Here is a 72,089-nt window from a genome sequence, read left to right on the forward strand (position 1 = left end):
ATATTATTCTAAAATGGGCAATGAAATAGAGTAGCAGCTGACAGGACCTACGGATTGCAAAAGCCACATTACTAGAGATCATTGTGGTGTGGGGCAGGGCTGTCTTCCTTGGGGTTCGGTTGATCTGTTTCAAGGGGAGGAAGATGTATTCCAGCCATGCTGAGCTGCGTCAGAGAAGATGCAAAGTGATCAGGTGCATGGGGTTTTCCAGGTGAGTGCAGTGGAGGGAGCTATGGAAAAGGGAGCTAGGGGTGATTCCAGGGGAATTTCTTTGTGGAGCTGGGGTATGGAAAGAAAGAAAGGGGGCTTCCCTGGTGGTGCAGTGGTTAAGAATCCTCCTGCCAATGCAGGGGACAACAGTTTGAGCCCTGGTCCGGGAAGATGCCACAGAGCAACTAAGCCCATGTGCCACAACTACTGAGCCTGCGCTCTAGAGCCCGTGCTCCACAACAAGAGAAGCCACCAAATGAGATGCACACACACCACAACGAAGAGTAGCCCCTGCTCGAAGCAACTAGAGAAAGCCCGCGCGTAGCAATGGAGACCCAATGCAGCCCAAAATTAATTAATTATTTATTTTAGAAAAGAAAGAAAGGAAGTGAGAGAATTTAGTGGAGTGGGGATGAAGGAGAAAAAAGAAGTCTTTTCAATAAACTTGGGGGATTTCTAAAGCTCTCTTCAGCTAGAATCATTTTATGTTTTTGTGGTTCTTTCCTATCTCTTAACATGGCTGGATAATGGGGAGTTCACTGCAGTAGGAGAAAAACAGTTACAACTAAGAAAGGAAGTAACAGGAGTTTCCAAACAGGCCAATGAATAGAACCCACAACTAAGAAAGGAAGTAACAGGAGTTTCCAAACAGGCCAATGAATAGAACCCGTCAACAGAAACCTCAGGGCAAGTACGGTGAGAATCCACTGTTTCCTTCTTGGTGCATTTATCCAGCCCATGTTTGCTGAGTGTCTCCTCTGTACTAGGCACTGGGGATTAAGGACCATGAGAAGGACATGTGTGGACCCTGCTCTCAAAGTCCAGTGAGAAAGTCAGGATCTGAACACATGGTTACATGTAGGATGCAGGTGAGAAGAATGGAGGTCCAGACCATTCTGGGGTGTGAACAAGGGGCTCTTACTCACCAGGAAGCACGGGCTGGGAGCGGGGGTGGGGGTGTGCTTCTCCCCTGAGGCCTTAGTGTTCCGAGGTCATCTCATCGAGGTTCAGAGTGACTCCCACTTCAGTGGTGGCCCGTGTCCTCTCAGCCAGAGCTGCTCCCTCACTCATCTCCCCCCTCCCAAGCCCAGCTCTGGTTCCCTGCTCATCCGAGAGGAAGGCAGGGCTCCAAACACTGCTGGGGCCACCCCCTGCTCCCTCCCTCTGAAACTCTCACCAGCCCCCCAGAAAGTTATGTTTCTCTGTGATCCTCCCACCTATTCTTCTAAAGGGATGCCAAGGCTTTCTTCCACCCCCTTTAAAAAAATTTCCTTTCTTAGGTTGCATTATAAAACATACGTTCTGGAAGAAAGAAGGAGATAGACCTGTTCTACTCTGTGGTGCTCAAACCAGACTTGAGTATTGATGGCAATCCTCATATTCAGAGATACAAAAAACAAGACGCGGTTAGAGGAGGGTGATTAGGGTGGTGGGAGTACTTGGAACCATAACTCGCCAAGAACATGTAAAGAAATGGGATGTTTAGCCAGAAGATGCAGGGTGAGTAGGTGAGCTCTGTTCCAAAGCCTGAAGGACCATCCTTAGGAAGAGGAGCTGTACAAATCGATGCCCCAAAATAAGAACAAAGGTCAAGGGGCAAATGTTATAGAACAGATGTTCTTATCTCAATTTTTAAAAGGAATTTTATTAAAATGGCTGGAAATGGAATGGAGGCCTTAGGACATCAAGGAAGGGTGAGTTCCCCAAGGGAGACACGTAAACATGGGCTTGGTGGTCACAGAGAAATGAGGTGAAGAGCTGGCCCCAAGTTCTTTAAGATACTGCCCACACCCCACAGGGTGTGACTTTCTGTACAACTCAAATTAATCTGCCTTCCTTCCCCAGCCTTCCGTCCTTGTCATTCCTCTATCAGACACTCTACCAAGCCCTCCAGAGGCCCCTCAGGGTCCAGTAAGAGAGGAATTTCTGCCTGGAGGGACTCAGCCTCATGGAGCTCTGAGCCTCCCTGGTCCCTCCTCCCAACACCTCCTCCATGACGGTGCCCAGTTTTCCCCAAGTGAGATCTGCCACATCTCGCCCCGGACACACAGGGCCATCTCTCCCATTGTGCTGTGTGATACTGCGATTTACAGTAAGAAATATACATTTGGTTTTTGTCCCCTTCTGGCACAGAACTCCTACAACACTTGGAATTTCCTAAGTGATGAGCACCAAAAACGTTATGTTAATGAGGTGACTCTTGAAAGCCCCTACTTCACCTAAGGGTGGGGGCTGGTTGCCAGGGGAACAAGTCACATGATTACAGGGTTGGAACTTTCAGTCCCACTTCCCTGACCTCCATGGAAGGGAGAGGGCTGGGGGCTGAGTTTAATCACCAATGGCCAATGATTTAATCAATCGTGTCTAAGTAGTGAAACCTCCCTAAAAACCCAAAAGGACAAGAGCTTCCGGTTTGGGGAACACGTGGAGGTTTGAGGAGAGGAGCGCACTTGGAGAGGGCATGGGAGCTCACTGCTCCTTCCTCATTCTTTGCCCTCTGCATCTCTTCCACCTGGCTGTTCCTGAGTTCTATCCTTTTATAATAAACCTGTAATCTAGGAAGTAAAATGTTTCTGAGTTCTGCAGGCTGCTCTAGCAATTAATTGAACTCAAGGAGGGAGTCGTTGGAATCCGTAGCAGGTCCATCAGAAGCACAGGTGACAACCTGGACTTGTGACTGGCGTCTGAAGTGGGTTTCTGGGCAGTCTTGTGAGACTGAGCCCTCAACCTGTGGGATCTGACACTATCACTGGGTAGACAGTGTCAGAATTGTGCTAATTGCCTGGTAAGTGGGGACCACCCCCTCCCCCCCACACACACACACACTGGAACTGGGTATCAGAACTTTTACACTGTAAGTGCAAAAAAAGTGGAAATACACAGTCCCTCCAGAAGCCACTGACCTACCTCACCAGCGCACAAGTCCGCCCGCCCTGGGAGTCAATCATTTACCACAAGCTTAAGAGGAACTTGTGTTTTCAGCCTGTGTGTCCCGCTTCTATTCCTGCCGCTGCAGCTCTCTCACGTGCTATGGCACGTGCTACTTTTCCAGGCAAACTTCTACAAAGGCAGAGAGTGAAATGGATTCCTTCCAGGAGAACTAATCCCCCCAAATCAAAATCTTCCACATGGGGGTGATGATAAACAGATGCCCCTCATCTCGACAAATGAAAGGTCACCCACAGACAGTGCAGAGTAATTATTAAATCACTTCCCCCATTTGTTCAGGATCAGTAGCGACCTTATTACCTGTATCTGAAGACAATGTCTCTAAGTCCTGGGCATGGATCCAAAAAGGTCATTAATAACAGGAGAGTCCCTAAATTCGCAGGGAAAGAAAGATCAGCTCTAATTAAGGAAGCCAAGTATTCCAGACCAGCCTTTTACAGCAACAGTTTGCATGGTAATAACAACAATTTGCATTTCTCAGGCACAGACTTTGCAGCCTCCACAAAGGTAGCCAGGCTCACCAAGCCTTTTCCTCCTCCACAAATGGGATGGGACGGAATGTATGTGTAAAAGGCAGCCGGCTAGGGGGGGATTTTCTTACTGTCATTTCTCGTGGCTTCAGATCAGAGGCCAAAGGCTAGAACTAGAGGCTCAGATTCCTGCCTCTTTGCCCAAACAGCTGGACTTTAAGAAGAGCCAGGCCTGTGTGGGTCACCTCTTGGCAAAGAACAACACTTAGTCCTGACCTGGGTTCTCCAAGTGCCTGCCTTGAACAAGGCTACCCAGGACCTCGAGGTAGGAGGGCAGACCCTCTTCCTCAGCTGCCTTAGGTTGACCAGTCAGTCAACAGGCATCTTTGAACTACTTCCTAAGCTGGGTGCCCCCAACTTCCAACTTCCAGCCCCTACAGTGAGATTCTATTTTGCTACCTATCAGAAGAGCACCAGAACCACCGCAATCTCCCCTGCTGCCTCATATCCCTGCTTTCCCCTTCTCCACCAGCCCTGCGGAAGTAGCATCAAGACTTCAGACTCCAGGGCTTCCCTGGTGGCGCAGTGGTTGAGAGTCCGCCTGCCGATGCAGGGGACACGGTTCATACCCCGGTCCGGGAAGATCCCACATGCCGCGGAGCGGCTGGGCCCGTGAGCCATGGCCGCTGAGCCTGCGCGTCCGGAGCCTGTGCTCCGCAACGGGAGAGGCCACAACACTGAGAGGACCGAGTACCGCAAAAAAAAAAAAAAAGAAGGGTTATTGTGAAGATCAAACAAAATGATGTATGTAAAATGCCCATCCCAGTCTCCCACCCGCCCCCGCCCGCTCCCTCCGGCCACGCGCCGAGTCCTCTTTTCCTCCGGCTCAGCCTCCTCCTCCAGCGGTCTGGAGCCAGCCATCCGCGTGCAGAGAGAGAGGCAGGTGTACCCTGTGGGACAGGTGGCCTCCAAACCCAGGAAAAGAGGAACAAAGGTGGAGGAGCTGAGAATTTTTGAACACCAGTCATTCAAGGGACCCTCAAGTGTAAATTTTCCTCCATTCACCTGGACGGGTAACTCCTATATTCAGAAAGAAATACTCCGGAACGTTATGTGAACTATGTGCTAAACTTCATTGGGATCCCCTAGACTATCGAGTTCTCCCCTAGCACCCTTGCAATACAGTTTAAGATATGAAAGGAAGGTGTCTGAAGACAACCCAGTAGAACTCCAAAACAAAATAAAACTGAATGAAAATTCAAAATAAAATAAAATGCTCATCAAAAGCCTTGACTCACAGCACGTATCAGAAATCATCATTGCTTTATCCCAGACTGCCAAAAAGTAAAGTGGCCAGGATGGACCGAGAGAGTCTTCTGTTTCCTTGGCCCTTTGCCACATCCTGTAGGCCTGTCACCACCCTCACTCTAAACCCAGTGGTGCTGGCAGGATGCAAGTTGCTGCAGCGGTTGGGGTAGCAGTCAGTGACTCTCACCAAAGCAGAACAGTTGAGGGTCACGGAACGTCCTTGGGCAATGGGCTGACGTCCCTCATGGTAAGTATGAAGGATCCTCACGTAACTGGCCTCTGGGTTATTACAGCCAACGGATCTGATTAATCTAATTAAACACGGAATATCCCATTTCCACCTCACTCAGCCCCATGCTCAGGGGGCACCAGGCTAGATCCAGGTTGGCCCCCAAACATGCCTGATAATTAAAACAATTTTTGCCCTGGCTGACTGCTTCCCCCATTACTCTCTCCCATTACTGGAGATGCAAACAGTAAATAATTTAATAACCCAGGTTGAGTCGAATCTGGTTCCAAAACAAAGTGTTTTAATTCTCCAGTGTGCCGGCTTTCAGCATTACTGTAATTCCATTTCCCTTCACTTGACTGGGCCTTTTGCTGCTTTCTAGGCTTCTTGTATTTCTCCCCAAGTTTTCCCCACGGGACCCTGACAGCTGCATTATTGTAGGGCTGGGCAGCTAGCATGACGTCACTTACTACTCAAGTCCAGGTTGGAAGCAGCAGCACACCGGCACGTACTCATTAGCCTAGTCATCTGCCCTCTGTCTTGATGGCTGTGGAAAGCCGTCTGTGTGGTCACAGGCAGGGCAGCTGGGCCCTCTCTTTTCCCCTCCATCCTTCTTTTTCTCTTGCCCTGTCTCCCTGTGACCCCTTCCAGTCTCAGGCAGCCCTGGCTATGAGGAAAGGACTGGAAGGGGGGGGAAAGCACTGGAGGAGGTGGAAGGGGAATAGCCTCTCCCCGCTGGCCCTGCGGTCTGATCCCTCATCACACTCCCTTGCTGGCTCTAAAGGAAAGAGCTCCCTAATCCCCCAAAGAGAGATTAGGTTTTGCTACCTTTCAAAGGAGAACCAGAACCACAACAAGCCCTCACTCTGACCAAGAACAATCTCCCTGGGCTTCCCTGGTGGCGCAGTGGTTGAGAGTCCGCCTGCCGATGCAGGGGACACGGGTTCGTGCCCCGGTCCGGGAAGATCCCACGTGCCGCGGAGCGGCTGGGCCCGTGAGCCATGGCCGCTGGGCCTGCGCGTCCGGAGCCTGTGCTCCGCAACGGGAGAGGCCACAACAGTGAGAGGCCCGCGTACCGCAAAAACAAAAACAAAAAAGAACAATCTCCCTGCCGGTCCTCCCACCCCTCAGCCCCACCCACAAGGCTCCCCTCCATCCTTTGGAGCGGTAGCCAGAATGCTGAGTCTGGTGCCCTTGCCCACAGCAGAGCAGCCCAGGGGTCCAGGGAGCAGCAGCTGCAGGGGAGAAGCAGGGGTAGAGGAAACGTACCAATGAAGTTTTCGTTTAAATAAAGAGCAGGGAAGCATTGTGCTCCATTGATTACAATTTTTTTTTCTGAATATTGTGACATTTGCAGGAAGGCTAATTTATTCAAGCATGGAAATCTTTAAAAACTTAATTAAGTTATTTCTGTGATTTTCCATGCCTTATTGTTTCGAGTTCACATTTACTTTCATCCTTGTTAATAAAAAATAAAAAATTGGGGAGGGAGGCAGGCAGGGAAGAAATAGAGAAAAATGATCCCATAGAACCTCCCGGGACTGTTTCTAGACGCTGCATTCTCCTGCAGGAGGCTTCCGAGCCCCGGGGCATAGGGGTCCCAGATGTCAGGATCAAAGTCAGGGCCCCACCTGCACGAGGAATGGTGTGGGATTAATGCAAAACCCCGGCCTAATCCTCCGGTCACTGCAGCACCTGTAGCAAGTTTAGGGCAGTGTAAACTCAGGTATGATTTTCCTGTAAAACACTGCTGATTGCATAGTGGTTGATGGCTCTCCTTCAAAGCAAGCTGGATACTCTGCCCCTTGGAGAACATCGAGGAGTGGGAGGATGGAGACGTGAAGGAGGCAAGTTTGGGATTCAGACAGCCAGGCCCAGTTTCCTAAGAGGTCAGTTCCTAGAGCCAAATGTCACCCCAGGCAGCCATGTTGCTTAGCAAATATGAGCTTGGGTCATATCAAAGGCTATTTTTTTCTTCAACAGGGGCCCCAAATCCCTAGAAGTCGTGTTCATTCCTTTCTCCTGAAGATAGTACCAAGGGTTCCCCCATCCCCTTATTCAGATTAGTTAATGGCCCTCTGTGAGTCACTAGAGTTTGCGGGTGACTAAGATGCTGGGGCAGGGGTAGAGCAAAGAGTAGACAGCCAAGAAACAGGAGGTGAGGATGCCCATTAGAAAAAGAAACCCATGCTGGCAGGAAGAAGATGCAGAAGCTATTCTATAGTAAACATGAATTCTTACACATACACAAATAAAACACTCTTCGGTTAAGCTGGTTCCCCTCTGGGGCTAAGTGCCTTGGTGGGTTTGATGGGAGGGTGAGTGGGGAGGCACTGGATTTCACGTGGCTTTCATGTTTGGAGAGGTACGGTTGGGATAAGGGGAAGAAACGCCTCTCAGCCGCTAATCCAGGAAGGCGAGATTTAAAGGGCTGCCTCAATGATAAAGGACAGATGATTTGATAAGTGAGCTTATTTATAGAGAAGGAAAAAATAGTCAAAAAAGAGGCAGCGAGGACAGCTCCAGAGCCCAGTTGAGGTCTTCCAAAGTAGAGGAGACCACAGAGGGGAATAAGGATGGAAAGAGAAAAGGAGCTCTTCCCCCAGAAGGAGCAAAGCAGGGAGGGCAGCAGCCATCTGGGGTCCAGGCTGCACTCACCGCCTTCCAACCAGCGTCTTTGCCTGGTCGGAACCCTTCCTGCAAGTGATGCCAGCTCTGAGCAACTAGGAATCAGAACCTTCCACTGAGGGTCTCCTTGAATTTCCTTTCCTGGTGTTTCAGCCTTAACCTCCAAACTGCCCCACAGAGCAAATATAGTCCCTTCTCACGTCTCTGGAGTACTTCCCTTTCATTGAAAAGAAAATATTCCCATTGTGTACAAAATGCATCCTGCCCCAACCCCTAAATGTACTCTCTTCTTTGTCCAAGGCATCAGACTGGCTTCCCCTACTGGACCCACAACCCAGGTTATCTGTATATTCTGATGATATTTGCACATATTATTTTTAAGTCATTAGTCTCTGCCTGATACCGTGAGTCAAGAACTTTAATGGGAGAAGTTTATGGCTTGTCTCTTCCATCAACACAATAATTCACGGTTGTGTTGCATGTGCTGCACTAATGGAGATTGCTTTCAACTGAGTGTTGGGTTGTTTTTTTTTCCTCCTCAAAATCATTAGCTAGTCCCTCCTGATCTATTAAAAGGAGCAGCAGCCTTTCCCTCGACCCATGCTGTCTGCTAGCACAGTGGTTCTCCAGGTGTGGCCCTTAAGAAGCTTCCAGGCGGTCTGCCTGCTAATCCAAATGGAAAGTCATATAAAAGTGCCTTTTCTTCAAGTACAATCTCCAGAGAAGATTTGCATCTACATTCAAAAGGCCTCAAATGAATATTTTCAGAATTGTAAGTACAATAATGGTTATTTACCCAGGCAAAAGTTTCCCTGGACCATTATAAGGTTTTTGTAGTAATAAGTGAGTATGAGGAGATGCCTGGAGCTGGGCCTTTCTCTGCTGCTCCGAGGTCTGGGGTCTCAGGAAACGCTGTTTGTGCAGAGGGTCATGGCATCAGCTGTAAGTAAGGATCCAGAGAGAAATGTCTCTGGCTACCAGCCCATCCATCTCCTTCCAATGTCAAGAGTGGACAAAGAAGTGAAATAAAAGCGAAATAAAATAAAAATCAGTGAAGATGGAGGAGGCATTCATCCCCTGGTTATATACAAATAGAGACCTGGAAGACTGGGATTATTAGCCCACCTGCCTTCCCTGAGAAGGTTTCTTCTCCTGACGGCACCAGTACAAAGCCCGGGCCCTGTGTTCAGTGACACATCACTCTGTATACTGTAACTCTGGTCACCCACACCCTGGTTCTTAAGAGCTTATCAGAGCCTCCCTTGGTGAGGGAAGAGGAAAAGGTTAATATCCAAACAAAGGGATCTCTGGGCATGTTAGAGTTTGGTTGAATTTCTACCATGGCAACAGGGAAATGGGAGTGGAGACCATTCCTGGAGCCCTCAATCTGATCTCTGAGTGCCCCTCCTGCTACTGTCTCCTTTGTGCACTCATGCTGTTCCCCAGGTTGATGGAAACTTGAGGTCCAGTTCCTGGGGAGGACAGTTAGAACTCCAGCACCATTAAAACCCTTCCTTGTCCCTTTAAGGGGCTGTTTCATTCCTGGGTTGGCCTGTGTGCTTTCTGCTAGCCTGCGCTCCTTCCTCCATGCCCCATCCTCTTCCAGAATGATTTAGGGTAGCGCGTGCCAGCACTGCACTCTCCTTTGATGGACCTCCACGATCCCCAGGCATTGTTCCCTTTTCCCTCTAGCACAAAACGATTGTTCTTTGTCTTTTGTTCCCTCTGACACTTGAACTTGATTCTAGAATTCTACGCCCTCTTGCTCTCACCACCTCATTCTCCCCAATCCCTCTACACCACCTTGGTTCTCAGCCTTTAGTGTGTGTCAAAATCACCTGAAGGGCTTATGAAAACACACGATGCTGAACTGGGCCACAGAGTTTCTGATTCAGAGAGTCTGATGTAGGGCCTGAAAAGTGCATTTCTAACAAGTTCCCAGGTGATGCGGAAGCGGCTAGTCCAGGAACCACACTTTGAGAACCACAACTCTACATCTATGAGTCTTTCCTACTTCTCTCCAGGCAGCCTTGGGCATGAAGGAAGCAAGCTTCTTTCTATACTGGATGTTTCTCAGCCTTGGGTCACCCCAAGGGGCCATGCTCCCCTCAACTCCAATCCCAGAAGCCAGTCAGGCTCGCCTCTCCCTTTCCTCTGTACTGGCAGCAGCCCAGCCCCTGCTGCTTCCCCATCTCCCGGCCACTCCAAAGCATCTCTCTCCACCCATGCATGTGGCTTTTTGCCTTTTGCTTTTCTCTCACTCCCTGTGTTTCTTCACATCCATCTCTGTCTGCCAGATTCTCACATCCAGGCTTCCTCTGGCATCTATCCATCGTCCCCATCCATCTAACTGTGCAGATAAAGCCCAGTGTGTTTTTATGATTCCTCCTACTTCAGCCAAACAAGGATTTCCCTCTCAAATCTACTCACAGTTAGACTCTGTGGTGGGGACAGGGTGGACATGATACCCATTGGAGTAACCCTTCTTGAGGCTGTTTACTCATCAAGAACAAAAGCAGACAAGCCAGTACCCTGCCTTGGACCACCTGTCTTATAGATCCTTTTTAAGCACATTGAGCTGACTTGAGAGCCCCTCCCAGAGGCCTTGTCATGGGTATTTATTTGCAATACTCAAGGACCAAGAGAAAAAAATTATGTATTCCTTCCTGGAGCATAAGGCCTCGATCCCCGGGAAGCAGAATAACAGAGGGTAGAGGTTGAGAGTGTGCACTCTGGTCTGGGATTGCCTGGTTTGAGCCCCAGCTCTGGCCCTGACTAAACATAATCACAGACAAGCCACACACCTCTCTAAACCTCAATGTCTCCATCTACAGAATGGGCATATACCCCAAGGCAACATCCAGATAATTAAATAGGGCAACACACCTAGCACTTAACACCTATGACTCACGCATGGCAGGACTCGGTAAATGCTAACATTATTATCCTCTATGTGCACCAAACCTTAGAGCCTCAGAATCTGGGTACAGAGATCGAGCAAAACCATGGATGCAAAACCTTCTACCCACAACTAATCCCACACTGGACTAGCAGACCCTGGGGCTTCTCAGCTAGACAATAACCATCCCCCATTTTGCCCTGAGAAGTCAATCCCCCAGCACTTAACTGAAAAGCTTTGTGCTTTGTTTTTTTGTCTTGCTTTGTTTTTCTAAATAGGAAAAAAAAAAAAATCCTATTCTTGTCTGTCCAGTGTTTTTCCAGCAAAAGCACGAGTCAGCACTAAGAGTTCTCCTTGGTCAGCAAGACATATGTTGCAGTGGGAGAATTTGGGGGAGTTTGAGGAGGGCCTAATGAGAAGGGAAGTTAGGGGTTGGCTGGGAACTAGCCAATTTCCAGGTCTCCCAGAGATTCCTTAGGAATAATTCCTTCTCTTTCCTTCTACATGGACTCCGCTCCCTGCCACCCACAGAATCCATCCGTAAGACAGGCCAGAGGAATCAAGAGAAGTCAGGTACAGGAAGAGCGATTCTCCCAGCCGCAGCCTGGAGTCTGATGACTGGCCGGTTGCAACCCTCTCGTGGACACTGGGACTATTTCTCTGCCGGCCTGTCTCCCAGGAATTCCGTGCTTGTGGCTTTTCACATCAGGGAAAGTGTGGATTAGCTCACCAGCCACCCACCCACCACCAAGGTGCTTTCTGGGAATGTCCTGCCCAGAAGGACTTGGCTCAACTGCCATGGGAAGGACATGCCCAGACCCCCTGGCCATTTATGACCCTAAGAATGCTCACTCTTCCCTCTGCTACATCACCACTGGCAGGGTGTGGTAAACCAAGTAAGGAGCCTGTCACCTCACATCAGCCTGGGTGGCCAGGCTTCCCAAGGCTGCAAGGCCTAGCCTTTCTGGCTCCTGGACTGCACGGGCTCTCCTACCCCCATCTCCACACCCAGGAGTCTGGAAACCAGGCCCCACCCAGACAGAGTGGCAAGAGTACAGGCAGTGGGCCAGCGAGTCCTGATTTAAGATCCAGGTTCTGCCACTCTGATAAATTAAGCAAGTGGCTTAATCTCGTTGTGCATCAGTTTTCTCATCTGGGATGTGGGGATGATGATTCCTGCTTCACAGAACTGGTCTGAGGCTTACATGTGTTCCATAAAAGCAACTAGCGTGAGTGGATAATAGGCACCTGATCCTCTATTGGGCTTCCCCAATAAATGGTGTCTCTGGCCATTATCTAAAATAACTTGCAATACTGATATGTTTATCGGTCACTGGAGTCAGGAAGAAGGTCAATTTCAGCACCCCAAGTACCTTCAGCTGAAACTGACCTGAGGGTACTAGAAAGCAAGTCCAAAGTTATCGGCTTCTGCTCCTGCTTCTGCTTCCCTGGCTAAAGTCCAAGTGCATTTGTATTCCTTTGCTGCCAGCGGCCTGTGCATATGGAATACATTTTCTTTGGGTGTCTCACCATTAATGTTTTCATTTCTGCTTAGCGTCAGGGGCTTTGCAGGTCGCTGGACTTCCAGACCACTAAGCCTGCCTTTGTCTCCGCTTGCTTTGTTCTCTCATTTCCTGATCAGCTCGGGAGCAGTTCCGGGCAGGAGGGGCTTTGTATAGCAGTTCAACAGACTTTGGGTTTTTGGAAAAGCAGGAATCAAGCCCCACCTCATACACGGGTCCCCTCTTTCCCTCCCCAGCACCTAACGCTGCCTGTAGATCAAATGTTCTTTCCTTCCCAAGTGTTCTGACTCTCCCCACATGTGAATTTACTGAGCTCCGCCAATAAACACAAAGAAGTTAGCTGCCATGTTTGAAGCTCATCAGTAAGGGGAGCATGACTCTGGAAAGATGACCTTCCACTTGAAAGAATATAATAATTCAGTGTTGGCAAGTGGGCAGTGAAATGAGCACTGATTAATGGGAGTGCAAATTGGTATAACATTTCAGGTGAAGGGGTGAGGAGGGCAGTTAGCCAACGTGCAACAAGAGCCTTTGAAACACTGACTCCACTTCTAGGAAGGTTCCCTAAGGAAATCATCAGAAATGTGATCAGATACTATTGTGATACAAAGATGTTCATTGCAGTAGTATTTACAATAGTGCAAACTGGTAAGCAATCTAAATATCTAACGATAGTTGATCAGATATATTTACATCCACAGAATTAAATACTATGAACCTGTTTTTTAAAATAGAATAGGGACTTCCCTTATGGTCCAGTGCGTAAGACTCCACGCTCCCAATGCAGGGGGCCCAGGTTTGTTCCCTGCTCAGGGATCTAGATCCCGCATGCATGCTGCAACTAAGAGTTCGCATGCCTCAACTAAAATATCCCACGTGCCTCAACTAAGATGCAGCGCAGCCAAAATAAATAAATAATAAATAAATTAAATAAATTTTAAAATAAAATAGAATAATATTTAATAGGATGGGAATAGGCTCATGATATAATCTTAAGTGAAAAAAGATTATTAAAATGCAGATATAATAAGTAATCCCAATTTTACTTTGAAATTTGTAGACATAGAAAAAAACAGATTGGAAGGAAATCCTCTGAAATATTAACAGTAATGATCTTTGGTAGTGTGACTGTGAATGATATCTTACTTTTTTCTGTACGTTTTCTATATTTCCAATAGCAAACGTATTATAATCAGAGAAGAATGAAAACCACGTAAACGGAAGGGGTGCTTTCCTCTCCAAGGTTCAGGACTACAGTAAAAAATGACAGACTTGCACCAGGGAACCCTCTTCAAACCTGACCTCTTAGGGTGGCTGTGGAGATGCTGGTCCCAGTTGGCCTGGTCCACTCCCTGACAAACATAAGACCAAACGCACCCGAGCCTGCTTGTCCGACTGGACAGAGCTGGACTGGCCGTGATCTCCTGCAGCCCTGCACATCCTGGGAGCCTCTGTTTAAGCCTCCTATTAGCAGGCTTTCCTCCTGTCTATTAGGTCACTGAAGATTGATTCATCTCACTTCACCGTGGTTTACAATTTGCAGTTCTTGACCCTGACATCCTCCCCCTGGTGCTGGAGCCCTATTTCTGCAATACCAACAAGGCAATGACAGCAAGCAGCTGGTCACCTTCAGGCCTTGTATCCTCTCAGCCTCCTCAGCAGGCTCCTCGCCCTCTCCCTTCCTCTCTGTGCCCATCCAGCATCCACATACACAAGGCTGCAGCTTCAAGGAACCCATGGGGTCCTACCCAAGATACAGGCATAAAGAAAGGGCAGGGTGAGACTGGGCCAATGGGAATTCACTTGTGTGTAGCAAGGGTCATAAGCTCTGTCCAGGCTACAAAATAAGAGACTCCATTGCAGAGTCCACAAGGTCTGGGACCTTATGCCTTATCTCTTAACGTGGAACAGGGAGCTCACAATTTCTGGTCCAGGTTACCATGCTGGGTGAATTCAACAAGTTGACACACTCTGGGCTTCTGATTTAAAGGTGGGGTGTTTGCAGAATAATCTTTTTTGCAAGTCATATCAGCAGAAACCCTGGGAGGTAGTTAGAGGAAGTCTATCCCTCTGTCCCTTGTTGCCAATTATGAAAAAAAAAATTTTGTCCACTCAACCTTCAAGGTCTTTGGCCTCCTGGCCCTCCACAAACTTATCTGCCCTTTTTCACTTCTCCTCAATATGGCCCCATCCATAAAATCCACTCTCCCTACTCCCTGCCTCTGACATCTTTTTCAGTTGGTCCTTTCCCTCTCCCGTTCCAGTGTAATTGTAAGAGCAACACAACACAGAGGGAGGGAACCTGAATTCTACTCCTGGCTTCCTTGTTCATGAGCTTAGAACCTCAAGCCACCTTAGAACCACCCTGAGCCTCAGTTTTCTGTCTGAGAATATAGGAGTTTAACTAAAATTAGAAACACTGTTCGAGTTCTCACATTCTATCGTGCTTCTCATGACCATGTCAGAAGCCTTTCCTGAGTGAGCCTGCCTCTTACCCTGAGGTCCACAGGCTCCCTCCACTGTCGTGCTCACAGGTGGAGGAATTCAGCCCCCCTTGCTCTCCTTTCCCCGTTGGTTTGCTCAGGGTTTGTGTTTGTCTCCTGTCTAGGTAGAAAGTATCTCTGGATCGATGACTGTGCTTCTTCACGACCCCCTTCTACGTGTGCAGAACACAGGAAACAGGTCATGTGGTTAGTTGCCTAACTAATGCCTACCCCTCAGGCAGACGTGAAAGAGACTCATTTAAATTTGGTTTCCCTGCCAGAATTGTCAGGCCTCAGTGGCCTTGGGAAATCACCAAGGAAGAAAATCACCATTTATTCGGAAAACTCTGCCATCTGCACAGGCTGCTACCATCTCCAAACCTCTGCCTGGCCTGCCCGCTTCAAAAATCTAGCAGGTTCCCAGTTTCACTCCTCTCCAAGGAACTATGCCCAGAAGGTCATCCAACCCACTTTTCTTTCTCCCAAGAGACTAAGACAAAGATGCAACTTGCCTAGTTGTATATTGGAGACGGAATCCCTCCCCACTAACAAATTCATATGTTGAAGGCCTAACCGCACCCCCTGCCCCAGTCAGCAGCCCAGAATGTGACTGTATTTGGAGATTTGGGGTCTCTAAAGAGGTAATTAAGGTTAAATGAGGTCATTAGGGTGGACATCAATCCAATTATGACTGGTATCACAAAAAGAGGAAATCAGGGGCTTCCCCGGTGGCGCAGTAGTTGAGTCCGCCTGCCGATGCAGGGGACACGGGTTCGTGCCCCGGTCCGGGAAGATCCCACATGCCGCGGAGTGGCTGGGCCCGTGAGCCATGGCCTCTGAGCCTGCGCGTGCGGAGCCTGTGCTCCGTAACGGGAGAGGCCACAGCAGTGAGAGGCCCGCGTACCGCAAAACAAAACAAAACAAAACAAAAAGAGGAAATCAGGACACAGACACACATAGAGGAGAGACCAGGTGGAGACACAGAGACAAGACGGCCACCTACGAGCCAGGGAGAGAGGCTACGGAAGAAAAAGGCTGCGGACACTTTGATCTCAGACTTCTAGCCTCCAGAGCTGTGAGTAAAGCAATTTCTATTGTTTAAGCCACACAGCCTGTGGTACTTTGTTAAGGCAGTCCCAGCAAACACACAGCAGAACAACACCAGGGGCAAATCAGAGGGAAAATGAGATGCATACTCTAAGAGTTCCCAGTGGCAGACTTGGATGGACGTGGTTAAAATACTTCCAGCTCTGAAACTGTGACTGGGCTGCAGAGTTCACCCTTTCCTCGCCCTCACACAGGCTCCTGGCTCCTTTGTTCAACCCCAGCTAGCCTGCCCCACCCACCCCTGCCTGCATCCCTGCTCTCAAGAGCCATCCATCACTACCAAGGGGGTCACATGCCAGCCACAGAAGGAGAAAAGATGGGACCAAGTATACTGTTGTCAAGGCTGCACTGTCTGATTTCCAGACATTCAGGACAGCTGAAGGCAGCACAGCTTGGGTCTGGAAATTTACTTCTCTCTTCCCTTCTTCTTAGTCCGTCAGGCAAGCAGGTTCTGGTCCTTAAGGGCCAAGGAGAGTCCAACTGAAGAGAAGGGATGTTCATTTATGTGTGTCTTTGTGTGTTTGTTTCATTACTGTCTTTTTAAGAGCAGTTTTGGGTTCGTAGCGAAATTGAAGGGACCGTGCAGGGATTTCCCACATACCCATTGTCCCCAGGCATGCATAGCCTTCCCGGTAACCAACATCTGCCTCCAGAGTGGGACGTTTGTCAATTTCTTTTTTTTTTTTTTTTTCTGTTTTTGGCCATATCGCGGGGCTTGTGGGATCTTAGTTCCCCAACCAGATATTGACTTCCGACAGCAGTGAAAGCTCAGAGTCCTAACCAATGGACTACCAGTGACTTTCCAGCTCAATTTCCTTCTAGTGGTTGAAACACCATCAGTTTTTTCCCTTCAAGTGTCCACAAGCTCAGAAAAACTAATAATAGTTGGTAGCATTTTTCGAAAACCTATTATGTGCCAAGCACTGTACTAGCCAATTCATTTACATGACTTCTGATCCTCCCAATCACACGTATGTGGGGAAGACCACTCCCTTCCTTCTTTTTTTTAATATTTTCAAAATATTTAGTTTATTAAAAAATTATCGTACATTAAAATTGACCTTTCTTGGCATGGAGATCTATGAACATTTCTTGAAGTACAGTTGATTTACAATATTGTGTTAGTTTTAGGTGTACAGCATAGTGATTCAGTTTGTTTGGGTTTTGTTTGTTTGGTTTGCAAATTATATTCCATTATAGGTTATTGTAAAATACTGCATATAATTCCCTGTGCTATATAGTATATCCCTGTTGCTTATCTCTTCTATGTGTAATAGTTTGTATCTGCTAATCCCAAACTCCTAGTTTTTCCCTCCCCACCTCCCTGTCCCATTTGGTAGCCATTAGTTTGTTTTCTATGTCTGTGAGTCTGTTTCTGTTTTGTATATAGATTCATTTGTATTATTTCTTAGATTCCATATATGTGATATCATATGGTATTTTGTCATTCTGTCTGACTTATTTTACTAAGTGTAATATTCTCTAAGTCCATCCATGTTGCTGGAAATGGCAATACGTCATTCTTTTCTATGGCTGAGTAATATTCCATTGTATATGCATACCACATCTTCTTAAGTCAATTGTTTGTCGACGGGCATTTGGGTTGCTTCCATGTCTCGGTTATTGGAAATAGTGCTGCTATGAACACTGGGGTGCATATATCTTTTTGAATTAGAGCCTCCCCTTTCTAAGGATGTGAAAACTGAGGCATAGTCAGGTGAAGGAACTTGCCCAGGCAGGCAGCTGCTTGGAGGCAGAGCAAAGACAGAAAGTTAGCTTCATCTGATTCTCTGCACTTTCTACTCTCCCCCTCTGATGAGAAAACATACCTGTGAAAGTTCATTTATAATGTGAAGTGCTATACAATGAAAACTGTTGTTTTTGTTTCAATTCCTATTGTTAATAACTGGGAGATTTTAAAGAGAGAGAGAGAGAGAGAAATCTTCAACAAACATAGAAATCCCGTGACTTCTAAAACTGAGATCTGATCTCCAACTTAAAAACCTTCTATGTCTTTGCCTGAAGAGAAGTCTAAATTCCTTCGGAGACCGGAGCTGCTCCCCAGTGCCCACTGTAACAGCACTCTGTACCTTTCCTTCCTAGTACCTAGCACAGTTTGAAGTTATATATTTGGATGATTGATTAATGTCTGTCTTTCTGCACTGGGCTGAAGGTATATAGTTAGCATGACCATATAATTTATAGTGTAAACAGAAACACTTTTGAAAGTCAAAGGAGTGCTAGTAGTAACTATTCCAGGACAAGAAGAAACCTGGGATATATGGCCATCCTATGGAGGAAACAGAGACTGACTCGGCTTTGCTTGCCATTAGAGTCCAGTGCTGGATTCCATACTTGGCACATAGGACATGCTCAGTAAATAAATCTGCTGATTGATTCAGCAACATGTCTTTCAAAGATTTCTTCACAATTTTGTCCCATTGTTGGGCTGTACCCCACAGGCCTACAAGCCTTGTACTTGCCCAGCTTCAAGACTAAAGAAAGAGCCCAAAGTCAGTGACAGAGACATCAATGGTTTAATGGATGGGGGAGCTTACATGTCTGAAGCAAAGTGCTGGAGTGACACACCGGCAGGCAGGTTACCAGTTATAGGGGGACTTGACATCATGTTGACTCATCGGTTACCAGGCAAACTAGCACAGGGGCATGCCCCTTACTGCCCCTTTGATAAGCTATGATGGTGGAGAAACGCTGATCTAAAGATTAGAACAATCACTACCTGGGCGGGAGCAAGTATGTAGCAAGGTCAGTCATGTGAGCAAGGTGTAGGTATGCAGGCACTGGCCAGTAAGGGGATGTACAGAGAGCAAGAGAACAGTTTTCTTGGTGGCCTCAAGTGACCACATACCCACCATATCCCTCAGACCTCATCTACTGCAACTTCTCACATACCCCAACTCTAGACACACGGCGGGTCTCTGTTAAGCCCATCTTGAACACACCTTACACTTTCACACCTCCAAGCTTTCCCCAGCCTGCTTCTTCTACCCACGATGCCTCCTGCTTCACACTCTACCTACTTGAATCCTCCCATTCTTAAAAGTCATCTCAGTTCAAATATTGCCTGTTCTCTCTGGAGTCTTGCTTCCGTTTCTCAGAACACTTGAATATACCTCTCTGCATCCCACTGCATCATAGTTATTTATGTGTCCTGTCCCTCATGAGACTGTGAGGTCCTCCAGGTTGGAGCACAAGTTTCATTCATCTCCCCAGAATCCATCCTGGTGGCAAACACAGATGAGGCAGAGAATAAATGCCTGTTGAGAGAATAATAAAAGGTTAGAGTTCTCTGGGGTGTCAGCAGTAGAGAAAGATTGAAAAGGAGTGCCCTTGCATTCTGAAAGAATCATGTTTATGTTGCTGAGACTAGACTAGACTAGACTTTGTACATCAAGCAGTACTGGGCACAAAGCAAGCACATCCTCAATCAATATCATCATCATCGTCACCATCATCATCATCACTATTCGCATTGTCAGTCTTTTATGGTGATGTGTCCCCTCGTCTCCATCTTTCCTGTCTTCTACAGCTCTAATGCCAGGTCTCCACTGGTTCCTCAGCTCACCATCAGCACTTTCTTTCTGTCGGAACCAACCTTCTCCCCTGCCTTCTGGCAGCCTGGATATATCTGAGGAGTCCATCCTTGACAGGCAGACTTCCTGGCATTTCACACCATATTCCTCAAAGTGCATCTGATGCAACAGCTGCTGTCAGACTCCTTGGATTCTCCATCTTCCCCTCCGCCAGGCTGTTTGTATTCTTTAAAGACCTTTCGTGTAACGCTTGTGCTAATATTTATATCCCTGCTTAACTAGGCTGGCCTCTGCTGCCCTGGGCATTTCTTAGACTCAAGCAAAATGGAGTTGCAATCTTTCCAAGCTACTCAGTAGCTCTTTTCCCACTCAAAGCACAAAGCATGATAAGAGCTGGAAGTTGCTTAGTGTGCAGGCTGCCTGGGGGTTGGGATACGTCCCGTGAAAGATGTGCCGGGTTTAGCCTAGTCGTATATAACTAGGGGCTTTGGAAACAGACAGTCTTGGGCTAGAGCAATGCTCAGCCACTCATCAGCTCTGTGATCAGCCAGTGACTTAATCTCTCCAGAGCATTACTTTCCACATCTGTAAAAAGGAAGTCATAATATTTCATAGGGCTGGTGTGAGGATTAAATGGGAGAAGGAAAAGAAAGAGGCACATAGTAATTGCTCACTAAAGGGTATCTATTATTTTGAAAGCTAGACAAAAATGTATTGCAGACCTACTATATTTAAGGTGTATAGAGTACTAAATTCCGGTATTGGAGCAAAGGAGAGAAAAAGATGAAGAAGACAATCCCTGCCTTCCTCCAATTCAAAATCAGATCTCAAAGCAAGCATGATAACAGCTCTACGAGATACAGGCAGCTGCAGTGGAAGCAAAAAGGAGAGCGTGGCACTGGATGGGACAAAGCTGGGGTGTAGGCTGGGCCTGGAAGATTGAGAAGAGCCTTGCAGCTCTGATGAGAGAAATTCTTGCAGAAACAATGATCCGTGCAAAATCTCAGAGAAGGTCTGGAGAAAAACAATAGCAATGGCTGCTATTTGCATTGATTGCTTCCTCCAATGTTTCACATCATCTCATTTAATCCGCTCTCTCAACAGCCATGCAAGGGGAGACAGGTGCTACTAATATTTCCATTCTACTAATAGTCCTGAGGCTCTAAAAGGTAAAGGGACATGCTCAGGATTGCAGGGCTAGTGAGTGGCCAAGTAGGACTTGAATTCAGGTCCGTCTGACCCCAAAGCCAGAGCCTGTAATCCTATGCTGTGTGTGCTGGGTGGGGACACGTGGGATTGTGGGTAAAACCGGTGTGGCTGAAGCGTAGGTAGGGCCTGTACATGTGCACATGCCTGCATGCACACGACAGGAGTATAGCTCAGGGGTTAATCTGAGAGAGAAGGCTTGCAGGAGGGAGGTAGGAAACTACTGAAGAAGATTCTGGAGTCCAGGCGGAGGGGGCCAGCTTCAGTCCTTGCCTCTGTTCCACCCTGGTAGGCCCCGGAGGTTATTAGTAACAGCCTTGATCATGCTAATTAGTGCAGTGGGAACAGTCCAGGGAGGGAGGGCGGTGCACCGGGGCAGGTACCGTACCCACTCTTGGGGGAAAAGGCCTCCACCTCCCATTTTGCAGGCTTCCAGGTCAGGCCCAGGGCTCCAGATTGACTTTGACTTCACAGGAGAGCTCAGCAAATCCTGCCAAAGCAAAATACCGGGAGGAATCTCTCTCCCTCTCTGGAGTTTTGGCAAACTTATTATCCCAATCAATATCTGAGTAATTACGATCCCCTGTGATCAAAGGGGTGGGGGCTGGTTTTCCCTTCCTTTGGCCTCTTTAAAGGCCTCTCTTATCTGGAAAAAGACTTCTTTTTTTTTTTTTTTTTTTAATCTACTTTCCCTGAATGCCCTGAAGGTCTGCGTGCCACAGAGGCCCCAGAATCCCCTGATTGCTTTTCACTCCTTAACTGCTACCTGCCCCAGCTCGCAGGCAGTGCTGGTAGGAATGGGCCTTTCAGTCCAGGCCCTTCTGCTCCGTCCCCCCACGTAACCCCCAAGGGAAGGAGTGGGGTGGGAACTGGGACTCCGGGAGCCCAGAGAACAGAGGTGAGTTTACTTCCCTCTCCATTTAAGAGGACGTGGGGAAGGGTTGGAGGGCGGGGCACCAAGAAAGAAGGTAAGCCAGCATCATCCCTCCTACTAGGCACCGGCCAGGCTTTCAACTACTTTCGAGGCCTAAATACTAGCGAGAGGGGGGAAGGGACTTCTTCGGGGAATTAGAAGGAAGTAGGTTGGAAGTTTTCCTTTCAGTCCTTGACAAGGGATCACGAGGCTGAAAGGCATTTTTGTTCAGTTATCACAGCCATTCTTCTGCTGCCATGAACCCCTCACCCATGTGCCACCCAAACAAAAAGCCATCTATCCAGCTGGTAGTGTCCCACACCAGGCAGGAAAGCCGCTTCTTACCTCGGCCTCCCTGGGCCTCTCAGTGACCAGGGTTTTCTCATGTGGGTCAGGGTGGGTCTCTAGGGGGCTGAACGTAACACATGAACGTGAAAAGAGGGGCTGCCCACTATCTACAATAGCCGGGACATGGAAGCAACCTCAGTGTCCATCGACAGATGAATGGGTAAAGAAGATGTGGCACATATATACAATGGAATATTACTCAGCCATAGAAAGGAATGAAACTGAGTTACTTGTAGTGAGGTGGATGGACCTAGAGTCTGTCATACAGAGTGCAGTAAGTCAGAAAGAGAAAAGCAAATACCCTACGCTAACACATATATATGGAATCTAAGAAAAAAAAAAGGTTCTGAAGAACCTAGGGGCAGGACAGGAATAAAGACACAGACGTAGAGAATGGACTTGAGGACATGGGGAGGGGGAAGGGTAAGCTGGGACGAAGTGAGAGAGTGGCATGGACTTATATACACTACTAAATGTAAGATAGACAGCTAGTGGGAAGCAGCCACATGGCTCAGGGAGATCAGCTCGGTGCTTTGTGACCACCTAGAGGAGTGGGATAGGGAGGGTGGGAGGGAGACACAAGAGGGAGGGGATATGGGGATATATGTATACGTATAGCTGATTCACTTTGTTATACAGCAGAAACTAACACACCATTGTAAAGCAATTTTACTCCAATAAAGATGTGGAAAAAAAATGTTTTTAAAGAGGGGCTGCTTCACGGCCAACAGCCCTCCAAGGAGTGGGGAGGTGGGCAACAGAGGGGCCTTCGGGGCTCAGCCTGGCCTGATGTATGATTTAGAGACCAGGTCCTTTCTGACTCTCCATGATTTAAGAAGTTCCTGCTTTCCAGAAACCTAGTTACCCCCAAAGATTTCCTTTAAGTCTTCTCAGCTTTGCTTCTGAAGAGGCCCTTCCAAGAACGCCGCTGGGTTAGAGTCATTATGCTGCCGACCACTTGCCGGGCCATTTATTGTATTTTTATGAGCAGAGTGCTGTGCTGCCTAATACATTTCCCAGGAAAGACTCTGAAGAGGGGGCTCCGGTGCTGCAGCTGCTAATGGGGGAGGGGCAAGATCAACATGGACCACAGTCCACATGCACGTCCCCCCCAGGAGGAGGGAGGCATGAGCCCGGAGGATACAAATGACACAAGCAGGTCGTACACACTTATGAGACAAGACGGTAAGCCAGCTGAATACCCACTGCTGGGACACCTTGATAAACATTCCAGAGGCCAATCCTGTCCAGCTCCCTGCCTCCAGGCAGATCTGTTCCAATTTACCCCAGACCGCACGGGACTCTGCATCTCTGAGGCAGGCAATTTCTCCGTTCCAATGGCAGACCACTCCAGTGTTTAACAGCCCTCCTCCCATGAAGCATTTTCCTTCTGGAATTAGCAATGTTTGGGCCAGAAGGGAACTTGGAAATCACATAGACAAAGCCTCTCGTTTTAGGAAGGGCAGAATCAGAGGGTCTCCGTTCCTGGAGAAATCACTCCATCCTATAGTACAGACACGCTTGGCCTAGGAGGGGATCAATCACCCTGCAAAGCCCTTCAGCTTAGCTCAGAGCCGAGGGGGTGGCCCTGTGATCCAGCCCAGCTCCTGGGTAGGTGCATCAATTTTCATAATAGAATGACAGCCCTACCCCAGGGTTGACAGATTCTAACAGTTTGTGTGTTTGTAAGGCATATGGGTCCATATTAATTGGCAACCCAATAGCTGCACTTTAGGTATTTGGCAGGGAATATAGTCTCAAACTCACTGCCATGCAGTGTCCATCAAAAGCCCAGCTGAGAGAAAGAAAATGCATAAAAGTGCCTGAAGGATGTGTGGTCCCTCCCTCCCTCTGGAAACATGAACAACGAATCGGCCCCAGGATTAAACCAGGTGAGCAGAGAGCTGTCTCCTGGACCATGTCCTTCTGCTCTCCTATTTTCCTGAGTTAAAGTTTGGTCTGTGTGGAGGATGATGTTATGGGGAGCAACCTAAAAAAGTGAGGCGCTGCATCTCCTGTGAGGCTGTTGTTGAGGACCTTGATCATCAGGTCACGATGTTCATTCGGTAGAGCTCTCCCGAGGAAGGCCCCCAGGAAAGCGCCTTCCTGGGTCAGCATTGGGAAAGTTGAGTTTCTCCTAAACAATCTTCTTTCCTTTTTTCCTCCCCATCTCCATTCTTTCCTCCCTCCCTTTCCCTCTCCTCCCCTCCTTTCTCCAACCCCTCCTTTCCCCTCCTCTCCCCTCCTTCCCTCCTTCCTTCCTTTTGTTCTCCCATCTTACAGACACTGTAATTGTGAGACTGATCACATTACCTTGCCCAGGTTGGCTGCCCAAAACCCTAGATTCTAAACTCAGGCCCTGGTCACCAGTAGTAGGTGCTTAGGATTTCAAGCTCTTTATGCTTATATTAGCCTCATTCCTGATCCCGTGTGATATTTCTTCCTCTGTTTTCATATTTTCCTTTCCCATTTGCTTCTAATATATATTATCTCACTCTGTTTCACATATCTGTGTAAGCCACCATAACTCCACTTTGGCACAAGGCAGTATAAGTAAGTACATTAATGAATTAATTAATACAGCTCAAACTGTGCTGCACACACAGATTATATTTACAAAAGAGTGCATTTACCGAGCTGGTACTGGAAGGCCTCCCAGACCATATGGGCCTTGAGCTAAGCGTCTTGAAAGATGTGTAAGATAAAGAGAAGCAGAAAAGTGGGGAAGTCACAGTTCAAATTCTATCCCTTCACTATAATCTAAGGCTGCATCTTCTCATCCTTCTCTCAGCACCAGTGGAGCACTTCTCCAGTAACTTTACCCAGTCTAATAGCTCTTCAGGAATTTTTAGGCTTAGAATAAAAAAATAAAAATTATAGTCATAGAAGGTATAAATCAACAATACTTAAATACAAACTTTTTTAAATTTAAAAAATAAAATGAAATCATAGAAGGTAAGCTCCTGAAAGGAATCAGAGAAATCATCTCATCTAACCCTTTATTTTAACACAGAAATCAATGAAGGCCTTGAGATGGCAAATCTAGTTCCTGGATCACTTAGAGCAAGTTCTGGGTCAAGCACCCTTAGTGGTGGTAGTTGAGGGGGGAAAGTGTTAACCCCTCTATTTTACAAATGAAATGCAGCAGCCCAGGGGAATTCGGTAATTTGGCCAAGGGAACTAGCAGAACCCCTGAGTTGCCTGCTCCGAAGTGAGACCTTCTCTGCTTGGAATCCCCGAAGTGTTAGAGCATCAGCACTTGGATTTCTCATTTCCCGATCCCTCCATCCCCACCTCCACCGTCTCTCTGGCCCCTTCCTGATCCCACTTCCTGCCTCTGCCCACCAGCTAACTCCCTTTGCATAGATCCCATATGCCTAAGTACCAGTACTGATACCAAAATGCCTAAATCAAGGTTGACCCTTGAGATAGTAACCAAAGGAGGTTGTACCACCTCTTTTGGGCTCTTCTATCTGGGTCAGAGGCAGGAGGATAGGGACAAAGGAATTTTCCAGGAATATTTTCAGGCTAGGGACTCTGTTGGTTCTGTTTTCCTTTGCCCAAGCTCAGGCTGCTGAATCTTGTTTTGGTGCCTTGAGCAGAAATGTGAACATCTGGAGCCCTTGCTGAGTTCACACTTCAAAGCCTTGAAGCTCTGCCTTCAGCCTGAACCACTCTTCCTTCCTTCCTCCCCTCCCCCCACCACTCCCCTGCTCCAGACACTGGCACAGGAGAAGGGAAAGGTGTGATGTGGTAAGATGAGTGCAGAGACAAGGGGATATTGGCACCGCAGGCATTTCCCAGGTGCTGTAGAACTGCTGTTCGTCTTTATGATCAGGAAAGGGAGACAGTGAAAATCAGCTACTGATAAGAGACTCTCGTGTTTGCTCCACTGGCACGTATTTTCTCAGAGACTTAGACTGCACTCACCTCGCCTGCTACCCATCCACCTCTCAGAACCTCAGGATTCGTTGGTCGGCAGCTCTCCTCAGATGGTCACACCCAAAGGCCCAGGGCCGAAGCCCAACGTGCAGTGCGACCAACCAACTCTCAAGGCTACAATCCATGGCTTATGTGTGACCAAGCTAGACCCAGCACATCTCTCAATGGACATGTCCCAACCCCCAGGCAGCCTGCACACTAAGCAACTTCTAGCTCTTAGCATGCTTTGTGTTCTGAGTGGGAAATAATTACTGAGTGGCTTGGAAAGATTGCAACTCTGTCCCGCTCGAGTCTAAGAGATGCCCAGGGCAGCAGAGGCCAGCCTAGTGAAGCAAAGTTATATATACTAGCAGAGGCGTTATGTCAAAACGCTCTAAAGACTACAAACAGCCTGGCCGAGAGGACGAAGGAGGATCCAAGGAGTCCAACAGCAGCCGGGGCACCAGAGGCCTTAACCTTCCCTCACACCATATACAAAATTTTACCCCAAAAGGAAAGTAAAAGCTAAAGTAAACCTTTAGAGCTATAAAACCTTTAGACAGAAATATAAAAAAAAAAAATTGTGACTTTAGGTAACACCAAAATCATGACCCATAAAGGAGAAAATTGACAAATTGGATTTTATCAATGCTAAAAACATCTCTTTAAAAGACATTCTTTTTTTAAAATTAATTTAATTTAATTAATTTATTTTTTGGCTATGTTGGGTCGTCATTGCTGCTCGTGGGCTTCCCCTAGTTGCAGCGAGCGGGGGCTACCCTTCGCTGCAGTGCGCAGGCCTCTCGTTGCGGTGGCTTCTCTTGTTGCGGAGCACGGGCTCTAGGCACATGGGCTTCAGTAGTTGTGGCACGCAGGCTCAGTAGTTGTGTCTCACGGGCCCAGCCGCTCCGCGGCATGTGGGATCCTCCCGGACCAGGGCTCGAACCCGTGTCCCCTGCGTTGGCAGGCAGATTCCCAACCACTGCACCACCAGGGAAGCCCCAAAAGACATTCTTGAAAGACTTAAAAGACAAGCCACAGACAAGGAGAAAATATTTCCAAAACACGTATCTGCCAAAGGACTTGAATCAGGACTACATAAAGAGCTTTCAAAACTCAACAATAAGAAAATAAACCTCCCATTTCTTAAAAATGAGCAACAGACATTTCACCAAAAAAAGATACACAGATGGCAAACAATCACATGAAAAGATGCTCCATGTTCTAAAGTGAGATAACTCTGCATACCTATTAGAATGGCTAAAATTATAAATGAATGAATGAGTGATGATACCAAGTGCTGGGGAGGATATACGACAAGGAGGACTCTCTATCATTGTGGGTGAGAATGTGGAATGATACAGCCATTTTGGAAAACGGTTTGGCAGTCTCTTATAAAGTTAAATATATACTTGCAAATGATCTAGCAATTCCAATCTAAGTATTTACCATATGAAATGAACTGACATATACACGCAGCCTGTATGTGAATGTGTAGAGAAGTTTATTCATGATCACCCAGAACTGGAAACAACCCAAGGTCCTTCATCTAGTGAATGGGTGTAAAACTGTAGTACAGCCATACAATGGACTCCTACTCGGCAATGACAGAAATGAATTGCTGACATATACGACAGCATGAGTGAGTCTCAAATATTATGTTAAGTGAAACAGCCAGACCCAGAAGGCTACATACTGTATAGTTATATTCACAGGATACTCTGGGAAAGGCAAACTATAGGAACAAAAAACAGATCAGGGGGCTTCCCTGGTGGCGCAGTGGCTGAGAGTCCGCCTGCCGATGCAGGGGACACGGGTTCGTGCCCCGGTCCGGGAAGATCCCACATGCCGCGGAGCGGCTGGGCCCGTGAGCCGTGGCCGCTGAGCCTGCGCGTCCGGAGCCTGTGCTCCGCAACGGGAGAGGTCACAGCAGTGAGAGGCCCGCGTACCGCAAAAAAACAAAAAACAAAAAAAAACAGATCAGTAGTTGCCAGGAGCTGAGGATGGGAAGGTGATTGAATGAAAAGGGACTCAAGAGATATATGGAGGGTTGAGGGAACTGTTCTGTATTTTTATTGTGGTAGTGATTACATGACTTTACATGACTTTACATGTCAAAACTCATAAAACTGTACACTGAAAAGGGTTAATTGTACCATATATAAAGTATACCTCAATCCAAAAAAGACTGAAGCTCTTTGTTCTTGACAAACATATCCTATGAGATGTGTACTAAAAATTGTTATCCCCATTTTACAGACGAGGCAATGGAGGAACGAAGAGATTGATTAACTTGTCCAAGGTCACAGAGCCCACAAGTGGTAGAGTTGTGACTGGGATCCAGGCTCTAGAGCCCCAAGGTCCATGCTCTTAGCCATCAGGCCACACTGCCTCTGACACTTGGGAAGTTATTCTTAAGTATATTTTGGCTCATCCATTGGACTTTAACCAACTTGAAGATACAGTCTAAATCATTTTATGTGTGTTTCAAATACATGAGAATAACTTGAAGATACTGTAGTCTTAAAAACACAGAAAAAGAGTACAGAGAGGAAAGGGTGAAGGGCCCCTTCCATCACTCCTACCCCTGCACATACCCCTGCTTCAGGAGTGTTCTTGTTGACAAGATGGCCTTCCACCATGGACGGATATACTTACATATGCACATCATATGTATTTCCAGTATCCCACTCAATCTCCAGTCATGGACACGTACTTGACTTGGAAACAAAAACCATGATAGGTTCATAACCTAGCTTTTCATAGACTGGCTGTATGATCCGCAGGAAGCTAGGTCACCTCTACGTACCAGTTTTTTAAATTTCTAAAACAGAAGTGATAATACCTACTTTTAATAAGGATAGATCCCTTATCATATAGTAACAGTTCAGTAAATGCTATTTAACCCAAACGTGTGGGTAACTGAATTGCAAGATGGCAGCTCCGACGGCAAATACCAGGTCTCCATTCAGTCAACTCCACTGAATGAGGGTGATTCACACTCAGCTAGGTCTGAATTCAGCACCTGTTGTTTTTTTTAACAATCCACTATGCAATCCTAACCAGCAATCTGGGTCTTATGTCACTCAAGGTATGACTGTAGGAATTGAACGGATCGGAAGTACTTAGCCTAGAGAAGCAAAGATTCTTCAGGGATATGAGCATTGGTTTAAAATATGTGAAGGCTGTCGTATAGGAAGAGAAGGCAGATTTGTTCTCAGTTGCTCCAGGGCAGAGCCGGAATTAATCTGGATGCAGATTTTGTATTATGGAATAAAATTGTCCAACAACTACTCTTAGCCAGCAAAGGAGGAGCTGTCCGTGAGGCAGTGAGCTTCCCACCACTTTCAGGTAATCAAGCTGTGCAATTGTTTGTCAGAAAGCCAAAGAAAATTCCCAGCAAGTCAATTCTGGGATCCCATGCCTCTCGGTACAGGGGTGCACATGCCCAGAACATATGTAGGTGTATATGAACACTGAAAGGGGCCAGTGTGCCCCATCCATCCTTTCATCCTCCCCAGTAATGAGGGTAAGTGGGGTTACATGCATCCAGGAACCAAGGCGATACACAGATAGATGGTTTCATCAGCTTGTCTTGCATTAAAGGGGAGCAAAGGAGAGAATGTCCTGCCCTCCAAAAATGCAGACCTATTTGGATCCTAGCTGAGGTCCCTTGGCGGCTGACACACATGCCCATCTGCCATGCTGGCACAGTGCCCCCAGCAATGGGAGCTCTGCTTCCTGCTGGTGGGCATAGGTGCCAGGTGGTTGCATATGCCTGCAGGGGGGGCCTGGGTCCCACACAGCTCAGGGCACTTGCAATCCCCATGCCCACCCCCCATCTTCCCCACCCGGGGCATGGAGGCGCCCCGGAGCTCCAGAGAGTTTAAGTGAGAAGCCAGGCACTGGAGGGGCTGGGGTTACCAGATGAACAGGCCTTGCTTCATCCAGCATGTCGTGGAGCCAAGACCACCCAAGGAACAACCAAATGGACGCTTGGAAGGAGAGGCCGAGGCACACATGACACCAACTCAAAGGGCATCACAAGGGGTTGGGCCCTTGAGAGGAAGATGGGATGTTAGAGGATGCCCCGGGCTCTGTCATTCTCCTCCAAGGATGCAGAGGAAGAACTCCAAGGGAGGATCCTTATGTTTTTCTACATCTGACCTTGGTGGAGAAGTTCATCCTCCTCTGCTGTTGAATGGGAGTGTCCGAGCCTGTGGTCACCTCTGCCAGCTGTGTGGGAGCGTGTCCACTGTGCTGGCGTGTGTGTGTGTGTGTGTGTGTGTGTGTGTGTGTGTGCGTGTGCATGCCCACATCTGAGGGTTGCAGTCATTGCGTATTGCTGATGCTGCAAAATCACATAAAGGCTGGGCAGCTAATCCAATCATTCATGCTTCCCTTGTTCTGACTCTTGGATCTGATAGATAAAAATGCCCAGGCAAATGACCAGTTTCATGGACTGTTTCCTCTTTTGTCAATACAAGGAATTATGAGCTGTCATCTTGTCCCTCCTCTCCAGAGAGAGAACTCAAATATTTATGACCTGCTTTTATAACACTAATTGTATTTCTAATTGTTTTTCCCTCTCAGCAGCATTGCTTCCCTCACCCCGGTGACGATGGGCAGTTCTGAGGTTTATGAAGAGTGGTTTGTCACAAATGAAAATCAGAAGAGATTTGGAATGAGGCAGCCGCAGTTCCTGCTTAGCGGTCCTCCTCCGTTCTGAAGCCTGGGCTCTGGCTGGACCCCAAGGCTACATGTCCAACGGGCCCTACAGAAAGGATGGGATTGGCTCTCGTCTCGCCGTCCCCAGACATGCGGCTGCCAGGGAAGCACCAAGGGCAGCTCCTTGTGCTGGGTGCCCTTCGACCACAGGGCCAGGCAAGTCCCTGCTTCAAGTCCCTACCTTGAAAATCTCTTCCCTCTCCCCCCCACTCCCACACTGCTTCTTGTATTTCCTCTCAGCAAAAGGCCCATGGGTGGGTTTATTTTTAAGGTCTGAAGACTGATTTTTACATTTTCGGATCAATGAAAAACTGCTGGAATGAGAGTGGTGTCCTGGGCAGTACATTTGACTAGGAATCGGGAAAGCTGAGATCTGGTCACTCCATTACTCAGTCATTCATTTATACATCAAACATTTATGGGGGCTTCCCCGTGAGAAGCATCACCTGCCTCTTGGGGGTAGAGAGGCCACTGCCTCCTGTCAAGCTCCTGGAACCTTTCACCTCCCAGACCACAGCCGCTTCTTTATCGCCACCAACACCGCCTTCCGAGAGCCACCGTCACAGCATTTCACAGGACAGCCGGAGGAACAACTCTGCTCAAGTGAAAAGAGGGCTGGACCAAGCATTGGGAAGATCCTGCTCTGCTTCTTTCTAGTTCATGACCTTGAACCAATCACCTGGACTCTCTTAGGTCCAGTTTCTTTATTCCTTCATAGGACAGGAATCAAAATAGTCTTGGACCCTACATTGAATTTGAAAACTAGATGAGATAATGTAGGTAAACGCTGTCTGTAAATGACAAGGGAAGCAACCCGTGTAAAATGAGAAATCACTATTAATAATAATCCCAGAGCCCTAGCTATCTCTTCCGGTCTCCCCATGCAGGGTAAAAAGTGGACATTAGGATGTGATGTTGGGCAAGAAGATTCCCTATTGACTGCCCCCTTTTCAAAAGAGGGAGAGAAATCTTCTCTCCAGTAAATCTTGGAGGGTCCCCCCTGAGACTTGGCTGGAGCTAACCAGCACTCCACAGGTAAAGGACCTAAGCTCAATCATAACTAAAAGAATAAAAGAGGTTAACTCCAGGGTGGACTCACCCTAGGGAGAAGTCTTTGACTACTGCTGAGATGTGTAAGCCCGGCCTCACAGAGCCCTGGATCTGTTGTCCAATCAGGGTTCCAGGGAGCTGATAGGTTTCCTGAGTTTCCTGAGCCAAGGAGGGCGGGGGTGGGGCAGCAGAAAACCATGATGGGGAGAGAGTGTGGCTACTCTCAGGGCTCCACCCCACAACCCAGACCCAGCCTCTCTGTGTCTCCTTCCTGATGCTCTTTCATCTGGAGGCACCAGACTAATTTGTGACCATGGTGGTATATGAAGAAAGGAATTCTCTAAGCAAGTGAGGTTGGAAAAGAAAGTTAAAGTAACACAGCACGTTTTACACAGAAAAGACCTCGGTTATCAGCTCGTCCCAGCCCTTCCTTGCACTGGTATGATCTGAACAAGCAGTGGTGTTGGCTGTAGTGACTAGGATAATCTGTATGACCTTGGAACAGTCTCTTCTCTGAACCTGGGGATCTGACTTCTTAATTTGTAACTTGGTGGTAACAGTAAGTAACCACCTTATGGGATTAGAGGGATCGGATAAGGTAATACTGTGTAAAGCCCTTCCAGAAATTGTATGGCCTAGAGGAAAGAAAGCATATAGGAGAGAGCCTGGATTTATGATTCAATTGTTCTATCTGCCTGTGGCCTTAGTGAAGTCATTTAATGTCTCTGAGCTGCATTTTTTTTACCTGTGAAATGGAAATAATGATAATGATGCCCACCTCAAAGGGTGAAGAATATCAAGTAAGATAATGAAAGTCCTTGATGAGCTGTGAAGTGCATCTCAACATTAGTGATTGCCCTTCCGATAAAGACACTAAGGGCCAGGGAGGCCACCTGACTTGCCCAAGGCCCACAGCTAATGTGGAACCTGACCCACATTCAGCAGCCAGCCAGGCCCTGACTTCCAACAGGTCCCCTGTCCACTCCTGCCCTCCGGGGAGGAGCCAGGCCCCCCTGACAGCCCAGGCTTGCGGCACGGACCTGCTGGCAGCCACCCTATAACCAAATGCAGTGGGGGGCAATTTACCTCTATTTGATCGCTGCTGTTTATATTTGCCTTCCCTCAGGAGTTAACTAGTCCTTGCAGCATTGATTACCTCTATCAGGTTTCCTAATGGAGTAAACACAGGGCCCCTTGGATATTGACGAGAATTTAACAAATATACCCCTTACAACTCCAAAGTCGGTCACGGGACACAGCATTTATACGCACAGGCCACTTCTGCCTGAACCCCCAGCTGGAAGTGAGCTGTGACTTCCCCTTGGGCTGCTGCTGCAGAGGCTCTGAGCTTAACTCATGCATCTATGGGACTGTTTATAGTTTTTCCTTTTTTAATTTTGAGGCAGAAGTGATTCATTTGAAGCTTGTTGAGGCAGAGGACAAGTATGTGTGGATAATGGCGAGGCAGAAGAGAAGCTGAGTTCCTGCCAATGTCTGGGCCTCCCGGAGCTTCTCCGAACGGGCTGGCCTCCTTTGCCAGCCTCTCCCCACCCCCAGCCCGGGGACCACTCTGAGCAGGGATATTGCAGCCCCGCTTCAAGCCGACACCTGGAGTTCGGACTGAGCCCTTCAACCACCCTCCACGTAAACTCAGTCTCCCGTTCCCCAGCTCAGCCTGCACCCCACTCTACAGGCCCTTCTCCCCACAGCCTCCTCGCCCAAGCCTGCGGTATTCCTGGGCCCCTACCCTCCCCCAGCAGAGTCGAGGCCTACCTTTCAGCTGCTGCCTCCTGACCTCCGCCTGCTCCTCCCAGAAGACTGGAGCGAGGAGGGGCGAAGGCTGAGATCAGCCAGGTGAGCTGCGACGGGGCCGGGATGGTGGGGGCGGGCGGATCTACACTCGGCTCCACGGCTCTCATCAGCCCCGCAGGGAAATTCCAGATTAGGCTCAGGGCCTGTGCTCGGACCCCCAAAGCTTTTTTTTTTTTTCGCGGTACGCGGGCCTCTCGCTGTTGTGGCCTCTCCCGTTGCGGAGCACAGGCTCCGGACGCGCAGGCTCAGCGGCCATGGCTCACGGGCCCAGCCGCTCCGCAGCATGTGGGATCTTCCCGGACCGGGGCACGAATCCATGTCCCCTGCATCGGCAGGCCGACTCTCAACCACTGCGCTACCAGGGAAGCGCCCCCCCCCCCCCCCCCGTAACTATGGACAGGGAAGAACCTCTGGCATGACCCATTGATGAGGTCTGGCTGGTTTGGGAGAAAGGGTTCCTGCTGTCTTTTGGGGAGCGGCACCATGCACCCGTTCTCTCCAGGCACAAACTCCCTTCCAGGGCCCCCTCATCTCACTTGGCACAGAGGTTCAGAGCCAAGCTTCTGAGCATCCCCAAGGGTGTGCAGGTAGCCACTGCCTCCTTCTGAAAAGAGGCCCAGCCTGGAGAGGAAGGGGAGGGAGGGGACACTGCCTTCTCTGCCCACTCCTCCTGCCCCAGCAGGGGTTCCCTGGTCCCTGCCTGGTTCCACCTCCCCAGGTCCCCAAGCACTGACTCACCCCCACGGCTTCCTAAGGAGCCACACAATAGATTTATTGAGGGAAGCTATAAATTTCAGCAAGGTCGACCCTGGGAGGAGCCCGTGACCTTCTGAGGGGGCGCCCTCTGGGCTGACTGTATCCAATACAAGAGGGTCTTTCATAACCACTCAGCCTTGGCCACGGCATAGGGCCGGCCCGTGCAGGGGCGGGTGCTGAGTGCACCCCTGACCCCCCTACTCTCCCCACTACCACACCCCCATTCCCAGACAGCAGCCTCGGGAGGGCAGCGGTCACAGGAACAAACACTTCTGCTTTGAAGGAGACTATTCGGATGGCTGCTTCATTGCTTCCCCCCATTTTTGGCCTCAGCCCAAAATCGAGTTGAGGGAAGGATGGAGAAGAATAAATAACTATATCTTGCAGGCCTTTTTTAAAGTTATGACACATCAGGAGATGCTGGGAGGGGAGGGGAGGAGGGGGAAGGGAGGAGGACCTTTTCCCCCTTTATTGGGGGGAAATGGCTACATTTTCTAATACCAAGTAACTAGAAAACAGCTGAACCTGAAAACTTCAAACTTCAATCAAAGTCACTCTTACAGAGGAGTAGGTGGTTTGCAAAGGCTAGGAAATAAGAAGAAAAAAAAAGGACAATTGGTCTGGAATTAATCAAGATATTAATATTAGAAAAGGTAGCAGAACAGACAGGCTGTACCCAGGTGGCTGGGTGTGAAGAACCCAGAGCCTAGGGTCCCCTCTCAGCCCATCCCTTGCCCCTGAGAAAAGCTCATGCGTTAGGGACAAGACCTTGACTGGGGAGACGTCAGGGCAGTGTGAAAAGGACGACCCTCCCAGCCGCCGGCCACCAACCACCCCGCCTCTGCTCTGCAGTGACAGGCCAGCAGCATGGGTGGGGACATCTGTCCCCAAGGGCAGGTAGCCATGGGGCAACGTTGACTGACAGCTACAACCTACAAAGGGACTTATTTGATGGGAAACAGACACTTGGGCTCCCCATGGCTGTCAAGCCATTCCCTAGCTCTCAACTCATTTAAACTAAAAACCCAAGTATATTTATTCCCTCATAGACCTGATACAATCCAGTGCTCCTGCCAACTTGCTTTGCACCTTTGCACACAGCAAATCAATGTGTGCAATGTAGGAACAGAGAAATGAAGACTTCGGTGAAGACCGGGGGTGGGGGGGGGGGGGTGCGGGAGGGTAGGGGCGGGCAGGCTGGGGGCTTGGCTCCGGCTCACGGCCCCCCATCCCTCCCTCTGAAAACTCTTGCTTTCCCCCACCCACCTCATAGCACTGATCTCTGGGCCTTTAAATGGGGGAGAAGGTCTTTGAGGTGTGGACACAGAAAGACAACACTTCCACGTTACCCAGAACTGGCATCTTTTTTTCATGTGCCTCACGTATAGTACGGGACCGTGATCATAAGTTCATAAAAAAAATCCATCCACATGTCCTGTTCTGAAGGGCACCCTGTAGAGCTCAGGTCCCCACTCCCCCTGCCAGCCCAAGGAGCTCCCAATTCCTAAGCAGATATTAAGCTACGTGGGGCAGGTGACATAATGTTGAACAAATACAGATGCTATTTACCCTGCATCCATTTTCCTGACTATTCTTAGGGGACTCAAAAAAAAGTTTCACTCAGTTCTGCTGTGAAAGGAGCTTGCAGAATCTGCTGTTTTTAAGAGAGTGATTCTAGCAGGTTTTGGAAGATCCTTCTCCACGTTTCCAACCTCTCCTATCACGGAGACAACTCAAGGGGAGACGACTCAATTCTGCCAGCTGGTGTTAAAACAACAGACCTGAAGCTCATTTTCATAAGGTCACCAGCAAACTCCCTCAACACTGAAGCAAGGCCTTCTGCCCACTTTCACATACACCCTCAGGCTGAACATGCCTCCTTTTTCCCAGCGAACTTGCCCTTGATGTTCACTTCCAGCTGAATTCACTTGAATGGTGACCCCAGGGAGAGGGGCACGGTGAATTTTGCTTTGGGGTGCACAACCCCTGCTAGGAAGGATATGAATGCCTAGTAGGGTTTAGATGAAGCAAAAAGGATTCTGCATCTGCCGAGTACAGGGCTCTGTGATGTGACTTTGTGTACATTTCTAGAGTCTTCTACCAGTATCACCTCCCCACCCCTGCCAAAATTCCCCAAACCACAGATGAAAACCAGTTAGATCGATTTACCCACAGTCACACAACATGTGAGTGATAGCACTAGGATTCAAAACCAGGTTTTCTGACCCCAACGCTAGGGCCATTTCCTTGAAAGCACCATGATGTGGAGGAAAGACGGGCTCCTGGCCCAGGCAAACCTGGATTCAAATCCTAGGTCACATCTCATTCCAGCACTTGCTAATGGCATGGCCTTGGACAATTACACTTTTTGGGTATTAGTTTCCTCATCTGTGAAATGGAGGACCTAACACCTATCTCACAGGATGGTTGGGAGGGTTACATGAGTTAACGCCTGTAAAATCTAGCATGACGGCAGGCTTGAGGTAGGTATAAATCTGTTACGTCCCTTTCTCCTGACTTTCCTCCATTTTAGAAGAGAAAAATAAGTTGAAGATTTGTTTTATGGTAGTTTAACATAAATGGACAACTCAGTGGTTTTCACCAAATGCACCATGATATCAGACAAAGGAATATTTCCACTTGCCCTACCCAGGGGCTCCCCTTCTGCCTCTTCCCACTTACCATCTCCCTTCAAAGGTAACCACTATCCTGACTTCTGACACTATAGATTCGTTTTACCTGCTTCTGACTTATATACATGGAATCATCTAGTATGTTCACGGTTGTGTCTGCTTGCTTTCACTCACCATATTTATGAGACTTATCCATGATGCTGCATTGGTTATAGTTTGTTCTCTCTTTTCTATATAGTTTCCCAGAGTGTGAATGTACCCAATTTATTTATCCATTCCATTTTTGATAAATATTTGGGTTTTTTCCAATAGCTTGCTTTTACTAAAATGCTGCTCTGAACATACTTGTGTCTGTCTTTTGATAAATACATATGCTTTTTCTGTTAGCTCTAAGAAATGTGTACGTTTTGTATCAGTAGAAACCGCCAAAATGTTTTCCCAAGTTTTTGTTCCAATTCTCACTCCTACCAGTAGTGTTTGAGTTCTGATTGTTCCACATCCTCACGAAATACTTGGCGTTGTCTCTTTTTTATTTTAAACATTCCACTGAAAATGGGGTGATATTTCATAGTGATTTTAATTTACAGACCCCTGATTATCAAAAAAGGTGAGCACTTTTTCATATGTTTATTGATCACTTGGAGATCTTTTGAGAAAGGCCAGTTCAAGTATTTTGTCCATTTTTTCTATTGAATTATCTGCCTTTTTTCCTATTGGGTTGTAGTGTTCTTTACATATTCTGAATATGAGTCCTTTGAGAGAGATATATTTTGCAAATATCTTCTCCAGCTCTGTGGCTTGCCTTTTTTGCCTTCTTAGTTGTGTGGTTTTATCTTTTTTTATTATTAATTGAAGTTATTAATTTTAATATAGTTTAATTCATCCATTTTTTCCCCTTATGGTTAAGTATTTTGTGTCATGTTGAAGAAATCTTTATCTAGCCTGGATTCTGAAGATATCCTTCCATGTTTTTTTCTAAAAGCCTTTATAATTTTACCATTCTCATTTAGAATTATAATTATATATTTATCTGTTTGGTGTGAGGTAGGGATTTAAAAAAAAATTGTTTTCAAATAAGGATATCCAGTTGACTTAGCATCACTTATTGAAAAAGGCCATCCTTGTCCCCACGGCATTGCAGCCACCTTTATCATAAACGAGGTGACTGAATATGTGTGTGGGCCTGATTCTAGACTGTGCCATGTTCAATTGGTCTATTTGTCTATCATTTCATCTGTAGAACACTATCTTTATTATTGTAGTTTTAGGTAAGTCTTCAAGATACTTTCTAAAAAACTAATACCAAGATCTTCCCAATCCAGGAATTGAGGAAATCTGTGCCCCCTTCCTTGTCTCAGCTAGATTGTTCTGGTGCCAAACCATCCTTCCAGTTAGTTGGCTGGGAAGAGGGGAAGGAGTAGGGAGAAAGTAGAAAAATTTGTTTTGAACATTTCATCTTCAGACTAAGTGAGATTGGGGTAAATTGCCATGTGTCCTTCAAGGTGACGGAGTTGCAAGGTGAGGGAAAAACCTGAAGACATAAGAAAGTTCATAGAGCAATGGGAAGAGCTTGGGCCTAACAGTGAGAATTCCCAAATTCTAGGCTCAATCATATCACTCATTAGCTGTGTGACCTTGAACATCCCAGTTCCTCTGTCTGGGCCTCTTTGCCTTCTGTAAAAAGAGGGGATGGAACTAGCTGTCCTCCAATGTCCCTTCTATCTCTGAGAGTCTATAACTCTGACTCTTAGCCAAGGAAAAGAGAAACTGGTGTAGGAAATGACTCTCCAGTCTATAAAGGTATTTTCTATTACAGCAATAGAACTTTCCTATCCTTATTCATCCCCAGTGCAATATCTATTCAAAGATGTGGACTCTGTTGGGCAGGATGTCTCCTCTGTATTCAGCATGGGGCTGTTAATGACTTCCTCTGTGCTGAGATTTGGTCTAGAAAGAGACAGGTGTGGTTTTGGTGTGAGACAGCCATGGGGTTCAAATCCTGATTGTGCAACTTACTTGCTATGTGACTTTGGGATAATCACCCCACTTCTTTCAACCTCAGTTGCTTCATATGTCAAATGGAGGCTAAGAATACTTCTCATGTAATTTTTTTAATAGACCTTTATTGGTGTATAATTATTTCACAATACTGTGTTAGTTTCTGTTGTACAACAAAGTGAATCAGCCATATGCATACATATATCCCCATATCCCCTCCATCTTGAGCCTCCCTCCAACCCTCCCTATCCCGCCTCTCTAGGTTATCGCAAAGCACCAACCTGATCTCCCTGTGCTATGCTGCTACTTCCCACTAGCTATCTATTTTACATTCGGTAGTGTATATATGTTGATGCTACTCTCACTTTGCCCCAGCTTCCTCCTCACCGCCCCCACCCCCGTGTCCTCAAGTCCATTCTCTACGTTTATGTCTTTATTCCTGCCCTGCCACCAGGTTCATCAGTACCATTTTTTTTTTTTTTTAGATTCCATATATATGCATTAGCATACGGTATTTGTTTTTCTCTTTGACTTACTTCACTCTGTATGACAGACTCTAGGTCCATCCACCTCACTACAAATAACTCAATTTCTTTTCTGTTTATGGCTAATATTCCGTTGTATATATGGGCCACATCTTCTTTATCCACTCATCTGTCGATGGACATTTAGGTTGGTTCCATGTCCTGGCTATTGTAAATAGTGCTGCAATGCCTTCTCATGTACTTTTGCCAGCCTAGAATATCTCCACAAGGACAAGCTACTATTTACAAGCTACATAGTGTGGCTGCAGTGTCTAAACTCACTGTCAGGTGTCTCATCGCTTCTGACCTGTCCAGTTGCTTTCCTGCTTCTCATCCCCATCTGCCATAAGCCAGCCAATAAAGGTATCAGCAAATTAATCATTCACCTGGAGCCAACCCAAGGTTACACACACCTGCTCAGAGATTACTTGGGTTTATTTTTGGTCTGAGTTCCCAGATGCTTCAATCCTGGGGAATGTGGTTGTGAGTGTTTGTGAGGTCAGAGGAGAAGGGCTAAGTCAACAGGAAGAGTTAATGGGGGATCAGAAGTGATTATGTTCACAAACTATTTAGCCCAGGGGCTGATGCATGGTAAACACTTAATAGTGATATCTGCTGGTATTTCTATTATTCTTATTATACCTGTTCAGTTAAAGGACAGCACAGGTGTTCTTATGTGAAAAACACCTATGGTCCTGCCCCTTAGGTGGGGCATACCTAATGTGGCATTGCCTCTTTCCATGAGGAGAATAACCACAGGATTCCATCCCCCAAGCCAATTCAGCTTTTGGTTGAAACTAAACCACTGTAGGTTACTTCTTTGGCAGGAGATGGAGAGAAAAATGAAGAGATGGATTGTTAGGGAAGATGTCTGTGTCCTCCACCCAGTGGCTCCTAGGGAGCACTTCCTTCCCTATAGAAAACAGGATTCTCCTATAGTTGGACTCTCTGAGCTGTCAAAGGCCCCTGTGGCCAGAGAGTAGGCCTCTGGTCACTAGTCTCTTAGCTTCCACTGGTCAAAAAAGGACCACTTTATCTTTCCCACTCCATCACTGTGCCCTGCAGAGGTGACTGCCTGCTGCTCAGTTATGTCTCTGTGCTAGAATCACCCCCCAAACCCCATCAGACGTTACAGAGAGGTATTGCCTTCTTCTCTGTCTCTTCTTCTGTGTGGCTGGAGGGGAGCAGGTTGGGCACACAGGCCCTCAGCAGGATATAACAACAGATCTGTGCATTGCATGCAGTTCCCAGCATATTTGTTTGACCCATGTCCAGGTTCACTTAGACATCTGCTTCTAAGCTGACAGCTGAACATAAAAGCAGTCCCAAGTGGCTGTTTTCAGGTCTTCAGCACTGGTTAGCCGCAGTTGGGAAATCTTCTCCTTCCCTGTGCCCTTAAGTGAATTATCACATGTTATCAAGTCAGAGCTTCGGGGTGGCCGAGCCGTAGCTCTGCTGCTCCTCCTCTGATGATCCATCACCCACCAAGTGGGTGATTAAGATATTCTCTGCCTGGGAGTGTGCATCAATCTGTGGCTTGGCTGTCCTTTCAAGGGGGCATGGCAGAGGAGCGCCTGGCATTCCTGTCCCCTAGATGTTTGAGTTGCACGCTCTGTACCTTGAATCCACTGAGAGATCCTGAATCTGATCACCAATCCACCTCCAGCCCATACTAACTCCCTCCCAGTCATTGCCCCTGCATCCAAGCCATTCAAGGGACACCTTATTCCAGCACCAGCCCTCCCAGAGCACAGGATGCCAGGTCTGCCCCAAGTGCCCAGGGACGTGCCCTCCAGCCCCTCCTTGCCCCTCTGCAACCAGGTCATCCCTGCTGCTCTCAGCCCCCAGGCCACGTGGAGGATTAGATTGCACATGAATAAGCAATATTCACTTGGCTCTGAAAGCCTAGAATAAATCCCTTGAGCTGCTGTACGGGAGCAGTGCAATATTTCCCATCTCCTCCCCATGCCCTACCTCCCCCCTCACCCGGCTCCTATTCCATTTGAAGGCCTTTTTTTCTGGGATGTACCTGCAGGTGGGTAACTATATTAGAAAAACACCATCAAAACAAAGCATTCAGAGCAGAATACCAGATCCCTAGGAGGAGTCACTCGACTAACAATAAGGAGAGGTGCTGGAAGAGAGCATCCCCCATCTGACCTCTCTCTCGGCTGGGAGGAGGATGGTGGTCAGTCCTTTGCTTTCTGCACAAACTCCTACTGGTCACCAGCCCCACCTGTGGAAGGAAAAACCTCCCAGAGGCTTCACAGGAGCCACCCACCCTGTGAAAATCCTGCCCTTCAGAAAGGGCTGGAAACGCAAGGCACCCCTGTGGTATGACGTCTTAGTTAGCTCAGGCTGCTTTAACAAAACACCATAGACTGGGTGCCTTAAACAACAGACATTTATTCCTCTCAGTTCTGGAGACTGGGCAGTCCAAGATCAAGGTGTGGGCAGATTCAGTTCCTGCTGAAGGTCCTCTTCCTGGCTTGCAGACGGCCACCTTCTTGCCGTGTGCTCTCACGGCCCTTCTTTGGTGCTTGTGCATGGACAGAGTAGGGTCTCTCTGTCTTCTTCTTCTTATAAGGGCACTAATCCCATCAAGAGGGTCTCACCCTCATGACCTCATCTAAACATTATTACCTCCCAAAGGCCCCACCTCCAAATATTACTATCACATTGGGGGTTAGGGCTTCAACAAAGGAATTTGGGGAGGATGCAAAAATCAGCCCACAGCAAGGTGACTGACACTTTTTACCAACTCACAGTGAATATTCAACAAAAATTGTAGGAGTCAAATCCCGCCTACCACTTACCAGTTGTGCTTCCTTAGGTAAGTGACTTTATCTCTCTGTGCCTCATTTTTCTTACCTGTCAAGGGGGAAATAATGCTCTTCATTGTGATGCTAAGTCACAGTGAAATGTTTAGAACTGTGCCTGACCCATATTAAATGCTTAAGAAACATGAACAATTTTTAAACTCCTTTCATCCTGCCGCCTCCACTCCCCATCCCAGGCCAAATTCCAACAGGTATGCCAGGTACAGCAGAAGTAAATAAGAGGGAAGTTTTATTTTGTTGTCTTTGATGAAGTATCACCACCCTCTCAATGGTCCTTCATCAGGCCTGGAAAATGTCTGTTAAACTTCTTTGTCTCTAGCACATGATGGGTGCTCAATTAATCTATTTCAAGAGAAGAAAGAGACAGGAAAAGGAGGGAAGGAAGGGAAAGGTAAGAGGGAGGAGAGAGGAGGAGGGGTAAAGAGGAGAGATAATGGAAGGAATTAGGGCAAACCCAGTCTGTACAAAATTGAACTCATCGGCTATCTCCTCCCACCCTGACCCCAGCCTGCTTTCCCTCCTGACTTCATTCCTATCAGTGGTATTAACATTTTCTATTGTCTGAGGCTCAAAACTTCAGAGTCATCGTCAACTCTCCCCCTTTCTTGTTCCCCTTATGCATCCAACCACTGACCCATAGTAACCCTTTTTTTTTTGAAGTATAATTGACTTACAATATTATATTAATTTCAGGTGCCCAACATAGTGATTTGACACTCTCATCTATTCCAAAATGATCACCATGACCAGTTCCAGCCACCATCTGTAACCATACAAAGTTATTAGTATATTATTAACTGTATTTCCCATGCTGTACATTACATTTATTTATTCATTATTTATTTTATAACTGGAAGTTTGTACCTCCCAATCCCTTCCACTTATTTCACTTATTCCCCCATCACCCACAGCAGCAACCTGTATCTCTGAGTCTGTTTATGTTTTGTTATGGTTTTTCTCCTGTATTTATTTTTTAGATTCCACATATAAGTGATATCATACAGTGTTTAACTTTGTCTGACTTATCTCACTTAACATAATACCCTCTAGGTCCATCCATGTTGTTGCAAATGGCAAGATTTCATTCCTTATTATGGCTGAGTAATATTCCATTGTATATATACACCACATCTTTTTTACCCATTTTTCTATTGATGGGCCTTTATGTTGCTTCCATATCTTGGCTATTGTAAATAATGCTGCACTGAACATTGGGGTGCATATATTTTTTCAAATTAGTCTTTTGTTTTCTTTGGGAAAATACCCAGAAGTAGATTTGCTTGATCATATGGTAATTCCATTTTCAATTTTTTTTAGGAACCTCCATACTGGTTTTTATAGTGATTGCACCAATTTACTATCCTACCAATAAGTGTACAAGCGTTCCCTTTTCTCCACATTCTTGCCAACACTTATTTGTTGTCTTTTTGATAATAGACATTCTCATAAATGTGAAGTGGTATCTCAACGTGTTTTTTTTTTTTTAATAAATTTATTTATTTATTTATTTATTTTTGGCTGCATTGGGTCTTCATTGCTGCATGCGGGCTTTCTCTAGTTGTGGCGAGCTGGGGCTACTCTTCATTGCCATGCGTGGGCTTCTCATTGCGGTGGCTTCTCTTGTTGCAGAGCACTGGCTCTAGGTGCACGGGCTTCAGTAGTTGTAGCACGCGGGCTCAGTAGCTGTGGTTCATGGGCTCTAGAGCACAGATTCAGTAGTTGTGGCGCCTGGGCTTAGTTGCTCCGCGGGATGTGGGATCTTCCTGGACCAGGGCTCAAACCTGTGTCCCCTCCGTTGGCAGGCGGATTCTTGACCACTGCGCCACCAGGGTAGCCCTCAATGTGGTTTTGATTTGCATTTGCCTTATAATTTGTGATGTTGAATATTTTTTCATGTGTCTGTTGGTCATCTAAATGTCTCCTTTGGAAAACTATTTGGGTCCTCTGCCCAATATTTAATCAGGTTGTTTGTTTTTTTGATGTTGGGTTGTGTGAGTTCTTTGTATATTTTGGATATTAACCTCTTATCATTGTTTGCAAATATCTTTCTCCCATTCAGCAGGCTGCTTTTCATTTTGTTGATAGTTTCCTTCACTGTGCAAAAGGTTTTTAGTTTGATGTAGTCCCATTTGTTTATTTTTGCTTTTGTTTCCCTTGCCCAAGGAGACATATATTTTTAAAAAAAATGGCTAAGACCAATGTCAAAGAGCATACTGCCTGTGTTTTCTTCTACGAGTTTTATGGTTTCAGGTCTTACATGTAAGTTTTTAATCCATTTTGAGCTTATTTTTGTACATGGTATGAGAAAGCAGTCCAATTTGATTCTTTTGCATGTAGCTGCCCAGTTTTCCCAACACTATTTATTGAAGAGGTCGTCTTTTCATAGTAACTCTTCATAATGTTTCTCAGACATATTTTTTTTTCCTTTTCTGGTAACTCTCACTGTAGTTCACAGCTTTGTCATCTCCCCTTCCCCATAATGTGATGGTCCTGCCTCTAATCTGTGTCCTCGCAACCCATTCTGTCTAATGCATCCAGGTTAATCTTCTTAAATTACCATTCCCACTGCATTATCCTCTTTCAGAAACTGACAGTGGCCCTTTCCCATGGGCCCCCGCATCATTCCAGCCTCATTCTCCGCTTCTCTTCTGTACAGATGCCCTCCTCCAGCCTGATATGTCTTCTCTCTGTTCAGGATGCATTAAGTGCATTTGCATCATGAAAAATTTCAATTAGGTGCTAGACCTGAACTGTCTGAAATGGTAGCTATTAGCCATGCTTGGCTACTGAGCACGTGAAATCTGGCTAATGCTACCAAAAACTGAATTTTTAATTTTGTTTAATTTAAGTTAAAAAGCAGAAGCTTGTAAAATATTTTGGCATTAGACACGCTTTTATTGTTTTGATAGAAGCCCATTTCACTTTAACCATCGTATCCTGTGAGATATCACTGTTGTACTGTAGTACATGTATCAGCAACGTGTGTCATTTCTTGTACTGAAAACACAGCACAAAGCGGGAGAGAGATAAATTAGGAGTTTGGGATTAACATATACATACAACTATATATAAAATAGATAAACAATAAGGACCTACGGTATAGCACAGGGAGCTATGCTCAATATCTTGTAATAACCTATAATGGAAAAGAATCTGAAAAAGAATTGATATAAATATATGTATGTATAACTGAATCACTTTGCTGTACACCTGAAACTAACACAATATTGTAAATCAACTCTATTTCAATGAAAAAATAAAAGATAAAAATAAATAAATAAAAACAACACTGGTTGTGTCAGTGTCAATGGATTGATTCAGTTGGAATGATTTTATTTTCTAGGCACTGATATGCCACCGTAATGTGATTTTCAAAATATTTTATGCAGATAGCATGAGCTACAGTGACACCTATTCCTTTTGGTTTCTTTTAATGTACCTAATAAAACACGTAAAAATACATATGCGGCTTGTATTATATTTCCATCGAATTGCTCAGTAGTAGCTCTGCATGATGATGACACGCAGGAACCTAATGGTAAGGGAGGTGGGAAACGGGCCTCCTGGAGATGGTTACGGCAGCCTCCATATTGATCCAGTCCTGCCTGTGGCATCTAGAAACCAGCTTAGGCACAGTGGGGACCTTCAGTAAATGCTGCAGAAGGTGGTAGAGTGTGGTGAGTAGGAGGAGAAGATTGGAATGATCAGACGCTGAATTTGAATCCCAGCTCTGACAACATGATGGATGACTCCAAGCCTCAGTTTTTCCATCTGCTAAACTGGAGTGTTAACATTACCGAATTCAGAGGGTTAGAGAAAAATGACATAAGATAATACCTACTCTTAGCATGGTACTTGCCGGTAACGAGTGCTCAATAATTGAGCACTAATAAATTAGTTTTGGAGGCCCTTCGATTCCTCTTCTCTGTGATTCCCAGTCACATGGTTGCTGCAGAGGATGACCTTCTGACTCACAGATGAGGTTCATTGCAGCAATAAAATCCCCTCATAGAGAAGTATGTTTTACCCACAGACTCAGCACAAAATGCATTCTCAAATGCCCATCAGCTAACCACAATGACCTGCCCTTGCAAATCCCATGATCAGCTCTGAGCTCCACCTCCAGCCGCCCTGGGATGGGGCGTGGGGGTGGGGTGGAATGGGCCCTGTTTCTATGCAGTTCCCGTTTGTCAAAAAATAATCTTCAGGATGCCTAGCCCTCCTCCCAAAGCACACCTCCAGGCTCTCCCAAGGTCAACTGAACCCCCAGGCTAGAAGTCACTGGAATTGTGGTATAAGTGACTCTCCAGAGAAGTGCTAAGGAAAGCCTCTTCTCCTTATTCTTACCTTGCTCTCTGCCGATATAAGAGGGTGTGCTGGGTCCTGGCACAACCCTGCAGACAGACCAATGTCTTGGAAACCTCTCCTGGGGTCTTGCCAGGCAGGAGGAGAGGAAGCAGTTGTATAGCTGAGTCATTGGAGCTCATATTCTCTCCCAGTGCTTCTAAGTGGAGAAGAGAAACAACAGTGATTTCAGACAACACTCGAAGAAACAAGAAAGCAGAAACCAACTCCAAGCTCTCTGCAATGTTCTGGGACCCAGAACCAAGGAGAGAGCCAGAGTCTTGGATTTAGAACCAAAGAGGCAGAGAGTAACGCAGAGAGCAGAGCACCACAACCTTCTCACAGTGAACGCACATGGGAGCCAGTCCTCTAGTTAAAGTAACCAATAAACCTACAATGGCTGTTAGAGTCCCTCCAGTGTCACAGGGAGCTGTAAAGGGGTCTTAAAGGAGAGGAATAGCAGGACCCTTGTGGCTGTGACTGACACTTTTTCTAATGAAAGAAAGAAAAGAAGGAATTTATTAAAAGGATCCTGAGTATCTCCCATAATCAGAGCTAAGATTAAATAACCAAGCCATGGGAAATATAGAGATGTGACAACAGACCAGCTTCGTCTATGTGGCAGAATTACTCCAAGGAGCAGAGATTACTGGGAGCCTAGTACAACATGCATTCCTCCTTTCCTCCTTAGAACCCCAGTTTTATTGGGCAGCAATGGTTCCCAGCTAAAAGATTACATTTCCCAGCTATCTTTGCAGCTAGGTTTGGCCAGGTGACTAGGTTTGGGTCAATGAGATGTGAGGAGAAGAGTTAGGCCTTCTAAAAAAATGAGAGCCATGCTTTTTTCTCCCTTTTGTCCTTCCAACCTCCTGAAATGCAAATAAGACCACTGAAGTTCCTGCACCCTTACTGGAACAGGAGGTAACTCAGAGGCTGGAAACTGCCCTGAAGATGGAGAAGCAGAAAGATCGGAGCCTGACCTTGGAGCCCTCAGCTGGCCCTGCACTGCCTACTTCTGGACTGTTTTTACAGAAGAGCAACATACATGTCTATTTTATTTAATTACTATTTTTGTTTAGTTGTGCTTTTTTGTGGCATGGGTGGGATGGGGGTTTCAGTTAAATGCAGCAAAATCCAATCTTAACTGATATACTACAATTAGGCTGTCTCCTATTTACTGTATCTTTAAGCAGACATGGTCTGACTAGCTTCCTCAGTTCTTAATTCAAAATCCTGGGAAAGCTCAGATTGGCCCAGCCTGGGTCAGCTACCGTCCCTGGACCAAGCAGCTATGGTCATGGGAGCATATCCTGAGAAAACCAGGAGCTGAGGGGGGAAAGGGTGGAGCCCATGCTGATCTCTGCCCACAGAGGGAGGGGTAGCAGGTCATAGAAGTAAAGACAGAAATGAGTAGACAATGCCCGCAAGTCTACTATAAGAAGAGATGGGTTTAAATTACCTTAATCTTGGACGGACCTAGAGATTATCATACTAAGTGAAGTAAATCAGACAGAGAAAGACAAATATCATATGATATCACTTATATGTGGAATCTAAAATATGACACAAATGAACCTATCTATGAAACAGAAATAGACTCACGGACATAGAGAACAGACTTGTGGTTGCCAAGGGAGAGGTGGCTGGGGGAGGGATGGAGTGGGAGGTGGGGTGAGCAGATGCAAGCTATTATATATAAAATGGATAAACAACAAGGTCCTACAGTATAGCACAGAGAATTATATTCAATATCCTACGATAAACCATAATGGAAAAGAATGTAAAAAAAAGAACGTATATATAACTGAATCGGTTTGCTCTATGGCAGAAATTAACAGAAGATCGTAAATCAACTATACTGCAATAAAAAAGAAAAATAATCCTTTAAGGTAGTTGTGTAATATCCCCATTTTACAGAAACAAAACTGACACTGAGAGCGGTTAAAGTCACTTGTCCAATGGCTCACAGCCAGGGAGTATTGGAGCTAAATTTCAAGTCAGGGTACAATTTCTATCGCATTAATTATTTGTCAAGGTCAATTCATTATTGAGCTTCCCTTACAGAGAGAACTGGATTAGAGATGACATACCTCCCCTCCCATCCCTACCTCCACCCCCTTAAAAAGACACAGCTCTGTAGTCATGTCACTCAGAATCTAACTGGGGGGAGGGAGCAGACAACAGTGAGCCTATGTAAAATTACAAAGCAGAAAAGTAACTGTAAATTAGATAATGTCTCCAGGAGGGATGGATGTGTAAGGACTGCCCGTCAGACCCTCCAGGAGAGTCGGCCATGATGCTGGCGTTAGCCAGAAAATCTGTGAACCTGGCAGCAGAGCTGTGAGAGCAACAAATATCTTTACTGGAGCTTTTTTTAAAGAGCTTTTGATTAGCCTGAAACATTAGTGTGACTTATTTTCTCAGCTCTGGTAAATATTTAATTATCAAAAATAATGGTGTCTTTTTTTTTTTTTTTTAACCTTTTTGAATCTAAATCACAGTGAGAATTTTATTAAGGCTGTCTTGGCAGTGAATGGCATCCTAGTGTGGCATCTTTTAACTGACATCCCTATAATTAGAAAGAATTGTCTTTTCATACCACAAATTTGAACTGGCTAATTACTCAATGAATATTTAGCTTCTCACGTAGGCAAATATTATGTGAAGAGAGGAACTTTACTGAATAAGTTTTCAACCCAGAAAACTTCCCAGCAGCCAGCTATGACCCTGTCTATCTGAGGTCTTCTCCACTGCTCTTCACCCCAACTATTCACCACCCACCTCTGCCATCTCAGACTCACATACATGGATGTACACACCATACACACACGCGCACACACACACACACACACACACACCATGTCCTGGCACTTCTGAGGAAAGCCGAGGGGGTCCTTAGTTGTTTGGATTTTCACATTTTTATTTCTTAATACTGTAAAATATTTCTGAAAATATCTCAACCACTCAGAAAATTTAAGGAATAGTATGATAAATACCCTTGTGCCCATATCCCAGCATCAAAAATAAAACATGACCAATAAGGTTGGATGCCCACGTACTGCAGCCCTTTCCTCCCAACCCTCCCTCCCACTCCCTATTCCCATGCTCCTAAAGTTGACCATCTTTGAATTTGGTGTCTCTATCCCTATGTATCATTCATAAACAGTACATGGCTTGGTTTTGCATAGCTTACAGCTCTTATAAGTGGTATCACAGTGTATACACTCTTCTGCAACATGCTTTTTTAGCTCCATGGTGTCTCATAGAGTCATCCATGTTGATACATGTAGTTCTACTTCATTTTTATTGCTGAAAAGAACTCTATTCAATGAGGATTTCACAACTTACTCAACTTATTCATTTCATTCTCTTGTTCATAGAAATTTAGGTTGTTTAGGTTGTTTATTATTAGAGCCTGTGCCTGGAGTACAGTTGCCCAGTTGTAGGGCAATGTATCTTCAACTTTACTAAATACTTCCAAATATTTGTACCTCAATGAGCAACAGATAAACCACTCAAGAAAAACTGATGTTTTTAACCCACCTTACAGTTTTTGGCCTGAAGGACTGTGTCAGCATTCCTTTCCAATACTCTCCCGTGGCTTCAGTAACTTTCCAGAAGCCTCTTCTATGTTTCTGTCTCAAAGGATGCTGGTGTCAATGAACTGCCAGTCACAGGCCCAAAGCCATGACCCCAGTGAGAAGGCTGAGAAGGCTTACCTGCTTCATGTTCAAGCTGGTCTCCTTCGAGCTCTCAGAGATTTGCAGCAGGCAGGGCGGCGTGATCCCCAACTCTGTCTGACACCCACCAGCACCAGAAGTACAGAAGATCAGTGACATATACCTCAGCTTCCCAGGGCCTCAGCAGGGACTGCAAGTCCTCAGGAAACTAAAACACAGCTCCAGGGGAGGAATATATTGGTTCAGTTGTCCTAAGGAGAAAGTTGAGAAGTCTTAAGGACTTACCTTGTCTGGGGCTCCATTGCACTAGGAGGATTTCAGAGAGGGACAAGCCCTCCAGATCAAAGGAATGAGTGACTGTCTTCTGAAGGATGAGCAAGCACTGTAGTGATGGGAACAGGGAAAAGATGGAGGGAGCACAGGTCGGCCTGATCCCCCAGGAATCTCCTTCTATAAGAAGCTGCTGGGTCAGTCCTTCACCAAACTCTGAAGTGTGGAGAAAAGGGGCTCGTGTCTTGAGAGCTGACCTCTGGTCTCATCAAGGGCAGATTGAACCAGGCATCCAGGATGTGCTCTGGCAGTGTCACCACCAGCCCCATCCAAGAGCTCCCTTCATCCCAGGCCTCCCTGCCCCTTCTGGGAGGGCTGCTTCCTTCCCACTTAAGCACACTGCCAGGTCAAAGTCTACCGGGCTTAGGGGAGCTGAGTGCCAACCTTGAAGAAAACTGTGTTTTCTGCAGCCCTGCAAGCCAAGAAGGAAACGCCCAGGGCAAACTGCACCTGACCCCGGGCGACCTGTCCACATAAGGTCTCCACGTAGCTTTGCAGCCCTGAGATCCTCCGTCCACCTCTGCCACCATATAACCCCCAGCACTTCACAGGACCTAGTCCCTCACCCTGCAGCTGGGGGGTGGTCTCTTTACGGACCTGGTGGTCTCATGTCTCGCTGCCTCTTCGTAAACCTGGGGAGGCCGAGGCACAGCCCTCAGTAACTGAGTACTTCCTTCTGCCTTGAACTTCATCCTCTTCCTCCTTTCCCACTGGGGCAGGAACAAGCCCTTCTGACAGGCCCAGTGTGGCTCAAAACGGAAGGTAGTTCCCAAGCCACTAGCCAATAGCAGAGCTGGAATTTGCCATCAGAGTCTCATCTACAGAGGGAGGAAAGTTCCAGGATGCTGGGAGCTAAACCCCAGGAGGACCAGGGGAGCCTTATCTCTGGCCCCCGGCTGTACAGTCCCCACTCGCACTCAGCTCCGCAACAATGCCTGGACTAATTTCATCCAATTCTACTTTAAAAAAGAAAACCCCGGAAATAATTACTTTAGTCAGCCATTATTTACTTAAGTAATTCTTTACTCAAACGTCTTTAGGCTTTATTTTACTAATACTACATAATTACGTAATTGTGTAATTAGGAAGAAATTAAATGACAAATGTTTGCTGAGAACAAATGGAAAAAAAAAATAGATCCTTTATTTCCCTGAGTGCTCTCGGCTCAGTATGTTACATCTCCTTCCCCTCCTCCCAGCTTTCCCCGGTCTCCCCACCCCCAGCCTCCCGCAGTGGGGATCAAACAGGAGGGGTACCTGGACACGTAGCAGCAGGTGTGGGCACCCTGAGCTGGAGGCAGAAAGCAGGCACCTGTTAGAACTAACCTGTGTATCTCTCTCTACAGCCCGACCTCCCTCCCCGGGTGGGAGGCAGGAGTCAAGCCTCCTTTGGTTTCAAACGCTTACTGGCCCGGGAGATCCACGGAGCTCCATCCCACGGCAGCCCGAGAAAAGTAAGCACAGCTGGCCCTACGGATTACCCTCCTGTAAGCAAGTCCAGTTCAGCTCATCCTGCAGATTCCCGGGGCGGAGAGCTTCCCTGTCTGAAGAAGAGGAATGAAGGGTCTACTAGATTGAGAGGGGGATGGGAACACATCTGCTTTGCCACCTTCACAGGGACCCACAGTGTCTGCCTGGCACTCTACCCAAGGAAGAGGCGTGGCACACACCCCAGGACTGAGCTGCTCATAGGGGGACCCATTCCCGTGGGCCACCACGCCTCCTCCCTCCTTTCCTTCTCCAACCTCAGCAGCTGTGGAAGCCAGTGGAGCTTCCTGCCAGTAAAAATCCAATCAACCACCTACCCAACACCCATGGAGTGTGCCTTTTGTTCAAGTTCTGAGGGGGACACAAAAGAGCAGGCAGGCCACAGCTCTGCTCATTAGTACATCAGCTGCTTGGAGCTTGGCATGTAGATCAGCGTTATTCACAGTAGAAAGTTTCCTAGGCCAGCCTGCCAAAAAAAAAAAAGAAAAGGTCACTTTAAATGTCCCCAGCATCCGTACAAACAAGGAGGAGTCTGCGCCGCGGATGCGGTTATGGAGGGTCACATCTGTCTGCAACACTTCCAGGCTGTGCCCCTGAAGAAGTCACTAATCTTGCCGTGCCTCCATTTGCCCATCAGTAAAATGGGAATGGAGCACACCCTACCAGATTACTGGGAGGATTAAATGAATCGGTAGCAACAAGGCACTCAGAACAGCATGAAGGGTTATTAAGCAGGAGCTGGGAACTACAGAAGCCAACCCAGAGTAGAAAGGCTGCGGGGTGCGGGGGGCGGGGGGAAGCTCCTCCCCAACCCCACCAGCTCTGAGCTGATGATGACTCAGGAGCTGGGGCAGGGCCAGCAGGGCAGGAGGTTGGGAAAAGTTGAGAAAGGTCTTAAAGGAACTCTGGTCCCCAGGGGCAGTGCCATGGTGCCCTGTAGGAGGGACTTCCTGCTGACTGAATGCTCCAGAGAAACTTCTGCCTGGGGCCTCTTACTTCGGGGGCCGACTGTAGGAAAGAACACAGGGCCCCACTCTGTGACATCCTTGAAGGAAACACTTTCTGAGTTTGTCTTTTTTTTCCCCTCAACAAACGGGATCAAGGGATTAAAGTGACTTCCTCCAATGTCTCTATTCATTAGTTTCATATGAAACAGACAAAGAGTCTGTCCAAACACTAATGGTGGGTCTTCAGGTGTCCACCGAGGTGAAGAAACCCTGCTTCTGGCCATCTCAGTAGGGATCGGAGGCGGGGAAGGGGGATAATAGACGGGGCTGGGCACCCTGAGCCCTTGCGACAGCAACAGAGGGAGGAACCAGGGGTTTTGCCTTCCCAGCTCCCCAGTTCTCTCTGGAGAAGAAAGAACGTCCCCTTCAGAGTCTGAATCCCAGCGCAGCAACTTGCTATCTGAGTGGCCCTGGCAAGTCGTGTGACCTCTCGGAGCCTCAGTTTCTTCTTTTATGAATCAGGTCTTATAAAATGATTAAATGATCCTTCATGAGATTGTTAGAAGTATTACATGAAATAATGCATTATAAAGCACTTAGCTCAGGGCCCTGGCACATCATAAGGACCTAACAGATGGTCATTCATTCCTTCATTATTATTACCATTCTTACCTCATGGCACCGCTACTAGTCCTGCCACCACAGATCAGATCTTAGAGGGGCGTCCAGAGCGGGTGCCTAGGGTAGGGGTGGGTTCCAGGCGACCGCAGGCAGCCGTGAAGTCCGTAGAGGAGAGGGGAGGGGCAACCAGGAAGACAGGGGAGTAAAGAAAATTCTAACAGTTGGAGAAGATGGGGCAGTTCAGAGCCAGGGCTGCTGTCCCCATGCACTGTCCAGATATGAGAGACAGACTGGTTGGTAGTTCTCGGCAGAAGACAAACATACACCCAACACGGAGGAAATTCTACCCTTTTCTTTCCAACATCCTCCATAAAGCTTCGTATTTCTAGGAGCTCCTTTGGGGTCTTTAAATTACAATCTACTGGGGTTAAGAGTCACTTGTTCTCTGTCAGAGGCTAGCCTCAGAAAACTGCACTTTTTAAGATTTTCCCATATTGACATTCGGCAAACCAGTTGCCCACACCTCCGTCACCCTACTCAGTCTTCTGGGCTTCTGTTCATGGGGCCCAGCCTGGACATGTTCTGTGTGATGCTCACCAGGGCTCTTGCTGTGGCCACGCTCCCACCCTGCATTTCCTTGAAGGCTGAGCTTGGGGTCTTGTCTATGTTGTCCCACCCCTGGCTGCCAGCCCGGCTCCTATATTTCCTTTGCTCCTGCCCGCTCATGGCCTCAGCCACCCCCTAGCTGAGGCAGGTCCTCCCACCTCGTTCTGTGTTGTCCTTTGTTCCAGGCAGCTACAGGGTCAAGCAGCAAAGGAGCCAGGGAAGCCAGAGGGAGAAGAGCCACACCCCTTCTCTCTGGGTTCAATTTCAAGTTTAATTCAATGCCACGGATATTTATAGACCATCGAACACCAGAAGGCTCAGAACCAAGTGTGTGTGAGTGTAAGTGTGTATGTGTGAGAGTGTGTGTGTGTCGGGGGGTCCTCTGATGGGAGAGAGGGAGACTCATCTTTGTTGGTTCAGCTCATGTCTTTCAAAAACATGAAATTCGGGACTCCTTCTGAATGTTCTATAGAACACATTGCAGCCAGCCAGTACTGACCGATGCATGAGCTGAGTTTTTGAATCCCAGGGCTTTCTCACAAGTTGGGTCCCCAGGGTAGGGACGAAACTCTACCCCAGCAGGCATCAGCTGCTCCAAATCTCCCCACTAAGCCTTGCTTTGCCTCCTGTGGCTCGTTGGCTGAGAGCCGGTAGTAACCAGGGTAAGTCTGCAATTAACAAGGTCTCCCCCGTCATCTAACCTTAACAAGGACAGAGACAGCCAGCGCACAGCCTGCCCTCGCTGCCTCCTCTGTGCTGTTTGTTAGCCTCACAGATTATTATTAGAGGAGCCACAGAGCTAATCACCTCCCTGGTGGACACCCTGCCTCCCACTGGCTCCGGCTCCTACATCGTCTGCGTTTGACCTGACTTCCCAGGGCTCCCAGGCTGCCTGCTGGCGGCTCCCAGGGAGGAGCAGAGGTGAGCCCACCGGGGCAGGACTGGAGGATCGTCTCCCCCAGGAGGGTGACCTCTGCCCTGAGCCCCCGAGGACAGGGGCTGGGGAGGTAGAGAGGTGGGAGGAAGGAGAGGGAGGAGGAAGTTTGGGGAAGTACTATAAACTAAAAATGCCTTGGCACTTATTCATCTCTGGTTAAGCCCTTGTTAGTACATCCAGAGGGATGTGCACAGGGAAAGGCAGGAAGACCAAGCTACGGCAGAGCTCCCCTCCCACAAATCAATGTCGGGTAATGGAGGAAGGTCATTAGCAATTCTCTCCTTCCCCCAAAGACGGCAGAGGAGAAAACAAACTTCAGTTCCAGCAGAAGGAATTTAAGCAGCCAGAGGAAGAACCCCCTCACTGCGAGGAGGCTTTGCATCCTTGGATAATTTCCATGCCTCCTTCTGCAGCCCAGCTAGCCCTCACCAGTTTTCACCTGGCTTTTCCCCTGCTCAAACCTCCTGGGTGGCCTCCACTGGGCAGGAGGAAGTCTGAAGACAGGAACCTGATGTTGAAGCCATGCCCTTGCCACTTCAGGGCACTGTCTTGGCCTATCTAAGCCCAACTTTTCCTGCAAAGCCAGCTCAGGGTCACTCCAGTCTTCTTCTGGCCTCGGCTCACCTGCCCCCCAGCCTTGTTCCAGGGGTAGGACCCATCCGTGCCTCACACATTTCTGAGCTCCTCCCTCCTAAGTGCGGTATCTCACACAGAGACAGCGATCAACGGATACCACGTGCTTAACACGAGGGACAATGTGAGTCCTGGTTGTTCTGGTCATTTGTAGGATGTTATAATCAGAGTTTTAGAATCACAGGGAAGAAGAGCAAGAAAGGGAATGATCAGTTACAGGACCTTATTACCCCATGTCTTCCTTGTGACCACCCTATTTGGTAGGTTTTTTTTTTTTTTTCAGTACGCGGGCCTCTCATCGCCGTGGCCTCCCCCGTTGCGGAGCACAGGCTCCAGACGCACAGGCTCAGCGGCCATGGCTCACGGGCCCAGCTGCTCCGGGACATGTGGGATCCTCCCGGACCGGGGCACGAACCCACGTCCCCTGCATCGGCAGGTGGACTCTCAACCACTGCGCCACCAGGGAAGCCCCTGGTAGGTATTTTTATTCCCATTTTATGTATATGCAAACTGAGGCTTACAGAGGTAATTTGCACAGGCCCACATAGCCAGTAAGTAGCAGAGCTCTGGGATACGAATTGAAGTCTAACCCCAAAGCCTAAATTTCCTTCACTATAGGATGTCCACCTTGGTCAAAACTCCCTTAGATGTGAGGTCAATTTGACCTAGGCTTCTATTACAGAACTCACACAGGATTTGCAAAAAGGTGGAGTAAGTGAGACATCACATTTCATATCACGTCCATATCCTCACCACCCCTTTGGAAGAATCCCATTTCATTTAGTGATTTCTGAAAATGAAAGGTACTCACTAATTCAACAAATGTTCAGTAAGGAAACTGAGTGCATGCAATATGCCAGGTTCTGTTTTAGGTGCCAGGAATACGGCAGAGAACAAGACAGATAAAAAGCCCTGCCCACTCATCAACAACAAAACAAATAACCTGATTAAAAAATGGGCAAAGAACTTGAATAGATATTTCTTCAAAGAGGAAATACAAATGGCCAATAAGCACATGAAAAGATGCTCAACATCACTAATCATTAGGGAAATGCAAATCAAAACCACAATGAGAAATCACTTTACACCCATTAGGATGGCTATTACGAAAAACCAACAAACAAACAAAAACAGAAAATGAGTGTTGATGAGGATGTTAAGAAATGAGAACTCTTGGGCTCTGCTGGTGGGAATGTAAAATTGCATAGCCCCTATAGAACACAGTATGGCGGTTCCTCAAAAATTAAAGATAGAATTGTTACTGAGTCCCGGCTTATACCGCTTTACACACGACAGACCAATAAATCGAGGGACAAATTGTTGGGGCAAGGGATAGCGACTTTATTCAGAAATCCAGCACACCAAGAAGATGGGTCTAGCATCCCAAAGAACCATTTTACCTGAGTTAGAATTCAGGCTTCTTTTATACTACAAGGGGAGGGGATGTGGTTGGTTGGTGCCAATTTCTTGGTACCAGAATCCTTTGTTCTTGCAACTGTCCATGTAGATCTGGTCACAATGTTCCTCCAACAAGACAAATGTTATTCTCTGTTCTGCAACTTTTTATCTCTATATGAATGGGAAAGTGTTATACCTTTAAAGGTCAGAGGCTTGAGAAGGGGCTATCCTGTATATTTCAGGCTACAGGCAACATTCTTTTAGAAAGGTGCAGAGCCAGCATGACTAAGCACAGGCAACAGCGCACAAGGGTTAGCGCTAAAGCAACAGATCCAATGTGGAGTCAGGTTTGTTCTTCTTTGTTACAGAATTATCGTATGATCCCTGCACTTCTACTCCTGGGTGTATATCTGAAAGAATCGAAAGCAGAATCTTGAAGAGATATTTGCGCTTGCATGCTCATAGCAGCCGCATTCACAACAGCCAAGAGGTGGAAGCAACCCAAGTGTCCATCCATCTACAGATGGGTGGATAAACGAAATGTGGTATTTACATACAATGGAGTATTATTCAATCTTATAAAGGAAAGAGGGCTTCCCTGGTGGTGCAGCGGTTGAGAGTCCGCCTGCCGATGCAGGGGACACGGGTTTGTGCCCCGGTCCGGGAAGATCCCACATGCCGCAGAGCGGCTGGGCCCGTGAGCCATGGCCGCTGAGCCTGCGTGTCCGGAACCTGTGCTCCGCAATGAGAGAGGCCACAACAGTGAGAGGCCTGTGTACCACAAATAAATAAATAAATAAAAATAAAATAAAAATTAAAAAAATAAAATTAAATTAAAAAAAGGAAAGAAACTTTGATTCATGTTACAACATGGATGACCCTTGAGGACATTACGCTAAGTGAAGTAAGCCAGTCACAAAAAGTCAAATACCATATGATTATACTTACATGAGGCACCTAGAGTCGTCAGCTTCCTAGAGACAGAAAGTAGAATGGTGGATGCTAGGGGCTGGGGGAGGCGGGGACGGAGAGTTGTTGTTTAATGGATACAGAGCATCAGTTCTACAAGATGTAAAACTTCTGAAGATTGGTTGTACAATAATGTGAATATATTTGACACTACTGAACTGTACTTAGAGACAGTTAAGATAGTAAATTTTATGTTATGTTTTCTTAACAACAATTAAAAATAAAAAAAAATTAAAAAAAGAAAGAAATCCCCTGCTCTTGTGGAGCTTCCATTCCTGCACTGAGTTCATGCCCTGCTGGCTTTCTCCTCCCGGGCCTCCTTCCCCTTCCATGGGTGAGAGGGGCCAGGCAGGAAGTCAAGTAGCCATAGGGTTCATACCCCTGCACTGCACACTCACGCCTGACACCCCAGCATTTCTTTGCAGGTCTCCTCAAGCTGGGAGGCTCAGGCCAGCTCCTCTCCTAACCCCTGTGGCTCGCCTCACTCTCACTGGTGCCCCCTGGAGGAGGGTCATGATAGTGCTCATCACAGCCCAGATGGAGGCTCCTTGAGGGCACATCTGGGGTTCACCTCTGGAAACCAGAGGCCTTCTCGGTTTCACCCCCCAGACTCTCCAGGGCCAGGAGTCTGTTGACTTGTCACAGATCCCCCGAGGGGCGTGCATGCGGCGTGTGTATATGTGTGTGCGTACACACAGAGTAGGGGTAGGAAGGTGGACGCGGGAGGAGTCCTTCCGGTGGGACCACAGATGTAGCCAGCTGCGCGCAGGCCTCCAGCAGCCGGCCCTTTCCCCAGGGGGCCCACCTGGCGCTAATCGTGTGTTGTTCTGCCGTGGATGCAGCTTCTCCCCCAAAGTCCTCTCTGTCCAGATGTTGTCATCCGCCAACCCCATCAAGGGGGGCTGGCCTGGGGTCTGGCTGTCGCCTGTCAGCCCTGACATCTTCAGTGGATAATGGAACGCGAGGATGTGAGAGGCAGAGCAGGTGCATGCTAATGAGGAGATCAATTTTAATTATGATTTTAATTAAACACCCGATCCAGTAGGAAATATGACAAGAGCTGGGCTGGGGCTATGCAGCCGGGAAGGAGGGAGAGCTGTATGGGGAGGGAAGGAGCCTCCAGGAAGCCTCAGGATTTAAAAGAATAAAGGGCAGCACAGTTGGGAAACGGAGAAAAACCTGTGCAGCCTGAATTTTGCACCTAGCGAGGCTCTTCCTCCAAAGAGTGCTCAGACATCTCAACTCCTGCAGAGAGGGTCTCGGCCACGAGGAGGCCTCGGAGAGGGCCAGGCCCGCCCTCTGTTCACCTGGGGAAATCGAGGCCCCGGGAGCGGGGAGCTGTGACTGTCTCTGCTCTGTCCCCACAACATGCTGCCCAGGTCTCCAATCAAGTGCTGATCACACCGCATCCTCCTCGACTCCTCCCAGCCCCCATCTGTTTATATCAAGTGTTTATAAAGTGAGGGCTGTTTGTGCGATGCAAACGCTTCAGGGGCAAGGCCACAGGTGGACACTTAGAGGGTTGTTGATGCTCCTGGTGGCCATGCCTCCTACCGCGAAGGACTTCGCTGTCATAAGGGGTCATCCCCAAACTCCACATTCCACTGGTGCTCTGAACAGTACCTGGCATGTAGTAGGCATTCAGGAAATGGTGTACAATGAATAATTACATGACAAAGAAAGTCCCTCAAATGTAAGGAGAAGTCAGGAGTGCACCCAATTAGTCAGTTGTTCTCAAGTCAGGCTATCAAATTTCTCAACACTGCCCTGATTGGAAGAAAGCATTGTGTGCCGTGTGTGTGTGTGTGTGTGTGTGTGTGTGTGTGTGTGTGTGTGTGGGCATTGCTGTGTTGTGTAAGTGGTGGCAGATGACAGCAGCTGGTGGGGAGGAAACTCAAGGGGGCAAAGGAACTAATGCTACGGGATTCTTGATAGCAGGCAATTCTAGAATAACGCAATAGCAGAATTGCCAGAGATGTTATGGGTGAGCGCTGCCCACCAGAACTTTTTGCAGTGACGGAATGTTCTATACCTACACTGCCTGATGCAGCAGCCAGTGGCCACATGTAGCTACTGAGCATGTGAAATGTGGCTAGTGTGACTGAGCTGCTGAATTTTGTATTTAATCTCAATTCATCTCAATTCAAATAGCCACACGTCACCAGTGGCTACCATATTGGACAGCGCAGTTGTAGATCACCTAATCAAATTCTCTCTTGGTCCAGCAGAGGAAACTGAGGCCCAAAGAAGTAGTCCTTGGACATCACCCAAGCTCACGCATAGGCCTTCACAGCCAGCGCGTTAAGGCTCCATCCTCTATGGCTTTCTGGTGCATAAACAGAGAGCTTGTCAGCGGCTTCCACTTCTGGGAATGTTGATAAAGTCCCTCTATAAGGCCTAAGGGCCAAGTGCAGAAAGATTCTGCCCAGTTCCCCAGATAAAGTTGCACTGGGAAGAGCTGGAGGCCAGGGCAAGACTTGACTTAATAACCCAGCTACTTCTGCCTTGTCTCCACCACCACCAGTGCCCCAGCAGGCAGGGCCCTTCTGGTTGTTCCCACCTAGGTAATGTGGGGTCTTCCCAGCCTGTTGGCCTGCAGCTAAAGTCTTGTCACTGGCGTGAACAGAGAAGCTGAGATTGGAGATGGTGGCAGAAGTTAATTGGGATTAGATGCGCATGTTCCATGGTTAATGAAAGCGCAGATGGTCCAGAGCTACTTCTTAAACCAGATTATCTTCTAATTACTCTCCCCTCCTCCCTCTCTGCTTCCTCTTCACCCTACCTGCAGCAGTCCGCCTCCACAGGTGCTCTGGAGAGGTATCGATTGGGCTGTTTCTCCTTCTTGCAAGTTATGACTCAATATCTAAACCTTTTCCATAATAAATGAGGTCATTTGCAGGAGGAAAGGAGAAAACAGGGACTCTGGGCCTCACTCTGACACACCCATCAGCCCCTTCTTTCCTTCCCTCTTGTCTCCTCTGCTGTTTGCTTCGTTCTTGGGCTGCCAATGGAAGAGACAAAGGCAGGGTACCCACAAATCGCTCCTATAGTCAGAACACAAAGGATGTCTGCTGTCAACACATTTCAGACTCCCAGATTGGCAGTGACTGCAAATCAGGGAAAAGCATGGGCTACAAATCCCCAGAGAATTCCCCCAGCCTACCGCAAAGCCCCCCACTGTTGGAGCAACTGAATTCCAAGCTTCAGATGAACTCTGGTTCTCAGACTCTGGGAGCTAGCTTACCAGGAGCACCTTCTTAGAAAAGACCAGCTCCGAATTCTCTCTTCCTTTCACATGAGGAAGAGATGGAGAAGGACAGAAAGTTAAGCAATTTGCATCTGTGATTCAAATTTGCTCCTCCCAAATCTGAGCAGGTTCCCTAGCAGCCAGACCCTGGTGTGCGGTCACACTGTCCTTAGACCCAGCTCCGCTTGGTGAGTTCAGGACCCTCAAAGTAGGACAGAGGCAGCCTCGCTGTGGCCACGGCAGTCCTCCTGGTAAGGAAGGACCCTGCCTGTCAGAGACCTGTTAGCTGAAACAGACAAAAGCGTGAGAGACAACCTGCTGACCTTCTGGGGCACAGGGGGAGAGAGGTGCATCCAGGGCGAGAAGGCAGCGCGTTGTGAGACAGGCTATGAAGCCGTCAGCGAGCAAAGGGCCAGGGACAGACACAGCGTGTAACCTTGTACATTGGCCCTTCTCATGCTAACTGCGGTCTCCGTAGGAGAAAGAAATTCTCTCTTTAAAAGAACTGACAAAGTGGTTTTGCAACTCCCAATCAATAATTCCTTTTGCCCCTTTTTTTTTTTTTTTTTTTTTTTTTTTTGGCAGTACACGGGCCTCTCACTGTTGTGGCCTCTCCCGTTGCGGAGCACAGGCTCCGGACATGCAGGCTCAGCGGCCATGGCTCACGGGCCCAGCCACTCCACGGCATGTGGGATCTTCCTGGACCGGGGCACGAACCCGTGTCCCCTGCATCAGCAGGCGGACTCTCAACCACTGCGCCACCAAGGAAGCCCTCTTTTGCCCCTTTCTTAAGGAACTCCTTCCTGAGAGCAGTGTATCTGCTAAAGGAACCAGCCAGCGCCCCTCTGTTTGCTGGTGCCCAGCCCTCATGCCTTTTTCAATTCATTTCAACAAAGTCATTGAGCATCTACTCTGTGCTTTCTTTTGTGTCTCCCCGCACCCCCGGAGAACAATGGCTCTGGAGAGTGAAGTGGGGGTGGGGGTGGGAGTGGGGAGCCAGTGGCAGGAGCAGAAATGGAAGCAGAGGAGAGCAGTGACGGACACCATGTCTTAACGGGTATTCAGATTCTTGCCTGGCTTGGTTTTGTCCCCAGCATTAGCCTGTCTCCTAGGGTTCTCCTTGCCTTGGGTGACACCTTGAGCCTCCCCCAGCTCGCTTACATGTACTCAGTCAACTGGAGATGACACCAGGCTCCAGACAAAATCCAGGTGGGAATGCCGGCCACCCATCTCCAGGGTAGTACATTCAAAGCCAAACAAATGCAGCATTATTTTAAGCTGCACACCCACACAGCGCTCCTAGGAGCATCTAGGCAGGGAGACCAGCAGAGAGATGAAGACTTCAGCCTGACAGCCAGAGAGACCCACATCTTGCCCCTGACCCTGAACGAACATGTTTCTTCTCCTGCCTGGGACTGTCTTCCCATTACCGTGCTCTGCAGACAATTAGCAAGTCCTGACCAAGAGACAAGAACTTTATTAGCACTGGTAACATCTCACATCAACCCAGGCCTTTCTGCCCAAGATCACCATGTACCCTGTAGGCAAGAATCCTCTTCTGCCCCCCTCCTCTGGGATGGGGGAAGTGTGGATGGAGTTGCTCCTCTCTCAAATTGACGATGTTGCAACCAGCGCTCAGAGCTTAAGGAAAACGCATCCAGTTAGAGAATAAATTCAGGTGGAGCCTTGACATCCTCATCTTTGAGTTTTCTCACGCCTACTGACTGTGGCAAATCCATTAACAAGTATTTAATGAGCAACTATTATACGTGAGGCATCACAGGACACTTGCAGATGTCTAAGATAAGACACCTCTTCTTACTTGAAGAAATTTACACTTTTCTCGAGGAGATACATCCAGGGACACTGGTGGCTACTCCAGTGCACACTGGGGAATCCACTCACATGGAGCACAGCAGAGGGGCCCTTGGTGGTGATGCCCATGACCGTGACTATGTTACTCACAACAGGAGGAGGGATGAACCAAACACTGTAGGACTGGGAGGGGGTCATTGTGGGATGAAGGGATGGAAAGGCTTCACCAAAGTCATGGGGCTTGAGTTTAGTTTAGAAGGATGATTTGGGTTTAGTTGAAAGGAGACAGGTGAGGAAGACATTCTGATGGGAAAAATCCCATTAGGTAGGAGATCTGGTCAGAAAGACCCAGAAAGAGTTCAAGAGACACTGAACAGAACAGTTTGGCTGGAAAGGAGAGCTTATGTGAAGCAGAGATGGGAGACCTGTTTGCACATGTAAACTGGGGGCCAAACACCACTAAAGAACCCCAGGCTGAACTTTGTCCTGTCAGAGACCCACATCCCAGGTCTTCCTAGTGAGGACAGAGGGATCTTGGGTTTGCGTTACTGGATAAGGTTCAGATCTGGATTTGTGGCTGGATCCCCCGAGTGGCTGGCCGTGCTCCATGGGCTGCAGGGCTCCATTCAGCCTCCACCTTGAGGACCTCTCCCCCACTTCTCCTCACCCGGAGCCTGGCGCCCAGCATCTAAGGACAGCAGGAGTGATTGGGCCTCTCACTGCTGGGGCCTCTCCCGTTGCGGAGCACAGGCTCCGGACGCGCAGGCTCAGCGGCCATGGCTCACGGGCCCAGCCGCTCCCGGACCGGGGCACGAACCCGTGTCCCCTGCATCGGCAGGCGCACTCTCAACCACCGCGCCCCTAGGGAAGCCCAGCAGGAGTGATTTCTTAAATCACTTAAGATTTATGTGACCCCAACAAGTATTTAATATCTGTAAATTCCCTTGAAACCTCTGTTTCCTTAATTGTAAAGAGGGGGTAATAATAATACTTATCTTACAGGGCTGCTGTGAGGATCAAATGAGCTAAACCACGCAAAGTGTTTTGGCATATAGTAATTGCTCTGTAAGATTGGGTATTATGATTATTATACCCAAATCCCTAATAAATTGTAGCTGTTCTTTGTTACGATGGCACTTAATTTCATTCCTTTATCTAGCAAATGCTCAAACCTCAGCTGAAGTATTATGTCTTCGGGAAAGCCTTCTCCATGTCTCCCAGCAAGAGGTAGTTAGTTATTTCCCCTGTGCATTCCTATAACACCCAGCCCACGTTTCTATTACAGCATCAGTACACTAGATTGATTTAAGTGTCTGTGTACACCCCACTCCACCACAACCACACATGCAGGAGTCTGAGCCACTTGAGAGTAGATTCCATGCCCCCGTTCATCAGCATATAGCCAGTGTCCACTTCAGGGCCTCAGCAATACGACGTTTAAGAAATGTCCATTGACTGTTTAGAAATTACCATAACATAAAATATTTGTTAATTTATGTGTCTAAACATACATAATAACACTTTATTCGTATTCCAGTCGGTGAGGTGCATGCTTTGTTCCATGGGAGCAGCATTCCTTGGGGTTTGAGCAGAATTGGACCACCGAGGGAGCTGCAGCCGGAAAGTAGGATTCCCGCGTGTCTGGCCCCACTCTCAGAGGAATCCTCTGGAGCGTAGCGTCCCTCAGACCACCACTCCCACCTGCAGCTTTGGGGCTTCCCTTCCCTGCTTCAGCAACTAGGCCCTGCAGAAAAAGTCTGAAAAGCATATTTTCATGGTAAGTCAAACCTCCTCTCCTACCTTAAATGAAAGGTATTATTTTTGAGAAGAGAATGTCACACTCTACCACCAAAATTCTGCTTCCTCAGCAGAAACCCTGGCAGTTTCTCTGCACAGCTGGCAGCTCTCCACCCAAGGCCAATGCTGGGAAATTCACCAGGCCTAACGCAAATCATGGGAGCACAAGCTCCTCTGTGATTAAAACAAGGGAAAGCAAAGTCAAGGAGCCTTCACTTTGCAGAAACAGGGCAGGGGTAGGAGATACTGTCCAGACATTCCACCCCAGGACCCAGAGCAGGTCCTAACTCTTCTTGGGAAATTCACGCATCACTTTGCCAAGTAAATAAACTATCCCTCCCAGCTCAGCAACCTCTGTGCCTTTCCTGTAATAGATGATATCCTTTCACCTTCATCTTTGGTATCGTATCTATAAAAATATACACTTCTTAGCTGCCAACAAGCTATCAGTCCCTCATCTCTAAGCAATTCATTCTAGAGACAGTGTGATTCACCCACACTGAACCTGCCCTGGGTTAAAAAGCTTTGTACAGAGCTGGGAGGGTGGAAAAGGTGTCAGGCAGTGAGTGGGTTCAAATAAATGGGTAACTGTCTCTACTTTTTTTTTTAAAAAACATCTTTATTGGAGTATAATTGCTTTACAATGTGTGTTAATTTCTGCTGTATAACAAAGTGAATCAGCTATACATAAACATATATCCCCACATCTCCTCCCTCTTGCGTCTCCTTCCCACCCTCCCTATCCCACCCCTCTAGGTGGTCACAAAGCACCAAGCTGATCTCTCTGTGCTTTGCGGCTACTTCCCACAAGCTACCTATTTTACATTTGGTGGTGTATATATGTCCATGCCACTGTCTCACTTCATCCCAGCTTACCCTTCCCGCTCCCCGTGTCTTCAAGTCCATTCTCTACATCTGTGTCTTTATTCCTGTCCTGCCCCTAGGTTCATCAGAACCATTTTTGTTTTTTAGATTCCATGTATCTGTGTTAGCATACGGCATTTGCTTTTCTCTTTCTGACTTACTTCACTCTGTATGACAGACTCTAGATCCATCCACCTCACTGCAAATAACTGTCTCTACTTTTTAATGAGTGAGAAGGCGCTTGGAGGAACAGGTCAGAAGCAGCCTTCTGCCCCTTGAGCTTCCTGTTGTGTCAGCTTCTGTGTGTGTGGCCTAGGGGCTGATGAGCTTCCAAGTCCCCAGGCGTCCCAGAAGCACTGGCTGCTTACCTAGCCCCCAGCTCTAAGTACGGGTGCAAGGGCACCGTGGTCACATTTTCCCAGACCTGGATGATTTGGGCCCTACTTAGCCTCTCCAGCCACTCCCGCAGGCTCCTGCTTCCTGACAGAAATGTGAGTCAGCTCTGGGCAAAATCCAGCTGTTTAGCTCAGGTGTTCTGTGTCTTCTGGAGGCCCTATGGCTGCGCTCAGGTGCCGACCTATTCCATCCTGGCACCCTCTGTACGGATTCAGCGTCTCTGAGGCCAGGAGGACAGATGTTTTGCCGAGATGGATTCAGGGGCACAGGTGGTGACCTATGCGTGGCCTGTAAGGTCTCGTGGCAAGGCACCCCCCTCCGGAAGTTCCCCCCTGCAGGCACCTTGGCCGGCAGGGCGCATCATGTCATCGTGCAATGCTTTCCAAGGGGCCCATCTCCTCCGGAAATCTCCCAATGACCACAAGTACCCTCCTTACCAAGGACTCTCCACTCAGAAATCTCCGGCCTGCTCCTCACTCCATCTCGGGATGGGGCTGTACGCAAACATTTGCTTTGATTTGTAAAATGATCCATATAATTAGGGAAAAGAGTTAAATGAAGGGACTGATTTCAGAGAGCAGGCTCTTAATGACACTAATACCTGACAAAAGGGGTCATTATGATGGGCTAATGGGCCTTGCGTGGCAGCGTTCAGCTCTCTCAGGACACAATCCAACACACTCAATTATCTGCTAATCAGGGCCATTTTGTCAGAGGTTATTGCCCTGAAGTATCAATTATAGGAACATTATTAATACTTTATGGAGAAACCGCTTGCATGAAAGTGTTAAACCCATGGGGCGAGCACTTCACCCTTCCCCTCCCCACTAGGACCCATCATCTGCCATCTCTTTTCACCCCCATTTAATTCCCCAACTGGGTAGTTTTCCCAGACCCCACTGATTCTATTGGGAAGGAGCCAGGGCCATGGTGATGTTCCCAATCCTGTCACCTGTGACCGAACTGGCACTCCCAACTCTTAATGCCACCAGCTGGCAACAAGTGGCTTAATCTGAAGCCAAGGCATCACTGCCTCAAGATGAGGGAGGGAAGCTGAGGGCCGTAGGGTTGTAGGAACAAGAGGTTTGTGTGTGTGGGGGGGGGTGTCTGTGTGTATGTCTTTCTCTCTGTCTCCCTCTCTCTCTCTCTCCAGTGTTGTCCTCTCAAAGAAATGGAAAACAGATACACAGGGGCCCTCACTTCCGGATACAGCCTGTTCAGGATGCCATCTTTGCTGTTCCCTAGAATCCACTTCTGCTCCGTGCCGGACACAGGAATGTCTCACCACTATGAAGGCACCATCAACACAGAAACTGGAGGAATAACTCTAAAACCATGCAAAGGACTTTAGAGTCAGATCAATGAGAATTCCAATCCCATGACTAACTGGCAGTGGGATCTCAGGCAAGTCACCTAACCTCTTGGAGCTGTGGTTGTCAGATCTCCCAGGACACAGCGTAGCTTAGAATACCAGCTGGGCCACTTACTAATTGTGCAAACTTGAGAAAGTTATTCCACCTCTCTGAACCTAGTTTTTCACACATAGCATAGAAATAGTTCTGTCCATATGCTGGAGCTGTGACGAAGGTTAGATGAGAATGTGCACATAAGCACTGGTCCTGCGCCTGACACATTCCATCCACGGGGAGCAGGATACTTACTCTGCAGTGGGGCTCTGGGGTTGAAATACTTGCTCCTAAATAAACAATGAACATAAATGCTCAATGGAAGTAAGTTCTCTCTGTTCCTGCACTCCTGAATAATTAGATAATGGCCAGGAGGGGGAGGGTTAAGCACTTTTTCCAGCTAGAACAGAAAGCAGGAGTGACCCCTTGAGACCCCTCCCAGTGTTCTGGCGTCGTGCAGAGGTGCCCAGCCCACTTGGGAGAAGCTGGCCTTTGGGAATGGGTGAGAATCTCCACTGTCACGGCCCAGCAAGTCTAGACCTGCCCCTCACAATCAGGCACCTAGCCAGCAGAAAGGAGATTCGGCACCGTGTGGGAATCTCCTGTAATCTGGCTTAGAGGCAGAGTTTAGACTCATGGGAGAAAAGTAAGAAGGAAGGAAGGGGGAATTTGCTTTGGCATTTAATGGTCTCTCTCATCACTGTCAACCCTACTCTGTGGTTTAGAAAAGAGAAGTAAAAACATGGCTGTGCTCATGCCTTCCCCAACTGTTGTTGAGGACCTGGCATGAGTTGAGCAGTGTGATCACAGTCTGAATGGGAAAGGCCAACTCAGGAACAGACCAGTTCTACTAGAGTTTGATCTATGCGCTAATATAAGCATTTATCTATGCATGTTTAAAGCTTCCTGTAACTCCTGGTTAAGCCAAAGGACTGTGAGTTATTCCATTTGGGAAGCAAAGATCAAGAACAGGAATGTAGGGCTTTCCTGGTGGGGTCCGCCTGCTGATCCAGGGGACACGGGTTGAGAGTCCGCCTGCCGATCCAGGGGACACGGGTTCGTGCCCCAGTCCGGGAGGATCCCACATGCCGTGGAGCGGCTGGGCCCGTGAGCCATGGCCGCTGAGCCTGCGCGTCCAGAGCCTGTGCTCTGCAACGGGAGAGGCCACAACAGTGAGAGGCCTGCATACCGCAAAAAACAAACCAAAACCAAAACAAAACAAAACAAAAAAAAAGCAGGAATGTATAAAAACAAAACAAAACAAAACAAAACAAACAGACAGGAATGTATAAAAACATTCAAGTGGTGGAAGAATTGGCACAACTGGTGATCGTCCTCAGCTCAACTGAGTACAGACATCGAAGAATGAATTTCGTTCATAACTGTGAGATCTGGGGTCAAGAGTGTGAATCTGAACGTAGTTTAAAATGCAGAAAAAGCCTGCCACCTCTTTCCTGGAGACCAGAAAGCAGTCGAGGCGTTTGGTTGACTCAAGGAGAATCCCGTCCAGGGGAGAGAGATGGTCAGCATTAAAGTCAGTATCCTCCAGATGCGGCCGGAAAGGAGGAACAGACACGTATAGACAAAAGGTCTCCACATCATGCTCAGGGCAGCCTGACGCGGGGCTCAATGGCGAGCAGTGCTGGTTGAAGGTCTGAAGGTGCTGAGAATCAATCCTTCCGCTCCTTGATCATGGGGTATAAATGTGCTGTTCAGTGAGCCTGGGTAATTAGCGTTTGCGGTAAGAAGTTATGGGGTTAAGTGCTACCAGGGGTTTGAGCTGGGCTGACAGAGCCTGAGCCGCAGAGTAGGGTGGTTGCCTAGCAACAACACCTGTAGCACATTAAGCAGCCAGTCAGCTTTGTCAACTTCTAGCAGGGGCTTTGTAGAGCGGAAGATGGGGGTGGAGGAAGGATAAGGGGGCACAGAAGTGGAAAGCTGGACAGTGGCTCTCAAGATGAAAGAGGGGACAAGATTGAAGGTCCCACCAACAAGGCTTTATGTCTATTTTCCTCAAGCAGGAGGCAGGTAGGCAGCTCAGGTGGAGTCCAGGGTAGGCACTTGTCTCTTCCTAAGACCCTCACATGAAGCACCGAGTGAGGCTGGAACCCTCTTCCTCAGCCCAAGCTCTCTCTCAAAGAAGGCATCTCAGGATTTGCTGACTTGGGGAGGGGGTGGGAGAATGCTAAGAAGGAGGTGCTTTGTGGGTTTGTTTCTGGATTGGGGAGGATTGAGAGCTCTTTCTGCTGACTCATCTTTGAGGAAGGGCCACAGAGAACAAAAGCAAAGACCCTGAGAGGGTAAAGTCTTTCTCACTGCCTTCCTTTCTCACCTTCCCATGCACCCCTCTGGACTGCATCTCACGCACACCTGAGATCTGACTGAAAGAAAGAAAAGATTTGGGGAAGGGCAGAGACCTGAACAGTATTGTTGCCACTGTCTTCACAGAATTCATGGTCTAGCTAGCCCCTTGACTTTTCTCAGAATTCCCAAGCTGCCTCTGTGGGGGGGCGGGGGGGGCGTGGAAGGGCAAAGAGCCGTGTACCATATGGGAGGGGCCTATTCAAAATGTAGCCCCAGCAATCAGAAGACTTGGGGTCAACCCCACTGTGTTACGTGTAAGCGACGTAGCTGTTGGCCAATACCTGTACTGAGGCTCAATTTTCTCATCTCTAAAGTGGGTGATAATTATATCTGTACTACTTACCTTATGGGGATCAAAGAAGGCATGTTACAAACGCTATAAATCCTCCTATGTGTATAAAGTATTCGTAATACAGAGAAGACACCGATGTATCTGCTCTTTGGAACTGGCCTGAGCTATTTGCTATTTGGCCCAAAGCAAAGAGAGAAGCAGCCACGTGACTGTTGCTGGGTAACTCAGTGGCAGAAGGGCTCTGAGAGGAGGCCTATTTAACTATTCTATTGTAGGTTCACTGGTTCAAATCCAGCCCTAGGCCAACAATTATAGTAATCATTGGGTTTGGAATTCAGAGAGTCTGACTTTCAGAAGACCTTTTGCTTATCTATTACCCACTGAGTTTTTACCGGAAGCTTATGCATGAGGTCACGAAGGAGGCTGGAGAACCTGACTCATGGCCCTAAACATGCATCCGCCCACCCTCCCCTCGGCAGATCAAGCTTCTCCTTCTAGATTATCTTAAAAGGCGGTCCAGTGACAAGGGGCACGCGTGTGTCCTCTGGGTTTGGAAATCCACATCAGCATGCCAGCCGGACCTGCCGCCGCCTGAGCGTCCCCCTCCTAACTTGATCCTCCCTTCACGTCTGAAAAAGCAGGAAAGTCTCCCTTTCCACACATCACTTAAGATAGATCCTCCCCAACTCTTTAAGTCACACCACATCTGATGAGGAAAAAGGAGAATCTATGCAGAAAGCAGCAGAGAGAAGGCCCACCCAGGCTAACGTAGCTAGCTACTCACCGGCCCGAGGGCACCAGACCTCTGTGGGGTTTTGTGGGCTCTCTGCCTGGGCGGCCCTGGGGTCTGCAGTTGCCCTGCCACCCCCAGGGTGACAGACAGTGTGACTGTGTGTGAGCTGCTCACTCCATGGCTTCTCCGATCCCCATGTTGTGCTGTTATTTTCATGCTCTGGGTTATATTTAACTCAAGTCATAATATTTGGGGTGTGGGGGGGGGGCGGGTTGGAAGCCTGCTGTTTCACCAAGAAAGGCATTTGAATATTCTCAGTTCCAGAGAATTCCAAGGGCTCCGGGAAGAGAGTGAGACGGTTGCCCCAGATTTGTCTGACACATTGCGGTCACGTGGACTCCATTAGCGGATGACTGAGGCGGTGAGCAGGCAGCCTAAAGGAATGTTGTAGACACGATGAAGAGGAGCTAGGGAGTGATATCATCAGGAGGCTGATGCCTCTGGGGGTCCCAGGGCACTCGCCCCACACATCCCCAAAGGGAGGGAATCTCTAATTGGCAATATGGCCTGCCTTGTTACCTCCCCACCTCTTACGGCTGGCAGCTTTGACGTCTGATGCAGAGGCAGAACTCGAGTCCCATGTGATGTGAGAGGCACATGCAGCTCATCCCCTCCAGAAGCTCTCATTCCTGATGCCTCTGATAAGAAAAGAAAGCATCCAAAGGGAGCCCATCCTCATCCCGGGAGTCAGTGTCTCCCCCAAAGAAGCCCCGGCAAGGTTAGCACGGGGCAAAATCCAGGGCTGTCCAAAAAAATGTGGAAACACACATAATTCTATTTTGTTCCTTACAGGATAAAGATATCCTTGAGGACACAGATGCACCTGTTTCCAGATTGTAGGGACACTCTGTATGTACTTTTAAATTCTGAATCTCTATTTTCCAAAAGTTCTTTCTATGTTACATTATACAACACATTTCTCTGAGAGACCCCAACTTTTTTCTTTTCTTTTCTTTTCTTTTTTTTGGCATCACTTCCCTGAGCCGGGAAGGGCAGTTCAGGCACAATCCCAAATGCACGGAGGTGGCGTCTCTGAGTAGATGGAGAGTGAGGACAGGCAGGCTCGCCACGTGT

General features: G+C 47.7%; 1 long non-coding RNA gene across 1 annotated transcript; it reads right to left on the bottom strand.

Annotated features, from left to right (window-relative positions):
• Positions 1 to 41,644: 41,644 nt before the first annotated feature.
• LOC141279314 (uncharacterized) lies at positions 41,645 to 52,749 on the bottom strand. Its single transcript, XR_012333323.1, has 6 exons — positions 52,248 to 52,749; positions 50,153 to 50,364; positions 49,977 to 50,068; positions 46,437 to 46,593; positions 42,764 to 42,852; positions 41,645 to 42,431 (listed from the first exon to the last, which is right to left on the bottom strand). It is a non-coding gene; the product is annotated as an uncharacterized lncRNA (long non-coding RNA).
• Positions 52,750 to 72,089: the final 19,340 nt, after the last annotated feature.

The sequence above is a fragment of the Tursiops truncatus genome, chromosome 8 (genome assembly GCF_011762595.2).
Source record: "Tursiops truncatus isolate mTurTru1 chromosome 8, mTurTru1.mat.Y, whole genome shotgun sequence".
Lineage (NCBI taxonomy): Eukaryota > Metazoa > Chordata > Mammalia > Artiodactyla > Delphinidae > Tursiops > Tursiops truncatus.